The sequence below is a fragment of the Pinus tabuliformis genome, chromosome X (genome assembly GCF_031772625.1).
Source record: "Pinus tabuliformis cultivar Carrire ecotype Pingquan chromosome X, CPIR1, whole genome shotgun sequence".
Taxonomy (NCBI): Eukaryota; Viridiplantae; Streptophyta; class Pinopsida; order Pinales; family Pinaceae; genus Pinus; species Pinus tabuliformis.
In genome coordinates, this window is record NC_142308.1 from 313035478 (window position 1) to 313107566 (window position 72089).

At 37.3% G+C, this 72089-nt stretch overlaps 1 protein-coding gene across 1 annotated transcript; it reads left to right on the forward strand.

Annotated features, from left to right (window-relative positions):
- Positions 1-37474: 37474 nt before the first annotated feature.
- On the forward strand, positions 37475-39097 carry LOC149139674 (momilactone A synthase-like). The gene is made up of 2 exons (XM_089449014.1): positions 37475-37658; positions 38248-39097. The coding sequence occupies exons 1-2, from the start codon at positions 37588-37590 to the stop codon at positions 39056-39058; spliced, it is 882 nt and encodes a 293-aa protein (XP_089305140.1). The 5' UTR covers positions 37475-37587; the 3' UTR covers positions 39059-39097.
- The last annotated feature ends 32992 nt before the right edge of the window (positions 39098-72089 follow it).

Sequence of the window (72089 nt, forward strand, 5' to 3'; positions counted from 1 at the left end):
ACCTTTGAATTTGTTGCCTATATACATCGTGTTTTGCAAGTTCAGATAGAGGGATGGCTATCTTGAGTTTTCCTATCTCTGCCTCTAAGTTAAAGGGCTTTTCTAGTGGAGTTTTGTTGTTGATAATGGCAGTTTTTTCTTTTTCATTTGCATTCTCGACAATCTGGTCTCGCTCATCAGTGTTACGGGGAATTTCTGCTTGCGGTTTTACATTTTCAGGAGTGCTTTTTGGGACGCTGTTTGAATTTTCTTTTGAGGAGGGAGGTGGCAGAGGCTGCTCAACAGAAGGCTGAGTGTCTGTTATATCTTCTACAGTCACTTGATGTGGGTTTGGGACAGTTATATTAGCTGGTTCTGTTACAACAGCTTTGTTTTTAATCTTGTTGGGCTGTTTGCCTTCCTTTGTCTTGCTAGGCTCAGAGATGTCAATGGCCCTAGTTCTGAGCTTATACTGTTTGTGTACTTCATACATAGCAGTATCATAACCCTATTTGAAATCAAAAGACTCACCAGATTTAGTCTGAAATTGATTACAGTCATGTTCGTTTTGGTCTTCTTGTGTCAGGAAAGTTTGATGCTCACCCTTTAGATCCATTAAGTTCATGTGAGAGTCATCTGTAGGTTCACTTGAAGTGGAACCTTCAACATAGTTGTCTTGAAACGGGGGTCTTATATCATGGTCTTGGTTAGGCCTACCAGCATTTGTGTTCTGTGTCTTCCTGAAATTTGGGTTTTTTATAGTGTTGGACTGCTGTCCTTCCCATGATGCTTTTCTCTCAACATTTTCTACTCTTTCTCCTAGTCTTTGCAGGCCATTGATAATAGCATCAAGCTTTTGGTCAAAGGCTGAGGGTTCTTCTTTAAAGGTGGTTCTTCTTTCCATTCTCGCTCTGTTTCTCTTGGCAATTAAGTTAGCCTCTACGGTAACAGCAACCTTTTGCGCGTCTTCAAGAGTTGCAGGGGCTCTTTCTTTCAACTGATATGCCATATCAGGGTCAAAACCATCCGGAAATTTATACAAAGCAAGGTCAAGTGGAGGTCTTAAATTCTGTGGTATTGCGTTATATACGTTATTGAATCATGCACAGTACTCCAAAACAGTCTCTTGAGGGCCTCTTTTGATTGTATCGTATTCGGCCAGTACGTGCAAGGGGTCTTTCTTTTTCTCCCATCTGTTGGTAAAGGATTGATAAAGCTCATCTGGGGTGGTTATGGAATTTGCGGCAAGTATCGGAACCAAGTTCTAACATCACCTGTCAGACTCTGAACAAAAATTCTCATTCTTACACTATAATCATCTATTTCATAGTTTTCGAAATAATCTTGCATCTTTTTGGTATGTTGAATGGCTGTGAAAGGACTGGTGCTGTCAAAATATGTGATTTTAGATTGGTAATCTTGAGGTAAAGCCCCAGCATTGGCAGGTAATTGCAGGGGTGCATATCTATTAGCCATATTGGCAAGTATAAGTGGAACAACTGGAGTAACAGGGATAACAGGAGTAACTGGAACGCTGGAAACAACAGTAGTGTTAGCATGTGCAGTGGATGAAGGTGTGGAAGGAGTACCACAGGATGTAGATGATGAACTGATGGAAATAGGGGATGAACGGAACAAAACCTTGACAGGAGTCGGAAAACCGCTAGGGTACGTTGTTTCAGGGCTCAAGTCAGCAAAATTTTCCTGTTTTTCTTGCTTCCTAATGATTTTGGGGATTATGTTAGGGTTTTCAAAAACAGTTGGAGGGTTGGGATCTGGATTTGACCTTGTATATCATGGATTTTTCTTGGGAGTTAGCTTCCGAATTGTTTTTTGGGTATTTTTCCTGGGAATGTTTTTGTAATCGACAAGGGACTAATTAAAATATGGGACAGCTTGTTTGTAACTTAAAACTAGCATGAAGATTGACTGAAGCAACATTTATTTACTCCTGTTAATGCAAAGCAAGAAACAGTCTCAAAGGCTTCCTGGCTAACATTCAGGCTTCATCTGTAGTTTTAAGAGATAAACAACAATTGGAAAGTTTGATTTATGGTCTCGGTAGAGCTTTCTTACATTCTTTGTGAAACTATCTGAGGAAGGTCCCCAGTGGAGTCGCCATTATGTTATCACTCAGGTTGTCCTTAAGCTCTGGAAAAGGATACGGCCGAGGTAACCACAGACCAACTTTGGACTGCAGGTTCTAGCCAACCTGCAATTAGAGAGGGCTCTCTCTTTAAGGATTTAGCTTCGTTGAAAAGGATTTTAGGCTAGGTCTCGAGTTCAGAGGGTTTTTGTTTTGTTTTTGGTGGGAAAATTAATGTTTTCAGAGAGAGAGGCAAGGCATAGTCTGGAAGTTTCAAACCATTGGGCGCGGAGTCGAGGAGTGTGACTGCTGGTGCTTTCACTTGGTCACAATAGAGGGAAAATGGAGCAAGACAACTGCGCGAGAAACAATACTTCAGGTCTAAGTGATGGAAAGAAATGCTAAGCGATGAGAGGCAGTTAAGAATCTCTCAATCAACTTAGCAGTGGGAAGTAACAAAGCGCTACCTAGGGGAAGTTAAGAATCCCTAGACAATTGGCAAACACAGGTGAATCGGGGTAAACATGAGCCAGAAGGAATTCATATTCATAACCAATTCATTCATAGGAAAACATAAAGAAACAGCAGAAATTGAGCATAGAGAGTATTTAAACTAATTCTAAGCTATTCTTTCTCTCTGCCATTTAGATAGTGATAACAATAAAACAGAGGTAAGATGCACTTATTGTTTCAGGCTGTAGCACAAGAATTCCATCTTCAGTCTCCAAAGCATTCATTTACAACAAACAGTTTTCTCTCCAAGCTTTCTGCAATCTTTGATTATAGAAACAGTCAGGTATATAGTGCGGGTCTCTAGTGAAAATTCTCAATTGACCAACCCTTAAAACTATACAGAGGGTGGTATATATAGGGCAAAACTATCTACAGAGTTCCTTTATTACATCTTGACCTAATCAGGTCATAAAAAATAATTAATTGACCTACTCCTATCTGAAATAAATGCATGAAAATATCTCAGGCTGCGCTGGGGGCGGCCATATCAAAACTGAATAACTTATGTAGTCCTTGGTGGCTTGGTGCAGGTGCTTCTGAAATAAATGCATATGGGTTTCTGCTTCTTTGCTGTCCTGTGGCTTTGAATGCCTTAATTGTGATTTGAGGGCAAGGATGGGCTTACGCCTCTTGATTTGACTTTCTGGGGGGCTCATCAATGTTCAAGTGCTTCGAGCCTGTAAAAAATCTTCGGCTGATACTCTTTGGCTTTTCTTATTCCTCTGATACTCTTTGGCAATAAACCGATGATGTTCTAGTGTGCTGTGGGTCTAAATCATCATTTAATGGCCGCTGTTCGGCCTCTGTATCCTCTGGAATTGTTTTCTGCTCCTTTCGGTATGCTCTGTGAAGAAAACGGATTCCGGGGCTTCGAAGTGCGATTTTCGCGCCTTTGCACCCAAAAAGTGCTGATGACGTCAGCATGATGTGACATTGTACGGCGGGTGACGTCAGCATGGCGTCAGCAAGACGAGGTGGTGGGATGACGTCATCATGTACGGATGGTGACGTGGCAGGTACGGTGGCAGGAGGCCACACAGGCAGGTGACTCGACATGGTGACTGAGCAGGGGGGTGACGTAAGCGGTGACTGTGCAAGGGGTGACGTGGGATGTGACGTCATGGGAGGTAAGCGGTTTTGTGGCGCACTGCTTATGGACAAAGGTGGTTTCGGGGGAGAGGGCTCCGCCACAACCCAACGCCTGATGCGTGGCGGAAGTACGGCGGGCAATACCGCCCATCTCCCGGACGCTAAAGCTCGGGCGCTTTGGAGATGGGACGGCCCGCCTACCGTTGATCTGTGGGGCAGGCGATCCAACGGCTGGCGGGGAGTGTGATATGACGGAGGGATAAGGGGCGGCATATGCGCAGGAATATTCCTTTAATATTTGCGCGGGTGGGTTCAAACTTAGGGAATGGGGTTTTTATGTGTAAAAAAAAAGGCGCGGGTTAATATATTTACATTCGGACTTAGGGACAAGGGTGGAATATGGGTTTTTTGACAAGCGGGGTTAATATTTTATGCACGAAACGTAGGAAACAGGTGCAAAAATGGGTTTTTTAAGGTTTTTGAGGGGTTTTTGGGCTAGGAAAGAGGTTACTAGCTGACCAGATGTCAAACTAGCCCCTTAATGACTCGGATGGGCTAAAGATAGCCCCAGACGGACTGTGATTTCCCGGACTTATAGGGAATATGGCTATATTGCCAGGGAGGGGGTATTTACATACGGGAGATATATGTACAAAGCTTTAGTAGGGGAATGGAAAAACGGATAGGGAGTTATATAATACTGTTAGTAGTTAATATGAAGGTGACCAACAAGCGCTAAGGTCAGGGACCTTAGGCTAGAATTGGGGAAAGTAACTTGTAGAGAACTGAGATCCTTGAGTGAAGCAGATCTTCACCAAGGCAACTGATATGGAGTATGATGAAACTAAGAGGAATCAAGCAGATTTTGACCTCTTTGGGAAGTTAGTAAGGGACTTGGGGGATTAGAAGAAGGGGGAAATTAGTGATGTCCAGCTCTGAGCTCTTTTGAAATAAAAATGTCTGATAACCGTGATCTGAAAAGATAAGACATTGCGAGACACAAAGTTTATCATCAGTCATCATTCTGCCATCAAACAGCTACCTACCCGGCCTACTATCCTAACATTTTTTCTTCTTTTTTGTTTAGGGTGCACTTAGACTTGCAGACCCAGATTTACAATTTTTCTTTTGAATGTTTCCTATCTAAATCTGCACTTATTTCTGCCAGGGCCCAGATTAAACAGTTGGGTCCCTTTGATTCTCTACCTATCTACAAATCTGCCAAGATTAAACTGTTTGGACAGATATCATTCTCTATATTCTAAAGCAAGAAATTGAAACCTAGGGAGACCAAGATTAGACTGTTTGGACCTCCCTTAAATGAAAACTCTCCAAAACTGGGACAACTCATCAAAATGGAATCTCAGCAGTGGCATTTGGACTAGCACACTCTCATGGTATCTTCTGGAAATATGGAATACTGCAGCTTGCCAAGTATGACATATTTGGCATGTGAAAATGTCAATCATGAAAAATGAAACCCTGTTGCAACAGGAGGCTAACATTGGTGAGATTTAAGCCTATGGAATGAGGCCTCTTGCATAGATGATTTCTTTTTCACTGAAACAAGTGTGAATGTTCATTTCTCATCATTACTTTGAGGAGATAGTGGTGGGATAGAAGGAAGTTGAGAGACTAGAGCTCTAAGACAAATTTTTGCAAAGTGCCCATAGCCATGCAAAGAATTACATTTAAAAGAAACATGGTCATCATCCAAGGCCGAAAGATGGGATCAACCCTCCAAGTCAAGTTGTATGGCTTGTAGGAGTCTTTTTACAAAATCCATTTCAACACAAATTGTAGCACAAGAGAATTTATTCTCCTTGGGCCAAGAGCAAGGAATATAGTAATCCACTTTATCTCCCATGGCTTCAAATTATCATCCCCCAACAAAGAAGAGGATGATTTGGTGATCTAATCCAAACAAGGATAGAAGAAATTTTCATGAAGGAATTGAAATCCAAGATCTAGTGGGTAACAAACATTTCCCTAGAACCCATGAAATAAGCCCCAAAATATTAGATCCATATTCTCCTTGATTTCAAAAATAAAAAAGAATAAACATTTTCACAATAGAAAGCACGTGCAACCCAATTGTAAAATGTTCATTGTAAAATTGAGCTATAACTAGGCCAAATGTTGGTAAACTTAACAATTAACCTTTTTTTTAGAGAATAAGCAAACCCGAATTCAAGAGAAAGAATCATATCCACTCTTTTGACAAATCGACTCAAGAGTCTCATTACTGTGACCATCCAAGAAAGATCCACCCATTAAAACTCTTCAAATAAAAAACTCTAAATCAAAGTAGAACTTTTAATCCTTGACCACATAGAACTAGCATGCTTCAACCGTAACTAATACATATTACACCAAATTAAATTGGCACAATGGAAAAAGCTCATTAAATAACCAAATATGCAACAAAAAAACCTACACCAACTCTGAAACCTTAAAGTGTAAAAAAAATTCATACTTACAAACAACTCTGAAACCTTAAAGTGTAAACAAAATCCATACTTACAAACAATAACCGCTAAAGGTAATATCACAAGAATCACAACAAGGATCATGCACCAATATTAAAACCCCAACCAATAAGAAAAGATCCTTATTAGCAAACCATGGTTGCAAATTACACCTCCACCATGAGTGGAGAGGAAGCAACATACCTTTCCCACAATACCACTGGCAGAACTATACATTTCTTGTTATATGGCCATTCATACCACAATCATATCAAAATCTTATTAAAAACTTTTTTAACAAAATATAATGCACTTACAACACAATTATATTAAATATATTTATTAATTAACCCACTTTGAAGTAATGGAGCCTAAGTTCTTTTGAAATATCCGTAGTCTTGGGTGTTGTAATTTTAATTACATGGAAAATATTCTGACGTGCTCCGAAAACTGAGGTGGCATCAAGAAATAGTTGTGGAACGGTTGTAGCCAGATCACTCACCGGGTCAAGAAAATATATGAATGTGCACGTTTATGAAAAGAAGGTTAGATGTGATTCCTTTTGTTGCTCGAAGATGGCTACATAAAATATTTTTTTGTTGAAACTGTTGATTGAATTTTTTATTTTTATTTTTCTATAATGGAAGTACGACCAATAGTAAAGAAAAAGGTTGAAGCAAACACACATTTTATTGATACATTTATGGTAGATCGCATAGGCAAAGACTCCCTTATCTCTTTGTTAATGGAAACCAGGAATTTTTAAAGACGACATCGAGCTCCAACATCATACTTCCAAAAATGCTCAGAGTTATTACAATCGTCTTAATTATGTAGAGGGAGGGAGAGGTTCATTTCTGGTAGAAAAGAATATATCACACCTTCATTTAAACAAGTATTTTTGGAATAAAGATGGTAGCAACGCAGGTTGTTTATGAGAAACAACAGATTGTTCCCCCTTTACAATCTATCAGACGATAGATCCCAATCAATGTTCCATTGTTGTTGGGAGGAGAAAAAGAGTGGAGTGTGTCACTACATCTTGATATTGATGTGTTGGCTCCACGACGAGGGTTTGAAGAGAAAAAGAGTGGAGTGTGTCACCCCATCTTGATATTGATGTGTTGGCTCCATGACGAGGGTTTGAAAAAGACCTGCACCTTAGGAGATGTTAATTATCACTGGCTCAATATGGGTTTAAGGATTTCGCGGCCATTATAGTTGAAACGGTCATTGGGTATGTTCACACATGGAGGTTGATAAAACGAACGTAATGGTACGCATACTTTAACCCTTGCATGATAAAGTATTACATGAGTATGCGCACTATGTGCTATAAATTATTCGCACCCTGATAAAATATTACAATATTACATGAGTATGCACACTATGTGGGGGCATGGTTCTAGGACACTTCGGTAAGCGGGTGGCACTATCTCCACGGGAAAAATCTAGGGTTGACGTCTCTCGGCCTATAACAAGACCTAACCCCAAGAGCTTTCGGGAATTGACCTTGTGACCTCCCAAATGGCAAGGCCCCGACTTCACTGTTTGAGCTAACTCTTGGGGCTACATGTTCCTTATATATATATATATATATATATATATATATATATATATATATATATATATACACGTTGGGTTTGCAATGGTCAAGAGTAAGTTTATTGACCTCTCACAATGTATCGCCAATAGATTAGATTGTGATGATAAAGTAGTCGTGGATCTACAATGGTTAATGCCTAATTTTGTATTCATAGAAATAATATAAAGATGGTTTTAGTCAAACATAAGATTTTACATTTCAAAATACATTTATTTAATGTATGTGAAATATAGATAAAAGGTTGGAATATATATTTATGTATTTATGCATGTGAAAGGTGGAAATATATATGTATTTAGAAATGTGTACATTTATTTAATGTATTTGAAATATGGGAAAATAGGCATGCAATCATAATTATGTGTTTTTTATTATGTTTTGGGAATAAAAACAACAAGATTTGTTGTATTTTATAGTACTAACCTACTTTGTTGCATTGGAAAAGATAAGAAATGGTTTTGTATTTTTGTTGCATTGGAAAAGACAAGAATGGTTTTGTATTTAAGGGAACAAGTAGATTGTTACCCATGGTTTTGTATTTAAAAGAACAATTAGATTGTTAGTCATGGTTTTGCAACAGGAAGAACAATCAATAAACAAAGAAACAATATCATGGTTGTGCAAATTAATTCCCATGGTTTTGCAATTGAATTAAATGTGTTAAAAGTGTGGTTTTGTAGATATTTATTAAGGTATTTCATATTTAAATAGTTATGATTAAGTACTTGACTCTAATTTATGCATGTAGGAGAAATCGTTTCTAGGCCAAGAGTTATAATGTCTAGGAGATTATTAGTGATTCTGACAAGATAACTAATAGAGATTGAATATTTGAGGTTTTTATTTATTTGATGAAAAAGTCATAATCTTTTTTGTTTTGATAAATTGATATTTTGGAGGTTTTGATAAATGGATATTTTGGATAATCATGATGGTTTTGATAAATTGATATTTTGGATAATCATGATGTTAGAGTTTACTGACGATAGTGGTTACAGGAAAGAATCTTGACTTTCGCAAAGCATGCAGTGATAGTTTCTAAACTAATCTCTTTTGCAACAATTGAAACATAGATTATAACTAAAACTATTGCAGGTAACAAGGTCATTATGTATCACTATTGCTATAAGCAGAGAAGAAGATCGTCAACATTAGTTTACAACGGGTAACTTACTACAGTGAACAATCATACCATGAAGACATTGTGCTTTTATGCATCACTATTGTTATAAGCATAGAAGAAGATCGTCAACCTTAGTTTACAACAGGTAACTACTACAATTTACCATGAAGACATTGTGCTTGAAGAAGAGAACAATGGGGTAAAGTGTTCGAAAAACATGACATCATGTTAAATGTAGAAGTCTCTAGTTAATTGTGCTTGAATTAAACACTATGTTACTTTTTGTAAAATTCTAACAATGGACAAGTCAGTTTTCGAAAAACATGACATCATATTAAATGTAGTAGTCTCTAGTTAGTTGTGCTTGAATTAAATACTATGTTACTTTTTGTAAAATTTCAACAATGGGCAAGGGATGGAATCCTTGTTGCCATGGATTGAGGAGTGAACTCCCTTATGAAATGTTGAATCCAAAAGATATTTATTTTCCAGGGTATATTGGCGTCCATTTATGTGCTCGCTTATTCTGTTATCTTGATGATATTTCTACGTTGCATGACATTGAAAACTCCATCATTCAAAGTGTTATTAACAAACTTGGTGAAATGAGCAATGTTAATGATGCAAAGTTACAACATAAAGCATTATGTTAGCAAGCTTCATTAATGGTCATTAGTTTATGATATTTATTATTATTTTTCTAACGTTACTTTACTTAATGATCATGATTATAACATTTGATTATTAGTTAAGGATAATGGGATAAGTCATGTGGGAAAATTACATGTTGGTAAACTAGTCAAAATTTCTAATCATGTATATTTTGTATGAGGCATGTTAAGGGATGTTACACCTCTGAAGAAGGAATCTATTGTAGATAAAACTGCTATCCTCCCCTCCTTAGTACGAGGTTGTATTAGCTAGTAATTCTCATTTTACTTTTAAGTTTGAAGTTTATTTGTGTGTGCACCTTTGTATTCGCCAATTAATTTCATTTTACTTTTAAATTTCATCTTACTTTTAGGTGTGAAGTTTGTTCACTTGTGCATCATTTCTTATAGGTGTGAAGTTTGTTCACTTGTGCATCATTTATTAGTGAAGGCCTATAGGCTTATTTTATTAGTGAAAGCCTATAGGCACATTTTTTCGGTTTGCGTACCATCCATCTTGATTAGTTGACTATAACCAATATGTTTGTGAAAGTAGTTGATGTTGTTTTTTTTCCTGAACATCTAGTCCCTAGTCCCTAAAGTTGTATAGCTTCCCACCAAATGAGGAAAACATTTCCAAATTGAGAAAAACATGATAATATTTTTAGAAACTAGTTAACATAGAGTTGATGTTTGTTTCCATTTCAAAGTATAAAAAGATTGGTAATAACATGAAAGTGTTTTTTTAAGAAACACATTTTCAAATGTATTAATAAAATTAGAATCCTAATTCTTTTACAAATATCAAGAATAATCAATTGAAATAAATTTAACTATTCAAATTCACAATTTCAATCATTCTTAATTCAATTTTAAACCAAATTCATCTAGGGGAGGGACGCCATTACCTGTGCGCCCTCCACTCCACCTCAGCTACCTGCACGTGGCTCCCACAGGCACTTGTACGACACCTGCCCGACGTGTTGTGGTGAGTGTCAAGGTTTATAACCCTAATTTTAACCCTTTCCACCACATGCCCGACGTGTTGTGGTGAGTGTCAAGGTTTATAACCCTAATTTTAACCCTTTCCACCTCCTGCTTCCATCTATTCGCCGCGATGTCTGCTCTGCACTATGCATTTCTATTCGGGTCCGGTGTTTGGGCGAACCACTCTGCCGATGGTGGCGCGGGATGACTCCATTTCCTATGCGGCTTGTCTGCCATTGTTGGCCTACTAACCATGCTTAACTATTTGCATGCGCTCGTTATCTGTATAGGGTTTCTGTTGTTCTTGTTTCATTCTGCGTGTTAATGTTGTTCATTCTAGACTGTCGAGGGTTTACACATACCTTAGTGGTTTTTTCATTCGTGCAGCCTATTGTTTGAGAAGGAGCTAGTGCCAATCTCTAGCCAGTTTGAGGTCGAAGGTAAATTTACAGGTTTTTGATGATTTTTGTTTCACATTGTCTTTAATATTTATGCCATTACCTAATTTCCTATTTTTTCATGTTTTCCAAGTTGGTTGCAAGTTTGGCAAGCTTTGCAGAACGTCTGGCAAGCTCTGGAGAAGGTTTCTACATGGAAGGTGCTTGGACATGGCTTCTACATCTATTCGGTAGGAAAAATCCTACCAGCCATCACCTCACTGTGTTTTTCAACACCTCACCTTCCTATTGGAATTTTTGTTATTTTTTCTCTTGGAGTTTTGCAGGTTTAGGGTTTTGCTCTATTTTTTTGTTATTGTTGCTCTTGGAGATCAATTTGTATGCTGAAGTTGACCTTAGGTGTAAGCCGTTGCCATTAAGAACCCTTCAGAGGTGGCCAGTTGTCACAATGGGGTTTATTATTTGATTTTGGTCCTTGAAATTTGTGGTTTATCATGCTATTGTTCTATGTCATGTCCATCACATTCTTGGCAGTGTGAATGTAATAAGATGTAAATTTGGAAGGTCTTGTTTTTGGAGGTCAGTTTGTATGCTGATATTGTCAGTTTGTATGCTGAAATTGACCTTAGGTGTGAGCGAATGCCATTGAGAACCCTTCAGATGTGGCCTGCTGTCACAATGGGGTTTATTCTTTGATTTTGGTCCTTGCAAATTGTGATTTAGCATGTTGTTGTTATATGTCTTCATATATTTCCAATGTGGAATTAGTTACATTCTTTCGAGGTGGTCGAGGGAACTGATAGTTCTTACTATTGGAAATGAAGGTCATTAATGGAAGAAGTCCTGCTATTTAAGGAATAAACAAATAATGAAATAAGTCATGTTATTTAAGGGATAAATGAATAATGAGAAGCTTACACACTCATTCATGTCATGGGGAAGATCTTCAGTCGAAATCAACACAACATCAACAAATAGGGTTTAGGGTTTAATAACGTGATGTGGAAAATCGTTCAGTGGAAATCAACACATCATTGTCAATTAGGTTGTTTTATCATGTTATCTAGATTATTTGAGACTCGATTAAGATTAAGCTTGGACGTTTTTTATGTTGTCAAATTAAATTTATGCTAGCTAGTTTATATTATTTTATTTAAATATTTATAAATTTTCTAGAATAAAAAACACTTTTGAGATTACAATAACCTGCAGCTTAGTTCTTATCATTCAAATTAAAAATTATGTTAGATAATTTGCAGATAAGATTATTGTGTCTAAATTAACACAAGCTTTTCATGGGTCAGTCAAATTTGAGCTTATGTTGTAATTAAAATGGGTATGTGTTAATGATGGTGCATAAAGTTTTTGACAGACTTTGATGTGTCAGCCAAATCTGAACTTCCATTGTAATCTAAAATGGGTATCTGTTAATCATGATGTAGAAAGTTTTTAACAGACGTTGATAGATGTAAATTTGGAAGGTCTTGTTTTTGGAGGTCAGTTTGTATGCTGAAATTGTCTGTTTGTATGCTGAAAGTGACCTTAGGTGTGAGCGGCTGCCATTAAGAACCCTTCAGAGGTGGCTTGCTGTCACAATGGGGTTTATTCTTTGATTTTGGTCCTTGCAATTTGTGATTTAGCATGCTGTTGTTATATGTCATGTCCATCACATTCTTGGCAGTGTGAATGTAATAATATGTAAATTTGGGTTTCAGTAATCGTGATTGATTCATTGACTCACTCATCATTGTAAATTTATAAACAAATTATTCAGATTTGCTTCTCTTTCATGGTTGTACATTTATACACATCAATTATTGAGATTTTCTTCCATTTGTTCCACAGTTCCAGTGCAATGATTCATCAGGAACTACTCTTCTTTTCACCCTTATACTTATATCCAGTAAATTTGTTCTTTAGTTGCTTAAATATGATCAAATTGGAACTTTGGCCTAAGGAATGCAATTAGTGCTAATTTTGGTATTATGAACTACAACGAACTTCATAGTGAACTCTTGACAATTCACAGAATAGACAAGGAGTGAATAGACTCCTTTCATAATGTTGTGTGCAACCAGACAACATATGGAGAGTTCAAAATGTGTAGTAGAAAATGAAAGGGATGCAAGTAGTCAATTATCTTCATTCCTGTGTAAGGAAATCCTTGTAAGTTCTGTGATAATACTTGTAGATGCTGGCTTCTCTCTGTTCCAAGATATGCCATGTCCCTTGGTACAAAATGCAATGTTTCTACTAGATCTCTCCATGATTTTACCTTAGATGGTTATTGTTGTGGACATGCTAAGTTCTATGTTGCAACGTGTTTATAATTGTCTTCGTGCTTGTAAATGTGAAATTCTAGTATTGTTATCTCACTTACCGATTTTTACTAAGAAATTTTTCTACAATGTTTAGTGTAGCCATGTGTCTCTTTTATCATAAAGTAATTTGCATTTGTAACTTAGTTAATCAATCAATAGATTTCTCAGAAGTTGGTTGGATGCATTAGTTGTATTGCCCATTTGTATTATGTTTTAATTATAGGTATTATGTGAATTATCTGTTGTTTCATCATGAAGTATTGCTACAATCTCATGAAATGTAAACTAAAAATGTTGTCATTGTTTCACTTGTGTAAATCATTTGGTGTGTAGATGCATAATAGAAAATCCCATTTGCATTCTCAAGTAAGATGTATACATTATAATAAACTATAGATGTTCCTTCTAAAATGGAGTTTGGTTACAATGCCGCACACAGTATGAAAATAAAACAACCTAGGTTGTAAGCCAAAATGTTTCTATGACAAGAAAAAGATACAATCCATTCAAAATCCACATCATATTGTGGTTGTAACCAAAAACATATGACAACCCTATTCTTTATGGCCCTAATAATCTTGACTACCAAAACTCCCCGAGTTACCTTCTTGAGCCAGGTAGGTTGGCCTACGTAAAAAGGGTTGATTGCTACCATATGATTTAGTCCAATTTGCAGCTTCCAACCATGGAGGTATTGAGTACCCATACCTCACATTTGTACTACTGACCCCTGCATTAAGTGGAGGTGTGTAATGAGCATACATAGAATTGACACCTCCTCTGGTAGGAATAAGGCAAGTGGGTAAACCCTCAGTTTTATAGTGAGGCACTTGAATTTTTATGAGATCTTGGAATAATGGTGTATTATCTGTAATAGATTCCAATGAGTTTGAAATAATCCTGGTTTCATCAGCTATGCTTGCATCATTGTCAACCATATTGATCATCCCTTGTTCCTTTTCAAGCATTTGTTGTGTCTTTCTTGATTCTTTTTCTTGTCTTGCCATTTGTTTTTGTTGGTCCTTAACTTGCCTTGGTTTATCTCTTTCAAGCCTTTCATCTGCTCAACGTTGCGCTGCAACAATCCTTGCTGCCTTCTTCTCCTTGACTAGATCCTTCTTTTTCTATTTTAATTCCTACATTTCAAATTTCTTTTTTTCAGACTCAACTAACAAGTTTATATAGTCCTCTGAGGTGAGTAACTATGAGCTTCAGCTCAAACAAAGACTACCCGATGTACCTTGATTTTTTGCATTAATACTCTCTCTACTGGTAGCTTTAGGAACCGGCCAAGTATCCTCTCCTACACCACTCCCACCTGCATGTCATTGCTTGGTACTTCCCTTTCAGTATCTGATGGAACTGATTGAACTATATCATTATCTTCATTTGATGCCTCATTATGTGCTTCATCTTCTTCCACTGATATGTTGTCCACAAAAAAATGGACAATTTCATTGTTCAATTCTGCTGGTTATGAGGGCATGTTCATGCTTTGTTCAATGGCTTTTGAGATACTATGTGCATTCATATTAATCATTGCTTCTGCTAGCCATGACAGTGGTTTACTTGGCTTGGAAATGTCAATTGTTCATTGTCAACTACATGTTCAACAATGTCATTAACAATATCAACAACATGAGTTTCATGTTCTTGAGTTGGTGGAATGATCTCCATGTTACTGCGAATTTGTTCATGGTTATAATATGTTTCACATACAGTTTCATCATCTTCATAATATAAGTGTCCTTGAGAGAGGGAAATCATATTACCAGCTGCAACCACATCATCTTGATCATCTACTTCTTGCACTTCAACAACTGTTTGGGCATTCCCTTCTTCCTAACCATCCACATGAAACGCCTGGCTACAACCAGTATCATGCACAAGAGCATCATAGTTCAGTGGAAAAATTCTTGTCCTCCTAAAGCCAACCTTGATATTGATGGTGTCAGAGCCCTTTTAAAAGCTTTACTTGCAAGCTCTGCTAGCTCGAACCTTTTCACCTCAACCCTTGGATTCTTTTCCATCCATGCAACACGCTCCGACTTGAAATAGTTCTTGAAAGGGCCAAACACACTGACATCAAGGGGTTGTAGTCTATGAGTGGTTTGAGCGGGCAATGTCAACTAGTCGATGCCTAGATTGTTTGCTTCCTCAATTGTTTGTACAGCCATGTGGCTCCCATGGCCATCTAATATCAATAGGTGTCTATTATTAGGTGAGACGCTACCTAGTACCGATGCAGAAAAGTGAAAAAGCCAACTTAAAAACAATTCTTTAGTCATCCATGCATGGGGATGTGCAGCCATGCATGCACCTGGTTCACAGTTCTATATATAGTTTTTCAATTGATTTTAACCTTTCAATAGATAAAATCCTAGGTTTGAAGTACCAATTTCATTGACACAACATAAAATAGTTATCCACTCTATACTCTTAAGCAAAATCTTTGGCACATTTCGGCTCCCTCTCTTGGCAATTACCTGCATGCCACAATTCCTCCCCGCCTGTAAACCTGTTTCATCACAGTTTCATATATGGTCTACTCCATAAGAATGTTTATCATAAGCACTAGAAAGTGTGTCATAAGACTTCCACACAACTGCAGGGCACAAATTTAATCCTCTGTCTCTGTCAAGGCCCTAAGGAGTATGCAATACAAGTTCTGGATGCCTTTTTTTAAACCCAAACCACCATGTTTTACCAGGAAACCCATCTTTGAATGGGTTTGGCCTCCCTTGACAGATTTGAGCAAATGTGGATTTGAGTTGTATCAAATCTAGCCCATGTCCCAATTGGCCATCTCTTTACACCACTCAACCAACTCGGCCTCCTCCTCCAGAGTCATAAATGTAAGAGGCCCTCTACGTTTTGTATGAGTCAATCCATTTATCCAATAATGTATTGATGAGGGAGGAATACCATGTTTTTTTGTAGATACTCGAACTGAGCATCCATTAAACTCTATGTTGTCAATTGCAATTAACATTTCTTCTTTTTTCCATCCTATTATAGCACTGATCTTTTTAGTTGAGCTTGCCCCTTGGACTGTTTTTTACGGTGGTTTTGTGGCTGATGCTGTGATAACATTAGCTTCAGTCGCATGGTCATCCTCAACAACGTTCCTTGGGGCATTGTTGACATTAACATCACCTGTCCCGTCATCATCAGACGATGTGCATCGCAGCTGCACATCCCTTGTCACTCTCCTGCCACTTCTCCTTGTACGAGCAACATAACTACCTTTTGCCATAGATGCAACAACCTGTAAAATTATTGCATGCATTTAGATAAGAATATTTGTAAATTATTCTTTCATACAAGGCAAAAATACTTATGCTTTATTACAAGAAATTATCAACATGCATGTTAGTATCCTTGAAAAATCAAATATACATAATCATTTTGTTGTATGTCTTCAAAATTATCAGTGATTGTTGTTTTGATAACTTGTCTTTACACTTAAAATACCATGATTGTATTGATTGGTTTTGTTATGCATTTCCTAACAGTGCCTCTTGTTCGGTTTAACTACTTAAAATATTGTTTTGTTGTTTTGATAACTTGTCTTTACAATTAAGATACCATGTAAGATCTGGTAGTTATTGTTGTTTGAATTAATTTTCTTAGACTCATGTTTGTTATCACAATTGAATTCGTTCATGGCCCCCACTGTCTCACCAAGTAGACTTGCATAATTCCTTCTAGGTCTTGTTATGCTCCTATACCAATAGGTGTCATATTTCATGATTGACTAGTTAAAATCCCTAATATGTTCATCCTTTCCCTGCTGCAAAGGTTTTCCATATTTTGAAAAAATCAAAAAATAAAAAAATGAAAAGAGGGTATACCCTAAAAGAAAAATCAAAGGGTGAAAAGATAAGTGCTCAAAAAGAAAAAATGAAAGAAATGAACCCCAAATAAAAAGGACCAGGAAAGTGTGCTAGTTCAAAATGCCACTACTATTCCCATTTTGAAAATAATCTGATGAGGTGCAGTTGGTTAACTATTGCCATAGTTGATGAATGGCCAAACAGCTTAATCTTGGCTGGTTCATGTTTCAATTTCCTGTTTAGAGATAGAGAATAAAATATGTCCAAACTATTCAATCTTGGCAGATAAATAGTTAGGTAGATAAGCAAAGGAGATCAACTGTTAAACCTGAGCCCTTGGATGTGATAAGGGTAGATCTAGATAGGATTTCAGTCAAAAGAAAAGAAGAGAATGAGGGTTTGTCAGTTCAAATGCACCCAAAGAAAAAGGAAGAAAAAATGTTAGGTATAATAGGCTGGGTAGGTAGTTTTGATGTTGCAGAAGCATGCTTATGATTAATTTTGTCTCTCAAAGATGTTCATCTTATTGATATCATAAGTACCATGGCAACTGTTTGGTTACAAATCAAGTGAGGCATGACTAACTTCCCTTCACACTTCTCCCAAAATCACTTACTAACCTCCCCCCAAGGATATTAAGATCTGCTTAATATCACTAAATCACTCCATCTCATTTCATGAAAAAGGCCCAAGTAAAACCACATTCTTACTTTAGGAAAAGAAGCCACATTTCTTGTGTAAAACCCTTTTCATTTCCTTAAGCCTAAGTTTAAAAAAAAAAAATCTATAACTTAGTGCGTTTTTTTTAACATATTTCTCATATTAACTCTAACCCTATTTTCTATAAATCTCGTGTAAAGTATTCCCATATTGTATTATATATATAAATAAAAACCCCAAATTCTATTATTTCCGCCCCAGCTAGCTATAGCCATATGTCATTGTTTAATGGAATTATAGGTTTATTCAAAACCTTATAATAACCATCCCCCACGCATTGTTTTGGAATCAATTAACCCCACGTTAATTGATTAACAAATCACCTCACCACCAATCATATCAAGCCCGAAAAACATTAAAACAATGATTTAATTACATGGGCCCCTGCGCCGTAACCCTCTACCAGCTCCATTAACCGTCGTCCGTCAAATCTAGGCCCGCTCATCCAACGGCCCACGATCGTATCGCAAGCCACTCCGCTGCTGTACTTTAACTCCCAGGGAGCTGGCGGTATCGCGCCCGTACCGGGGACACGCGTCAACCTCCCGCCGTGCTCATTGCCTCCCCGCGCCAAACCATTTCAGCTCATAAGCAGTGCGGGCCAATACCGCTTACCGCCTCCCAGTGACCCCACCCGCTGATGCCATCACCACGTCACCACCACATCATCCTCTCGTACCCCCGCGTCACAACAAGACGTCACATCCCGATGACGTCATCTGACCAAAAAGCGCCAAAAAGCCCCGCGAAAGCCAAATTTTGTTAAAAAGTCAAGAAAATGTCATTTTTGCCCGTTTTCATTCATTTTTCTCTGCGAAACTGTTTCATGCAAACTACGTCCAAGCAACTGCTCGAGCATACAGTTCGCCACCTAGCCAAACAAAGTCCAGCATCCTGCTCCGCAGCTTGTCGGTCAACCCGCAATTGCGTTGTTCGCCTCTAAAAATAGGTATTTACCCCAATTTTCCCCCCGAACCTGTAATTTCATTTTTCCTCTGTGAATTTTACCGAAAGAGCCAAATTCTAGCTAAATCAGTCCATAACTCTCTGAAAAGAAACCCAGAACTGTTGTTTTGCCCATTTTTCCACAGAAACTTGACCTCCAGTTTGAAAACACAACAAACAAACATGGAAGCCCCTGTGGCCCTCAATGTCGTGCCCCTCAATGCACCTCATAAAGACCTGAATTTGTTACCTTTGGCTGACATAGATTTTCAAATAAAAGAGTTATCTGGTGATATGAACCATCTCCAGGCATTTTGCCGAATTAAGAATAGTCATCTGAGCAACTTTGATATCTATGGAATATGGTAATCCAATCTCCTCAGGTATTACCTTCCCTCAGTCAATGTGTTCCCAGATATTATTCATCATTGCTGTGCAAACTATGACCCTGTCAGCGAAGCAATTATGACCCCATCACAAACTGTTCTCTTCTACATAACTATTGAATCTATCAACGAGATGTTACACTTCCATCCAGCTCAGCCCCTTGCTCCTCTTTCCATGGGATTTTTTGCTTGAGCAAGGCTCTCAATTTCCCAGTGCAGAAATAACCCGCATTGCTAAGTTATTCATGAAGCCAGATTTCCAGCCTCAAGGCCCACCTCCCTATGTGTATTCCTGGTTCACTGAAACTGGCAAGCTTATTCTTGACATGATATCCTTTATCTTGGGTTTCAAAACCAGTGAGTTTGTTGATGAGACCATCCTGGTTATGTTGTCAATATTTACTCCAGGATAGCTCCCTGCTGTCAAATATGATTATACCTCTTTCATTGCTAATAAAATCAATGAGCAATTCATAAATCTGGACAGAGAAAGAGTCTTCAAGTACACCTCATTCATATACCACCTTCTGCTATATTATCAGCCAGACAATTTTTCATTTCCCATCAGGAAATTGGATTCCAAAGGAGAGAGGAGGTCTATGATCTTTTGGACCTCAGTCTTCCACAATGTTTGTGAATCCCCTTATACCTACTGTGAATTCATTGACTGGTTTATACATCCAGCCTCCACTTTATTGATAGGAGCTCCTCCTCCTAGTCTCTCTAGGGATACAAAGAAGATTTTACAGCTCTCCAAAAACTATAGAATAGGTGATTGGTACCTCTACCAGAATCATACTGAAATCAGAATATATGGCTGTGAACTGTTCCCTTTTAAGCTGCCCAAATATGTGCCCATGAGACTATTTGCACTAGAGTATTTCAGGCAACTTACCAATGCAGATTTAACTCACTTTTGCAATTTAAAGAAAAAGGCTCAGCTGAGAATAAGAAACCAATTAGGCCCTTTTACCATTAACAAGAGGGAGGCATGGGAAGATGCTGATAAGATATTAGGGGAAGACCTTAAATTGAAGAAAATTTTATGGTGGGTACCATATGATCCAAATAGCTTTATAAGTGACAGAAAAGTAAGAAACAGGCTATCGGCCTATAAACATTTTAGGATCCCTGAAATAGAGCAATTTGCTAATCAGGATGAGTGGGTAGAGGGTACATTGATAGAAGAACTTACTCAGCAAGAAACGATGGAACAAGTTATGAAAGATCTTGAAAAGACCCTTGACTTGGACTCTTTTGGATAGGTATCTTTCAAGCTGCCTCAGCAAACCGGAGTGGGTACGTACTCTGCTGGAACTTCACAACAGCCTGTACAGGAAACCAGTGTACTAGTTACATGGTCTTCTAAGGGCAAGGAAGTAGCAGGCACATAGTGGCAAGCAATGACTGATCAACAGGGGCAAATTCCTCTAGTCCAAACTAAAGCACCAGAGATTCCTGTATTACAGACTCCTCTAAATGAGGAAAAAGGCAAGAAAAGAGACAGAGAAGAGGCCACACCCATCAGTGGACCTGCAAAATAGCCAGGTGCAAAAAGATTGGATTCTTTGTTAGAAGATGAGATCATTGAGAGACAACTGAAAGTTTAAGAGGTGAGAGGGTTACCCAGCAGACCTCCGCAGTGATAGAGACATCAACTAGCTCACATAGGTAAGAGCTAGAAAGGCAGCATAGTGAGGAAGTTTCATCCACTAGGCCACCAAGTAAGCAAATGTCTGACATCAAAACAACATTCACAGAGATAAAGGATAGAAATGATCCACTGAGGCTGTAGATTCACAATCAATATCTTAAGATGGCCCCCACAAAACATCAAATATTGATGTCTGCCTATGACATTAAGGAGGGCAAAATGATCATGAGTTATTTCAAGCCCAAGGTGCAGTAACCACAATCAGCAGCTGATTATATCAGGACAAATCTAGAGGTCTTGGCCAAAGACATTCATCCAATAGACTAGATTGAGCTGCATAAACAGACTGGAGAGATGGTATACTCCACGTTAGCTCACAAAGCTATGTTAGCTCATAAATTGAAAAACTCCTTGAATAATACCTCAGCTCAGTTGGATTTAGAGAAAGCTTCTTCTTTAGCAAAGAACAACAGGATAAAATCTTTGGAGGATATCATCATTGAACTGGGACATGATCCCAAAGATGCCAAAGGCATAAAGGCACTGATGAGGAAGAAAGAAGAGGACATCGCTGCATTGAGAAAATAGCTCAAAATGCCTCCTTCCATGCATCCACAGACTGCAGATGTTGTACAGCAGAAATCTGAAGAGGACATGATGGACCTGCTCATGAGACTGAATGAGAGATTGAGTGAGACAGAGCAGGCATTGGAGAAAGCACTACAAGAAAAGCAGGGAGAGTCGACCTCCCAGCCACCTGAAGTAGTCCCAACAGTCACTACTGCCCCCTCCACACTTATAACAGCAGTGCCTCCCACTGTCCCAGCATCAATAGCAGAGATCATCACAGGTACCTCAGCAACAACAACAGCACCAGGCAGCAGTACTACTATGACTACAGAACAATTAATAAAGGCCATGGAGGAATTGAAACTCCAAGTATTAGAGCTGAAGCAAGTCAAAGAAAAATTGGCAAAGGTTGAACAAAGTTATGATAAATCCAAGATGAATGTGGCAGAGAAAACAAGGGAGATCAAAACATTAGAGAAAAAGGTGAGAGCATTAGAAAAGGACCTCTCTCTGCATAAACCTCTAGCAGAAATTAGGGGAATTTTGTGGACCAACATCACTCAATCCCTTAGTGATGTGTGGAGGTTTATCCAAACCATTTATGAGCGGATTGACTTGATAAGAATGGCCCAAGTGGAGATTCAATAAACAAGAGCCTTATTGGGATAGATGCTTGAGCAAGCTAACATGCTAATACATTTTTTGAACACCAAGACCAGTGAAGAACTAGAAGCATTGGAAATTAGAGACAGAACAGGCACCATTCTAGAAATCAAGAGAGTTCTAACCATGAGAACTCTAATGCAAAATTTGGACAGAAGATGCCAGGACATGCAAGTAGAGATTGATTCTTTCACAGAAAAGTTTACAGTCCTGCATCAAAAAGGTTTGTCAAGTCCTTTGAGAAATAATGACCGTCTAATGAAACACAAAGACTATGTATATAAATTGAATACATATGCTGTCAATCAAGTTAATACATCATCAAGTACTTCAGAAGAAAAAGCACTTCCATATGGCCAGTCCCTCTATGACAGCCTCGAAAAATTTTTCTACATAGAACACGAGGTGAAGCATCTGTTCACCATCCCACCTAATTTCTTCAGGTACACAGACACTGACAAAACTCTGAGGAAGTTGCATTGACATAAATGACTAGGACCAGAGTGGTGGCAAAGCATGTTAGAAATCCTATAAACTTATCTTTGGTCAATTGAAAATTTCGGACCATCTACTATAATGCAGAAAACACGAGTGAATCACACTCATGCGGGTCAAAGCACATCACATCAGGGTCAAAGAAAGTCTGGCCAAGGCAGAGTAACCAGTATAGAGTATCAGCGGAAAACCGCTGGGAGCCGACTTGCAGCACCTACCTCCAGTACTTCTCATAAAGACGGAACAGCCAGCACAACATCGAATTTATTACATCAATTTATTGTTCCCCTGTTTTCGAGACCGTCTGTCTCTATATTTGTAAAACGCATTAATGATCCCCAGATATTATTTCTATCAGATATTATGTAATATATTTTGATGTTTTTGTATAAAGACCCCCCCAAACAAAGTATTTTGGGTTGGTTGATTAGGAAGCATTCTCAGACTTTGCTGTAATTTTGAAGTTTTTTGGAATAAAACACTGTTGGAACCATTTTTGTTTGCCTTACTGAATGAGGAATTGCTGCTAAGGACCATGCTACAAAATTCTTGAATCATCTTATGGATCAATAAGTCCCTTCTAACTTGTGTTTTACAGTTTCTATGTTTTATCATCTATGTTTCATGATCTAAATAATAGAGAGAAAGAATAACTTAGAATTTGCTTGATTGCACTCTGTGTTCAGTCTTTGTTATTATCGATGTTTTCTTCAGAATTGGAATAAACAGTGAATTCTTCATTACTTCTATTTCCCCTGATTCTTTCATCTTGAATATTTTCTAAGGAATTCTTAATTGCTCCTTAACAGTAGTCAACCATTTTCCCTCTGTCAACATGATGAAGGATCCTTGATTGCCCTTCACCCATTGGCCCCATGCCATCTGATTTCAGCCTACAAATTGTTCCATGTTTGAGTACCTTTCTCTGTGACACCTTTCTCTGTTCAGAATCCCAATCCATGAATCTATCTTCCTTTGACTCCATCATGCCCAATGGACTGAAACTCTTCAGTTTTACCTCACTGTTCTGTTGAATCTCCATTTCTCCAACCAAACACAAAACAAAACCCTTGTACTTCATAACTAGCCTAACACATATCAAAACAAAGCTAAATCACAAAGAGAGAGCTCTCTCTGGATGCAGATTGGCTAGAGTCTGTATTTAAAAGATTGGTTTGTGGTTACCTCAGCCATATTCCCTTTCTTACAACCTTAGGGAACAACCTGAGTGATAACATGTCTGTTCTAGGTCTGTTCTTCGGTAATGAGGGTGAAGTTGGATAGAAATACAGGCTGTTGTTTGGTAGAAGGTGCATGCATGTGTCAACTTTAGTGAACTAGAGTGTTTCTTTTGTAGGTCTTCAGATCAGCCTCCCATTAAGTTAAATGTCTAGTTAAGTTCTAATTTCAATTCAGTTCTAGTTCCTCCCACTACAACCTATCCCTTTTAACATTCATTATCTAATTTATTTTCTGTAAGGTTGCACTTCTCAAGAAATGGATCTCTGGCTATCAAGGAGTTATCATTGGCCAAACCAAGCATGGTATTTAATTTGACCAAGGCTCCAACTTGAGACCCCCTGAAGCACTCTTGATCACAACTTGGCATCATAAAATTCTTTTTCCTCATGTCACTTACAATTGAAGTTTCTAGTCATGTAAACATTCATTTCAACCACAACTCTTATTTGTATCTTGTCTACATATATAAGATAGGCCATGCCTTTTTCTTAAATCAGGAAAGCATATTATCAATTCGTAAAGTTTTGAGTAATTATTGACCTCATATATCAAATTATATAAAGTGAATAGGAGTAATGAGGGTGCAGTTGGATAGAAATATAGGCTGCTCTTTAGTAGAGGGTGCATGCATGTGTCACCTTCAGTGAACTAGAGTGTTTCTTTTGTAGGTCTTCAGATCAGCCTCCGATTCAGTTAAACATCTAGTTAAGGTCTAAGTTCAATTCAGTTCTAGTTCCTCCCACTACAACCTATCCCTCTTAACATTCATTATCTATTTTTTTTTTGTAAGGATGCACTTCTCCATAAATGGATATTTGGCTATCAAGGAGTTATCATTGGCCAAACCAAGCATGGTATTTAATTTGACCAAGGCTCCAACTTGAGACCCCCTAAAACACTCTTGATCACAACTTGGCACCATAACAAATTTTTTCCTCATGTCACTTACACTTGAAATTTCTAGTCATGTAAACATTCATTTCAACTACAACTCTTATTTGTATCTTGTCTACATATATAAGAGAGGCCATGCCTTTTTCTTAAATCACGAAAGCATATTATTAATTTGTAAAGTTTTGAGTAATTATTGACCTCATATATCAAATTAGATAAAGTGAATAGGAGTAATGAGGGTACAATTGGATAGAAATATAGGTTGTTGTTTGGTAGAGGGTGCATGCATGTGTCACCTTCATTGAACTAGAGTGCTGCTTTTGTAGGTCTTCAGATCAGCCTCCCATTCAGTTAAACATCTAGTTAAGTTCTAAGTTCAATTCAGTTCTGGTTCCTCCCACTAGTTCTAGTTCTAGTTCATCAGAACTCGCATTATAAGATCCTTTTTGAATAACACGTAAAATATGGACATGTATTCAACCCATTCAATCTAGTTGACAAATTTTCATTACATGGATAACTAGCCTCAGTTCCTATTGCCATTTCTTGTTTTCAATGTTGATCATCCTTTTCTTGTTTAAGAACACATTTAGACTTTAGCATAATAAGAAAGAAAGCTATCTATAGCAGGTGGTTCTAGGGTATAGAAAGTGATTGGTCAACGAATTTACTAAGCGTCAACTCTTTTGGTTCTAGGTTTGCTTTTCTTCAATTCTTCAAAAATCTTCCTTGCCACATGTAGCTTTTGCCACATTTGCAATAGTTTGAGGTTGGTTGTGCCTTCTTTGTGGTCCTTCATTCTGATAGGTTTCCCCTTGTGTACAACAACCTTCCAATAGGGCCCTTCCACTGCTTCTTGTTCATTTGTTTATGTTATTTTCTTCCTTTTACATTGTTTCTTTTTCTTTCAGATCATATTTCAAGAATGATCTAAACCCCCTTTTCCTTTTCTCCTTTCAACTTTTTCTTCACTTTATTTTGCAGGTCTTGTTTATGCTACCATTAGTCTTGATGATGTGTATTGGTGGCCTCATATAAGGTTTTCGGTTCCAACACCCAAAGTTGTATTGCAATAGTTGACCACTACTTAAGCAACTCATTTGAAGCTTTTGATCTATTTTACAGCCAACACAAGGACAATAAATCTATGCTTATTTTCCAATTGGGCCATGGTTTTTGTTTCTTATTATAAAATTTCATTAAGCTTTTGTTAAAAATGATTCTCAGAAAGAAATTGCCTTGTGAGATTATGGGTAAGTAGATTTCAAATGAGTTGATCATCATGTTCCTACATATTTTTGCATCATGTCTTATGTTAAGTTTCTATTTTAGCCTTCATGTCACTAGAGAAATGTCCAAACAACCAAACTTCTACTGCAATACCTAAGGTGCTGCCATTAAAAGTTGGGGGATTTTCAAGTTATGTTGATTTTCAACTTCCTCTCTATATGTAAATGAGGTGAACCACATGCTCATATTTTCTTAATGGATCTTGCATGTACATTTTTGTGCTTACATTGACTCCAGGAAGGATGATAGCTCTTAGTCCAATCTTCACATTGATGTCAGTGAATATTTTGTCAGCATACTTAGATTTTGCTGCGTTTTGTTTGAATCCCTATTATCTTTCTTTGTGACACTCTCACTTTGTCTTAATCCCTTCAATATGTTATGTTACCTATGTGATTCTTCAGGGTTTCTTTGTCCAAATCCCCATTTAACATGTTCCTCTTTTTTCACTCAACTTTTTATTGTTGCATGTTGCTTCTGTAATTTAAACACGAGATTCTTGATGTGCTCAAGGCATCAAGAGACACCTTGTTTCTCATCATCTACTGACTAGAGTTGTTCCCTTTATTAATGGGTCCCATTATCTTTCTTGTTAGTCTTTAATATTTATCTATCCTTTAACATAAGCATTATGGACCTAAGAGAGAACTCGGAATAATCTAGTCTGGTGTGTTAATTAATAAATCATATAAAAAATGCTAAATTTCGAATGTTAATTTCATAGATATGCATGGCATTTCTAACCGCATTTATGCTATGTACTCTGATATTTGGAGTGGTATACTATAAACACATTTTTTACGTTCAGTAGAGATACAAATTTATTTGAAACTTTGTCTCTAGGTTTGTTTGTTCATTGTGGATAGGATATCTAATTTGTTCAAATATGAATGAGAAGCCTTTACCTGGCTAATGGGTCCAAACTTCTCAATAGCATTAAAGGTTTAAAACAGGAAAAACAAGCTCTATATGGATGTATCTTCAACCATCTATCTTGTGGAATATCTTTACTTCAAAGGTGGGCTTAGTTGAAATCCATGTATATGAATTGCAGTTCCATCTTCATGTCAATGTGGGTGAATATTTTTCACGCATACTTCTTACATTTTGCTGCATTTTGTTTGAATCCCTGCATCATTCCTTGTCAGACTCCCATCTTATGTTAATCCCTTCAATGTGTTATGTTACCTAAGTGGTTCTTCACGCTTTCTTTTTCCAAATCCCCATTCAACATGTTCCTGTCTTTTCACTCAACTTTTTATTGTTGCATGTTGCTTCTGTGTTTAAACATGAGATTCTCGATGTGCTAAAGGCACCAAGCAACACCCTGTTTCTCTTCATGTACCGACTAGAGTCGTTTTCTACATTAATTTATCTCATCTACTAGTTTTTTTTTTTTTTTTTTAATTTACCAACTTGATACTATTAATATCGTCCCATTAGCTTTCTATACTATTAGTCTTTATCCATACCTTAAAAGAATCATTATGGACCTAAGAGATAATACCCTAGGATGTGTGTTGATTTTCATGAAACTGAAACTGTAAGAATTGAAACTGTAACTGAAATTGAATCTGTAAGAACTGAAAACTAAAACTGTAAGAATTGAAACTATAAGAACTGTGAAAATGAAAATGGAATTGTAAGAAAAATATGTTGTAATTGATATAACTAACCTGGATATACTGGCAACTGTTCTGTGATGCTTTGTCTTCAACGTTGGTGAATAGTTTGAAAGCATAACATGCAACTTCAGCAGTGGTTGAACTTCTTTTATAGTTTTTGGCACTTGAATTTAATTGGTGGTAAGGATGGACATGGATTGCAATGGCTTCATTTTGAATGTTTGATATGGATTTAATTTGATGTGATCCAATGGTTGAGAATTTGTTATTTGTTGATCCATGTGCTTTGATATGTTTTAATGAGAAATAGAATGAGTTGGGTGTCATTTATTGAAGTTATTGGGTTGGGAGTAATGTATTGAACAAAGTGGGTTTAAATGTTATTGGGTTGGGTGTCATTTATTGAACATAGGGGGTTTAAATGTTGAACGACATAGCAGTTATGGCTAACATACATTCACTTTTATTATGTGCAGGTATGGATATTTATTTGGGATACAAAGCTTCAGTTTGGTGAGTGGGGGTTGAAGTGACTACTACTTATAGACCATTTTGGAAGGATTTATGGTTTTATCTCTTTTTTAGTTTGGTCAATATAGTTTGTACTCTTAAGTATTAAGATACTATTTATGGACAATTGTGGGCCCAGTCAATATTTTCGGAAATTTTGGACATAAATTAATACTTATTTACACTTAATGTTATTTATCTTTATTTAAATATTGGTTGCAAAAGTATCAACTTTTAATAGTTTGGTGGAACCAGTGCTATATCAATTATTGATCCCTACACAATATTAGACATATTTCCTCTAATATATGAAATAAAATATTTAAACTATTCTTTAAAACTAAAGGATTAAAAAACGCAAATCATAAGCATGTATAGTCAAATTTAAATTAGTTATAATGGATTTCAGAGATCTGTGGTTTGAGCTTTTTGAATTTTTGACCGGAGAACCCACAGTAATGGAATTTTTACACCAACGTTTCGAATCCCAAATGGGATCCATCATCAGGGTAAGAGAAAGATGATAGAATATGATAAAAGAAGAGCCAGATGGAAGAAATAAATACTGATGAGGGAATAATAAAGGAACAGCACAGGTCGGCCAGAGAGATTTTAACATTTAATAATCACACAACTCGAAGCAACATTTAATAATCACACAACTCGAAGCAACATCTTTAACGCACCTATTTGTAGCAGAACTCAATTACATAGACTGACTGGAAAATATAAACCATTCAAATAATTGAACATTTCCGCACTTCAAAGTTATACGTGGATCTCCATAATTGCACCTGCCTTTTTCCATGGTCCGCATTATTGTCGCGTCTCAAATATTTATGGAATATTTGAATGGAACCTTGAAAGACGTATAATATATATACTATTTGAAAGAATATTTATGTCAAAATAATAATTTATAGAAAGAATGTAAGTCATTCATCTTTTAATATAGAGTTGGCAGGTAATATTTTAAATATTAATGACAAATTTTGTTATATATATAAAATATTTTAAACAATATTTATAACAAAAATAATTATATAAATATGATTAAAATAATTATTAACATTGTAATATATAGAATATGAATCATCAATAAAATATTTTAATGTCAATTATATAAATTATGTATATGTTATATAAAAGAAAAAAAATAGTTTAATATGGATTATATATATATATATATATATATGATATATATATAAAAAGATAGATTTGATTCTATGGATATATTTTTTAAAGAAAAGTTGTATTTCATTTTTTAATATAGAGTTGATCTACAACATTATAAATACATAAAATATGTTTTCTATTTTAAATAAGATTGGGACATGTATTAACATTTTAATATATAAATATAAATCAAAAATAAAATATTTCAATATCAACTATCTTTATATTATATAAAAAAAGAATTATATATATTAGTAATTAAAAATGATTAATATAGATTTGTAATTTGTAATTTTTTTTGTTAATACAGATTTGACCAATATTAATAACAAGAACAATATTAATAAAAAAAATCATATATAAACGGAAAGAGTTATTTTAATTGGTCCTGTAACGCCCTAGCGACTTGGGCAGAGGCGCACCTTCACTTGGCGGGCGGGCGACCCGGACGGGCGACCCATGGGCTAACCGCGGGCGACCCGTGCACGACGGGCGGGCGCCCCGGGCGCCGCGACCCGTGCATGGCGAGCGATGGACAGTTTGGCGAGCTACGACATCCGACGGACAAGGGCGAGCTGCGGACGAGCTGCAGCGAGTTAGGACGCGGGTGCAGCTACCCGACTCGGCGAACAGGTTGACAGTTGAGGCTCGGGCGAGCTGAAACGGAAGGGCGACCCGCGCCCGATGGGCGGGCGACCCGTGGGCGGCCCACGCCCGATGGGCGGACCACCGAACAGCGAACATGGCGACAACACGATATGGACGCGAGTGGGTTCGACGAGGGCGTGGCACGGATGAAAAGCGTAGATGAGTGCGAAGGGAGGGTGACCCGGGCGGGTGCCCCTCCATACGGCGGACGAACAGAACACGACCACAACCAGGCAATGTGCGACAGGAAACGGCAGTGCGACGACGACGGGCGACATGCGACGAAGGGTGGACAGCGTGCGACGTTCATACGAGCCGGCTGCGACGTTTTGGAGCACATACATAACACTTGGAAAATAATGCGATGGAGTTGCAGAACTTTATAAGGGCGTAGGGAGGCCTTGCCCTTAGGCAAGGGCCGACCTACTAAAAAGTAAGGTAGGGGCTCCAACGTATGTATTATGGGGGTCGGCCTAAGAGCTGACACCCCTTCATCAAAGAGTTGAGATGGCTATATATTCAAGGCGCAGAAGGCTCATTTGACAACAAGCACTTCGCTCTCCTCTACCAGGAATGCAGCAACACTTGGCAACTTTCTATGGGATATGGAACAGTACTTGGAACGGTTGAGTCTACCCGATGGGGAGACACAAGTCAAGGTAGCTGCTCAATTCCTAACAAAAGATGCTAAGATGTGGTGGCGAAGGAGAGTAGATCAGATTACTAATGGTAATGCTGATGACATCACTTCGTGGAGTGATATGAAAAAGGCTTTGCAGACTCATTTCAGTCCCCAGGACGAAACATGGGAAGCAAGGACAAAGATTAAGTACATCAAACAAACTGGAAGCTTACAAGCATATCAGCGAGAGTTTTCAAGTGCAGCTCTGGAACTTCCCGACATGGCGGAAAGGGACAAGGTGTTCAGTTTCATTATTGGGTTGAAACCTTGGGCACGCAATGAGGTGAAGAGGCAGAAGATCAGAACACTTGAGGAGGCTTTTGCTGCAGTTGACAGGTTGGTGGATCACTATGATGAGACTTCTAATGAGAAAAGGAAGTCCAATAAGCCAAAAGAAAAGAAGAAGGATGATGAGTCGAAATCAGATGATGGTCCAAAGGCAAAGAAGCCTTTGAAGTGTTTCTTGTGTGTAGGACCACATGTGGTGAAGAATTGCCCCTCCAAACCAAAGGTGGCTGCTGCTGCACAATCCGATGATGAGCATGATGAGAATGCTGCGGTAGGAATGATGCAGGTACTAGGAGCTTCTGCTACTACGGAGGCACCTTCTAGGAGGGACCCAGAAAGGAACAGGTTGGAGTATGTTCAGATGAAGGCCGGAGGTGCTGATGTACTCACTATGGTGGATAGTGGTGCTTCACACAACTTCATGAGTGAAGATACTGCAAGGAGACTTGGGCTGAAATTTGTACCAGTGAAGGCACAAATGAAGACGGTGAATTCTCCTCCTACAAACATTCTTGGTATAGCTGAAAAGGTGGACACTACTCTTGGTGCATGGACCGGAAAAGTGGACTTCACTATAGTAAGGATTGATGACTATGAGGCCGTATTGGGGATGGAGTTCATGAAGCAATATGAGGCCATGGTCGTACCACATTTGAAGAAACTCTTCATTTATGATGGAAGGGAAGATGTACCCATTGGTGTTCCAACCATTGGTGTGACAAAACCTGATCATAAGTTAGGAGGAATGCAGATGGAGGACAAAGTGAAGGTGGACAAGCGGTTGTCTACGATGGAGGCAAAACTTGCAGAACAATCATTGGTCATTAGATCACTCTCAGATAGCATCTTGGACTTGTCAAGAAGGCTAGAGCGGGTGGAGGATGATGATGATGATATCGATGAGGTATATGTGAGGCCGAACATCCGGAAGGAAGATCGGGAGGCATATCTACAAAGGATGGAGGCTGAGGATCCGGACAGATGGATTGAGCTGATTAGTAAGAGAGAGCCACCTGGCTCTTCTCCCTCCACATCTTCTTAGATGACATGGAAGATGGGGCTCATTGTTAAGCTGCTCATGGCAGTGAGCCCTCAAACTTGGTTGAGCAGGTATGGTGATCTTAACATGTTGCAGAAGGATGGGGTTTCCATGGACCTAGGCATGGAATCGTGGAGATAAGTGTTGGCACATGGCTAGGATGTGTAACACTTGTTGTTATACATGGGCAGTTGGCACAGGGTCGATATTAGTCTTGGTGGAGAGTCACTAAGATGGAATGTTGTCGGGATGACAACGTCTTCAAGTGGAGGAGAGTGTAACGCCCTGGCGACTTGGGCAGAGGCGCGCCTTCACTTGGCGGGCGACCCGGGTGGGCGACCCGTGGGCGACCCGTGCACGACGGGCGGACGACTTGGACGGGCGACCCATGGGCGAACCGCGGGATACCCGTGCACGACGAGCGGGCGCCCCGGGCGCCGCGACCCGTGCACGGCGAGCGATGGACAGTTTGGCGAGCTGCGACATCCGGCGGATAAGGGTGAGCTGCGGACGAGCTGCAGCGAGTTAGGACGCGGGTGCAGCTACCCGACTCGGCGAACAGGTTGACAGTTGAGGCTCGGGCGAGCTGAAACGGAAGGGCGACCCGAGGGCGACCCGCGCCCGATGGGCGGGCGACCCGTGGGCGGCCCACGCCCGATGGGCGGACCACCGAACAGCGAACATGGCGACAACACGATATGGACGCAAGTGGGTTCGACGAGGGCGTGGCATGGTTGGACAGCGTAGATGAGTGTGAAGGGAGGGCGACCCGGGCGGGCGCCCGTCCATACGGCGGACGAACAGAACGCGACCACAACCGGGAAATGTGCGACAGGAAACGTCAGTGCGACGATGACGGGCGACATGCGACGAAGGGCGGACAGCGTGCGACGTTCATACGAGCCGACTGCGACGTTTTGGAGCACATACATAACACTTGGAAAATAATGCGATGGAGTTGCAGAACTTTATAAGGGCATAGGGAGGCCTTGCCCTTAGGCAAGGGCCGACCTACTAAAAAGTAAAGTAGGGGCTCCAACGTATGTATTATGGGGGTCAGCCTAAGAGCTGACACCCCTTCATCAAAGAGTTGAGATGGCTATATATTCAAGGCGCAGAAGGCTCATTTGACAACAAGCACTTCGCTCTCCTCTTGTATTCGATCTGAAATAAAGAGGATGCAGAGAAGTGCGCATCTCTCATGCGCATAAGAGAATAACTGCGCAGATTTTACCAGGGATTGGTTCAAGGACGACGGTTCACGGTGAAGGACGGTTTGGTGCAGAATTGGTTTGGTGGAGTTTTGGAGGCTCGGGTGAGCTCGCTCCTACCAAAGGTGATTGGTATCAAATTGTAAAAGGCTCTCTTGCCTCGTTGTAATTATTCTAAGTGTTGGTTGTGGACTTGCCCGGCACACTTATGTGTATGTATTATTGAAAAGGTTTCATAATATATTATTTGGGCGGACTCGTTCGGGAGTTGCCCCTCCCTATATGATTATGTGCAATTGGTATGTTCATGGTTTAATTGCATGTTGATTATATATGTGAATGAAGATTAATGCATTTTACTTAATTGAGAAGACGAAATTAAGTATGTTTATGTGAAAGGCGTAGTCCATATGTACAAGTATTAATGAAAAGAAAGTACACGGTGGTGCCGCACCCCGCCGGGCACGGTCAAAAAAATTGCCGTAGGCTTGGGGGCGTGACAGGTGGTATCGGAGCTCGGTCAGAGCTGGTGAGCAGGTTACTCGTGAAGACTTGGACAGGTTCTTACAGATGAATGGTTGAGACTAGGTCGCAGAAGAAGATGGCATCTAATTCTCAAGCCGGGTCTAGTTATACAATGAAGGACGTCATGAAAGATTCTACTCTTTGGTTCATGGAAAAAGTAATTGAACGGATGGAGACTTTAGAGACTTCTTGGAACCAGGATGTGGACTCTCTTACTAAGGAGCGAGAAGCCATCTCAAAGGTCAGGGAAGAACTTGAAGAACTCCGGACACAAAACGATGAGCTCAAAGCACAATGTGAGTACAATGATCTTATGTGTACTCGGTTGGAATAAAGGGTTGGAGAGGTCGAAAAATCAAGGGATCAAGGTCTTGCTGAGATCGTGAACTTAAAAGGAACTCTTGACAAGGTAAATAAAGCTCTTGATGATGCCAAAGATGAGATTGCGGTATTAAAGAGGGCCGTGAGACACAACTCAGGGGGAGGAGTGCCTCATGTGAAGGTCAAAGAACCAGAATCTTACGATGGTACCAGGAATGCAGCAACACTTGGCAACTTTCTATGGGATATGGAACAGTACTTGGAACGGTTGAGTCTACCCGATGGGGAGACACAAGTCAAGGTAGTTGCTCAATTCCTAACAAAAGATGCTAAGATGTGGTGGCGAAGGAGAGTAGATCAGATTACTAATGGTAATGCTGATGACATCACTTCGTGGAGTGATATGAAAAAGGCTTTGCAGACTCATTTCAGTCCCCAGGACGAAACATGGGAAGCAAGGACAAAGATTAAGTACATCAAACAAACTGGAAGCTTACAAGCATATCAGCGAGAGTTTTCAAGTGCAGCTCTGGAACTTCCCGACATGGCGGAAAGGGACAAGGTGTTCAATTTCATTATTGGGTTGAAACCTTGGGCACGCAATGAGGTGAAGAGGCAGAAGATCAGAACACTTGAGGATGCTTTTGCTACAGTTGACAGGTTGGTGGATCACTACGATGAGACTTCTAATGAGAAAAGGAAGTTCGATAAGCCAAAAGAAAAGAAGAAGGATGATGAGTCGAAATCAGATGATGGTCCAAAGGCAAAGAAGCCTTTGAAGTGTTTCTTGTGTGCAGGACCACATGTGGTGAAGAATTTCCCCTCCAAACCAAAGGTGGCTGCTGCTGCACAATCCGATGATGAGCATGATGAGAATGCCGCGGTAGGAATGATGCAGGTACTAGGAGCTTCTGCTACTATGGAGGCACCTTCTAGGAGGGACCCAGAAAGGAACAGGTTGGAGTATGTTCAGATGAAGGCCGGAGGTGCTGATGTACTCACTATGGTGGATAGTGGTGCTTCACACAACTTCATGAGTGAAGGTACTGCAAGGAGACTTGGGCTGAAATTTGTACCAGTGAAGGCACAAATGAAGACGGTGAATTCTCCTCCTACAAACATTCTTGGTATAGCTGAAAAGGTAGACACTACTCTTGGTGCATGGACCGTAAAAGTGGACTTCACTATAGTAAGGATTGATGACTATGAGGCCGTATTGGGGATGGAGTTCATAAAGCAATATGAGGCCATGGTCGTACCACATTTGAAGAAACTCTTCATTTATGATGGAAGGGAAGATGTACCCATTGGTGTTCCAACCATTAGTGTGACAAAACCTGATCATAAGTTAGGAGGAATGCAGATGGATGACAAAGTGAAGGTGGACAAGCGGTTGTCTACGATAGAGGCAAAACTTGCAGAACAATCATTGGTCATTAGATCACTCTCAGATAGCATCTTGGACTTGTCAAGAAGGCTAGAGCGGGTGGAGGATGATGATGATGATATCGATGAGGTATATGTGAGGCCGAACATCCGGAAGGAAGATCGGGAGGCATATCTACAAAGGATGGAGGCCGAGGATCCGGACAGATGGATTGAGCTGATTAGTGAGAGAGAGCCACCTGGCTCTTCTCCCTCCACATCTTCTTAGATGACATGGAAGATGGGGCTCATTGTTAAGCTGCTCATGGCAGTGAGCCCTCAAACTTGGTTGAGCAGGTATGGTGATCTTAACATGCTGCAGAAGGATGGGGTTTCCATGGACCTGGGCATGGAATCGTGGAGATAAGTGTTGGCACATGGCTAGGAGGTGTAACACTTGTTGTTATACATGGGCAGTTGGCACAGGGTCGATATTAGTCTTGGTGGAGAGTCACTAAGATGGAATGTTGTCGGGACAACAACGTCTTCAGGTGGAGGAGAGTGTAACGCCCTGGCGACTTGGGCAGAGGCGCGCCTTCACTTGGCGGGCGACCCGTGCACGATGGGCGGGCGACCCGGACGGGCGAACCGCGGGCGACCCGTGCACGACGGGCGGGCGCCCCGGGCGTCGCGTTCCGTGCACGGCGAGCGATGGACAGTTTGGCGAGTTGCGACATCCAGCGGATAAGGGTGAGCTGCGGACGAGCTGCAGCGAGTTAGGACGCGGGTGCAGCTACCCGACTCGGCGAACAGGTTGACAGTTGAGGCTCGGGCGAGCTGAAACAGAAGGGCGACCCGAGGGCGACCCGCGCCCAATGGGCGGGCGGCCCACGCCCGATGGGCGGACCACCGAACAGCGAACATGGCGACAACACGATATGGACGCAAGTGGGTTCGACGAGGGCGTGGCACGGTTGGACAGCGTAGATGAGTGTGAAGGGAGGGCGACCCGGGCGGGCACCCCTCCATACGGCGGACGAACAAAACGCGACCACAAACGGGCAATGTGCGACAGGAAACGGCAGTGCGACGACGACGGGCGACATGCGACGAAGGGCGGACAGCGTGCGACATTCATACGAGCCGGCTGCGACGTTTTGGAGCACATACACAACACTTGGAAAATAATGCGATGGAGTTGCAGAACTTTATAAGGGCGTAGGGAGGCCTTGCCCTTAGGCAAGGGCCAACCTACTAAAAAGTAAAGTAGGGGCTCCAACGTATGTATTATGGGGGTCGGCCTAAGAGCTGACACCCCTTCATCAAAGAGTTGAGATGGCTATATATTCAAGGCGCAGAAAGCTCATTTGACAACAACCACTTCGCTCTCCTCTTGTATTCGATCTGAAATAAAGAGGACGCAGAGAAGTGCGCATCTCTCATGCGCATAAGAGAATAAGTGCGCAGATTTTACCGGGGATTGGTTCAAGGACGACGGTTCACGGTGAAGGACGGTTTGGTGCAGAATTGGTTTGGTGGAGTTTTGGAGGCTCGGGTGAGCTCGCTCCTACCAAAGGTGATTGGTATCAAATTGTAAAAGGCTCTCTTGCCTCGTTGTAATTATTCTAAGTGTTGGCCGTGGACTTGCCCGGCACACTTATGTGTATGTATTATTGAAAAGGTTTCATAATATATTATTTGGGCGGACTCGTTCGGGAGTTGCCCCTCCCTATATGATTATGTGCAATTGTTATGTTCATGGTTTAATTGCATGTTGATTATATATGTGAATGAAGATTAATGCATTTTACTTAATTGAGAAGACGAAATTAAGTATGTTTATGTGAAAGGCGTAGTCCATATGTACAAGTATTAACGAAAAGAAAGTACACGGTGGTGCCGCACCCCGCCAGGCACGGTCAAAAAAATTGCCGGCTTGGGGGCGTGACAGGTCCAAACCAAGTCATTAAAATATGTCTATTATTAAAAGTCACCTGTTCAATTTTCTGGCTAGAGACCGGCTCAGTGGTTGAGTTAGAGATACCTGAGATTTGGCATGGTGTTAGGATAATGTTCGGTGGAAAACCAAAAAAAAAAAACATTTTATTGGTTATTTATGGAGAGGCCCAAGGTTATCTTCTGGGTTTAAGAAGCCCCCGCTGGGCCTGCTTCTACACAATACAGTCTGCTTCTTCTTCTATTTATTATTTGTCTTTGGGAGTTATTATTTGTGTTTGGGAGTAATTTCCTTCCTGCGTCATCTGATTGCCAGATTTCCAGCCATGTCTAACGAGGAAGTGAATGTAATCGCTGCTTGTGTTAGTAAACTGAGCTCGAATGGATCAGAGAGACGGTAATCACAGTAGATCAGAAATGTTGATTCAGTTTTAATTTGCAGCTTTTTGGTTTCAGAATGCAATTTCCTGAATTTATGTTATTATATTTGTTTGAATTTATCGATTCACGTTTAATCTGCAGTTTTTTATTTTCAGAATGCAATTCTCTGTGTATGTGTTGTTTTTGGGTGATAAAGAAATTTTTAGTTTTATATTTTCAGAATGCAATTTGTTTTTGTATATATGTTTTTTTTCAGTAATAAGGAAATCCGCTGATAGAAACTGTAGATATAACTTTTTCAACATAGCTATAGATATAATATTTTTCAGAGTATTACAACATAGTCAGGTCATGGTCATGTCATGAGACTGAAACTTTAATGGGAAGTTATCAATAAACTTTCCGAACTATCATGTCATGCTTTTACAACAAAGTCATGTCATGCTACGACTGAAACTTGGTGGGAGGTTATCATTAAACTCTCCCCAGCACCCAGGCTATACATCATTGAATTTTGTATATATGTTCTTATAGTGTTAGCAGGGTTGTTAATTTAGGAAAAAGTAACTGAATAACTAATTCCGAACAATAACCTGTGAATGCAGACTGGAGGGTAAGGTTGCGATTATAACAGGAGGAGCCATGGGAATCGGGGAAGCCATTGCTCGGCTCTTCACAAAGCACGGAGCCAAAGTCATAATTGCAGATCTTGCAGATGAAGTCGGCAAAAAACTTGCAGAATCCCTTTCTCCCTCTGCAACTTACGCGCATTGCGATGTAAGCAAAGAGGAAGACGTCAAAGCTGTGGTGGATTTGGCCATGGAGAAACACGGTCAGCTGGATATCATGTATAACAACGCCGGTATCATCGATGCCCTTTGGTTTCAGAGGGTTGAGGAGTACGACATGGAGCAATACGATCGAGTAATGAACGTAAACGTAAGAGGGGTGATGCTGGGCATTAAGCACGCGGCCCGGGTGATGATTCCGAGGAAGAAGGGCTGCATAATCTCAACCAGCAGCCTTGCAAGTATAGTAGGAGGATCTGCCCCATACTCATACACGGCCTCCAAACACGCAGTGATAGGGCTCACTAAAAACGGTGCAGCAGAGCTGGGGAAATATGGGATCAGGGTGAACGCTGTCTCTCCTGCTGGTGTAGCTACGCCATTTTCAGTGAAGCAGATGAGAAGGGGCGGCGATTCTTCCTCGGTTATTTCTGAAAAGGAGAAGGCCACCATAGAGGGCTTTTGCAACAGTATGGGCAACTTACAGGGGCCGACTCTTAAAGTGGAGGATCTAGCGGAGGCTGGGCTGTATTTGGCGAGCGATGAGGCTAAGTATGTTAGCGGGCATAACCTTGATGTTGATGGAGGAATCTCTGTTGTTAATCATTCCTGGGGGCTTTATCGGTGACAGTTTTTAACGCTAATTTTCTGAAGTAATCCTGCAATGTCCGGGGCTTAACCTGATATTTTGGAATCATTATTGATTTCACAAATATTTAGGCGTCTATCGTAGAAGGATAAGGATCACTGTAGATTTAGATGATGAAGTATATATATGTTTTAAATAGAGGAACAATGATATTTTTCTAATACTATATTTCTTGTTTAAAGTTGATGAGATAGAGTTGAATGTTACAGTTTCTTGTTTAAAGATGATGAGATAGAGTTGAATGTTACATGTTATATGGACAATATCTATATAGAGAAGATGCACAGTTGAATATGTTTTTTGGACAAATATACTGGTTTATACATCGTAATATAAATGCAGTGTTTTCTTCTCGCTGAAAAAAGGTTTCTTAGAAGAATAAGGTCAACTAAGTCAAACTATTTGAAGTAGCTCCTCTATGCTAATTTAAAAATATTTTGATTCGCAACAATGGAAAGGGATTAAATTTTTTAATTTTTAATGACGGTTGTGGTTTAATTATTTTATATTTGTTTAATTATTTTATATTTTGAAGTTTTTTTAATTTGTTAATGTTAATGCTAGTTGGAAATATTTGTTAAAATATATTTGTTACTATTTGTTGGAGATTAATGTTGTTATAAATTTCTAGTACAATGTTTTAAAATTAATTTTGAACATTTATTTAGAATCAAATCGAGATATATTGATGTTTGTCTTTTTATTTTTGTAATGTATTTATGTTTTTGGTTTAATATTTAATATAAATCTATTTTAAATCTAAATTTATCAAACATCCAAGGAATTAAAATTTCTTGAAGTGTAAATTTTGTTATATGTATTAATTCCTCTATCTCAAATGATAACAAATATTAAGAAATTTAATCCATAAATATTTTAATACAATGTTTAAAAAATAATTTTGAACGTTTTGCCAAAATCAATTCAAGATATATTGAAGCTTCTATTTCTTAATGCAGTATGTTTATATTTTTGGGTTTAACAAAAAAGTCAAAATAGATCAGTTTTAAATCTAAATCTATCAATCACTTAGTTTGGTAAAATTTCTCGAGTAAATTTTGTTGTCATTTTTATTCTATGTCATGTATTAATTCATTCATATTAAATGATAAAAAGATTACACTCTAACAATTGGATCTGTCATTTTGTTTGATAAATCCTTGTTTAAGATGAATTTGCATTATATTTTTTTACGAACATTAGTAGTATTTATTATTTGTTTACTTATTTTTTTCTTCATGTAAATATGTATACATAAAGTTTTTTTTCCTTTTTTCTTTTTTCATATAACTAGGTTGTCAAGCATGATAGGACATCAATTCATAAGAAACATCAAAGCACTTACTTAATAATTCAACTCGGGTTATTAAAAAAAAATGGCGTTTTATAGGCCAATATCATGACTTATCAATATTACATAACCAAAACACTAGAACACATTTCATATGACACTTGTTAATATGACAGTTTTTTAATTGAGATTCTTAATTTGTAAATAAACTTTGTTGCAATGTCATAGGCCAATATCATGACTTATCAATAACACATACCCAAAAAACCAAAACACATTTCATATGACATTTGTTAATATGACATTTTTTTAATTAATCAATTAATTAAAAGAGCTAAAAAGGCATAACTACTTTGGAGATAAACCTCAAACTTTCATTAGTGTATGCTATTTAGAATATTTTAGAATATTTCATGGAGGAGTAACCACTTAATAATTATTGATATTTAAATTAAAATTAGGAAAACCCAATTCCAAAATAAACATGCCTATATTCGCATAATGAAGGAAATTATAATTTTCTAATAATAATTATAAAATAAAATTTATTTATTAATATTTATTTTCTAATTATTAATTGTTAATTATTATTTCTAATTCTCAAATATTGAAAATTTATCTTAAATTTTTGTATTTTGTTTTATTTAAATTATAATTATTGTACTGAGAGCCACTCTCTAGCTTGATATGGAAGAGATGTTGTTATGTTACGTTATCTAAATATTGTACTCTCAAATTACATAAAAATAAAATAAGATTATATATATATATATATATATATATATATATATATAATTAATTAATTTACTTTTAATGAGTAACTTGGTAAAGCATGGATTATGTAGAAAGTCTCATGGGAAATTTAAATGTTTAAAGTTTATTTCAATTTTATTTAAAAGTTGGTTATGGCAAGCCATGGAAAGCCATGGAATTTAAACATTTTCACTTAACATACAATTAGATGACAACTACTCTCTTTCCCTAGACATAAATCATCTTAGTTGGGAAATGAAACCAAGAAGATATGAGAGAGTGATAGGCAACTATGAAGGGAGGGAGGAAGAAACTAGTACCTTGAACAAGATGTTGTTAAGGGCAGGCTTATGTTGCCAGTTAGGGTATTGTTGAGTTGGTTGGGCCCAGTGGAATCTCGAATTCTTGAGTTGGTTGGGCCCAGTGGAATCTCGAATTCTTGAGTTGGTTGGGCCCAGTGGAATCTCGATGACTTGAGTCTGTGATTTCCTGGGCTAGACTTGTACAACCTTCGTGCCTTTGGACAAACCTTGCTAGGTCACTATCAAAAAAACTATTATGGAAGTGGAAAACTTGCTCAGAGGGAGTGGTTGTCGTTCTTATTGGTTGGGAGTAGTGGCCTTTCTCGTCTATGAATTCTAGTGGCAAGCCCAAACTCTAATAAATAAGTATTAGACCATGATAAATAAGTATTTTGTGTTGTTAAATTCTCTTTCAGAGTATAAAATGTTGTTGGAAATGACATCATCTCACTTGGGAATGGAAACCAAAAAGATATGAGAGGAGTCAAAGGCAACTAAGAAGAGAGAGAGGAAGAAACTAGTACCTTGAACAAGACTTGTTAATGGAAGGCAATATGTTGCCAGTTAGGGTATTCTTGAGTTGAAGGGAGAGAGGAAGAAACTAGTACCTTGAACAAGACATTGTCAATGGAAGGCAATAGGTTTCCAGTAAGGGTATTCTTGAGTTGGTTAGGGCCAGCGAAATCTTTATTTCAAACATGAGACAGTAGTGTATGGAATCTTTATAAACACTTTGTGCTAATTTACAAGTAGTAAGTTTCATGATATGAATTTTTGTGCAAAGGCTCTCTAATAGTTACAATAACAATTTGAGGTAAAATTTTGGAAAAAAGAAAATGATATGCCTCTTCTGTAAAAGAAATTGAGATTGTGGAAGTTATTTGTAAAAGGTTTTTGATATGAAAAGATGAAGAGTTATTGTGTTATTGCACAATAGAATGAAATTATATGGTATTTAAATGGAAGCTCATTACTCAAACAATACTTATTTCTGTAATTATATATATACCCAAACAATCCTTATTTCTGTAATTATATATATACCCACACACTACAGAAGAGTGAGTGGTAGGCAGGTTCTGGAAAAACCTCAGTCCTACCTATCCTCTAAAGCTAAAGAAAAGGGTAAAGAACTGTACTAGGAACTTTATAAAGAGTTTAAATAAAAGAAAGAGTTATAAGAACAAAAAAAAAACAAGATTTATGGCGACTGCTTAATCGAAGTAACATTACAAAATTAATAATAAGATTTCTCGCAATTGTAAAAGACTCAAAATAATAAAATGTTTCCTACAATTTAATTAAGATAGTAAAAATATGGGCCATAGTAAAAATATGGGCCATACACCTTGTCTATTGGGAAACCATATAAACTAAAAGAAAATTCTTTATATAATTGAACGATTGAAATTAGAAATATAGAAAGGTTTTATCAACAAAAAAACGAGAAAGGTTTTTCCCTTCAAAACCTTAACATTTCCCTAACGAGATATGTAATTTGATCCTAACAGAGAGGTGCACAAAACTCTAGCTACAATACCATAAAAGTAAGGTTCCATGGTCACAATAGGACGTGAGGGTGTACAACAAACAAAAGAGTATGCCATTTATTCACATAGTTTAATTACTAGTATCAGCTCCCAACACAAAAGAAATATCAAATGATTTAACATTGTCTTGAAAATGAGCACTACGAGCTATGAAATTGGGTCCTCAAGACTGTTACTAAATAAAAACTAAACTATAACCATCGGTGTATAACGCTGGTGCAAAAAATAATGTGGAACCTGTAGACAAATTGAAAATGAATAAATAATTAAAGTCCTGGTAATATTGCATGTGGTCGTAACTATATATCATTGAATAATGCAGAAAACCCCTCAACTGGAAGAAAGAAAGTCAACTTTGTTAAATTTTGTAACCCCGTGTGACTGAGAAAGCTCATAAAGGCAAACTTAAAGGAATTTCATATTGGAGCGAACCCTCCATGTACCTTGCAAGATATATAAGCAAGAATAATTTAAAATAACCTCTAGGAGCAACATTGGAAGAAAACAACATAATTTATAAATCATTAAAGAATTGGAATGAGATACCTATAACAGCATAACTGTTGAAAAATCTAGAACTTGGTCACACCCTAGCACTGGTGGAGGTTGAGAAGGGTTTGAAATCATTTAGCCTATACCAAGAATATGACAAGGAATAGTCAACGACAGATGAAAGGGTATAAAACCCACCCGACTGTAGAAGAGAAGCTTGGAGATAGTCATGACCTATACACTTGCAAACAAAGCCGGAGACAAAAAATTCATTATAGACCTACTATGCAAATAACCCATGAAATTATAAAGAAAATAAGGGTGGTAAAAACTTAGTGCTAAGTTCAAGAGCTAGTCAACCATAACCATATTTAATTCAATAAAAGGTTGGACTGTTGAGCGAAGAATTGAATCAAACGCACCATTAGATTATCCATGGCTAATGCACTTAATTACACAATAAATTCCATGTTGTGGGTATCAGTCTTCAAAGTAGTAGCAAACGATTAGGGCTCTTCTCTGTAGTTGTAGAGTCGTGCCCTCCGAGGTGAGGAGATCGAATGGAACTATGGAGGACCATAGGAGGAGGTGGTTCCTCCCATAACCACCAACCTCAAATCTCATTTGTCCACAAAAAAACTTAGCACATATCATCCGTAGATCTTGAAATAATAATTACACCTATAATAATTTTCCTCACCGGTTAACCCATACATTTAAAATATTCTGGAACCATCGATTAAGGGAAAGTGTAGGTAAAACCACATTTTTGTACACATATCAAACCGATGGTACTAATAATACCGTAGTCAGAATAACCAAATGAGCCAAGTACATCAACTAACCGAAGTATAATGACACGACTAATCAAACAATAAACCAAGAAATCAATAAGTTGTTATAACATATTACCAAAGCGAAGTGTGGGGGTAATAACACCAAATAACATATATAATTTAAATATGAATCCATAGTAGAGTGATAATTATTCTAACATGAACACATCGCTTGATAGGTAATATATCAATTAAAAGGTAGTTTTAATATATTATAACCATGGCAATGGCAATGTTATTTTGATTAAAAAAAATTTGGTGTATGTTACAAGTGGCGTCAAAGGTCAAGGGTTCAACATTGTGGTCTGTTTAAGGGAAAATAGTAACAAACTATGTTGTTTTCCATAGGAAAGAAGAATTGGAAATATGGAAACCCTACTTACATGACCAAATTCTACACCCTTACCTAAATCGAATCTTGGGATGTGGGTGCAATTAGGTGAAGAACCTTGGTCCATATCCACTATGCTGTTTTAAATAGTGAAGAGTTGAGGCCAAAAATTACTAATTAAGAGCAGATAATGAATAATAAATGAGAAACCAAATAAATTTATATGTTATATAGTCAAAGCAATGAAGAATCATGTCATGGGTACATTGAAATAAATTAGGCTATGTAAGTTAAGTTATTAAAATACGAGTTGAATTATTGTTGGGATACCCTTACTACAAGAACTCATATGTTCAACACCCAAGAGAGAAAACAATTGTTTTGATGACTTATGTATTTACACATGTTAATTAGTAAATCATATCCTGTGACTGCGGGATTGTGAATAGAGGGAATTTTATGATTTATAACGATAGGGAAGTGTATGGGTAGACAAATCAGGAGACGTATCTATGTGTAAATGAAGTATTAAGTCCCATACTATTAAACAATTATAAAATATCATATGGGTATGTTAAGAGAGAAGGTGAAGCATTGCATATGAAATCACCCTGAACAGTTTAGGTTATCTGCATGATGAGTACCGGTTTCTAGTTGCAAGACCCTTTTGTTAATTGCAAGAAAAAACAAGAAGGAAAATTTACGTCTCAATACATAATTAATAAGGTCAATAATCATAAAGATGTCTTAAACTAAAGCTCTAATATGGATTGTTAAAGAAGGAGATATGCACAAGAAGGGGTAAAGATACTATTGGTAATAAGACTTAAATGCTACATTAGATGCAGTTGGGAGGTAGTCACTTGCCTGGTGTAAACTATCTCCTTGTACATATACTAGATGTTGACCAAGAACCTAGCCGAGAGAGTGAATGTGAAAATACTTGGCAATAAAAATAAATTTTCAAATCCTAACGAAAGGGTAATCTTACCTGTACATGGGAGGAAAGCCAAAAAGTAAAGAGACTATAGAAACATTGTGAAACCCTCACAAGTGCATTGTATGTTAAAAGAAGATATTAGAAACCCATCGCAGAATTAGAAATAATTTTGAGACTTATAATCTAATAAAAAGAGAGGGAATATACACAAAATAAAGTGTATATAGAAATTAAAAAGGGGAATAAACCAAATTGAGAACCTCGTAATACGTAAAATAAGAAACATGATGTATGGGGAATATATAACATTTATGAGTACAAAATAAATGTATAAATATGAGTCAGTGGTGTGTGATTGGTGGGAATGATTGGAATCATTTCACCAAATTAAGCATTAGCAACTGATATGGAAGATATCGACAACTGTACGTATAAATAATTCTAATGCAATAATAACTAGCTAGTGCAGATTTCATGATTGGTGAAAATAAAGTCTGAACTGGTAGGGGAATTAATGAGCTTTTGCACAAACAAGTCTTGTAATAAAGGGAGCCACATAAAGAATGGTTACAATAGCAAAGAAATTGGAACATCTATCAACATGTAGGATTGTAACAATCAAGTGATTGAGAACTGTAGAAGAATCAATGGATATAATACATGATAAAGAACTAGCGAAGTGGAGATAATTTGTGATAAAAATAATGGAAGAATATGAGTCTCAGAGAAGTAATATAATTAGAAATTTTTAGTTGGAAATAACATGGTAATTGTATCTAGGTTATTCACTGACACTAAATAAATATAAAAACACATCATAATAGTGTTTTTGATATCCATAAAGATATTCACTTTACGTTGAATATAGCAAGTATAAAGTGAGTAAGATCAAATTCAATTTTAAGAATATGAAAAATTACTAGAGAAGGAGTGTAATGTCCCCTAAAACATAAAAAAGTAATCCATATAGCTTTTTAAATTCATGTATCTTGTAGATGTAGAGGGCTGAAGAATTTTTTAAGTTCTAGACTTGCAATACTGAATCGTATAATGATTATCTAAATGGTTTATTTTATAAGTGTCTCCGCATTGGGAAGGTTAAGAATGATAGAAAACAAGATGACAAGAGAATTTTGATTGATTGAAATGACAGATAATTGTAATTCTGATATCTAAATATTTGAGATAAGTGGATACAATAGGATAAACATGGATAGATGCATGTTAAAATTCATGGCCAATTAAGTAGAAATGCAAAAAAGAATATATATATACATATATATAATAAGACCAAGTGATACAGTTGTAAATTACAATGGGGAAACTCCTAACTAGATCCTTGCTTGTATGATTTTTTTTCTTGAAATTTTGGAAAAATATAAAAGAAAAACTCGAAAAGGACTATGTATATGTATATGTATATGTATATGTATATGTATATGTATATGTATATGTATATGTATATGTGTATATATATGTATATGTGTATATATATGTATATGTGTATATATATGTATATCTATATATATATATATATATATATATATATATACATGACATTGGATGTGTATATTAATACTCTAAGGGGTCTATTGACCTAATGAGACTTAAAGGATTGACAGTGGGTATAGGTATAAACAAAATGATTAGAAACATGCAGATGACTGAGTAATGTAACTATAGAAATGTGGCATATAATTTAAGGAAAAATTGAAGCTGTGATAAAAGAATGTTGGTATTTTACTGGCAGAAACATTACCCATGCCTGTTGACATGGAAAGCACAACATGCCACCAACCATTATTGTCCTAGATAAGTACTTAAGGAGATTTAATATGATTTTTATAGACACAAGTGAATTCTAGCCAAATGACTGAATGAACATATGCTTACGAAATCAATATGCCAAGACAACCACACTAACATGATGTGTTTAGGCAGTTGTTAGGCACAAAAGATGCAAGGGGAATAACCCCATAGTTGGGGTACACGTGACTCGAGACACCTTAATCAATAATTTGTAGTATAGAAAGGAATATAAACCCAAGAAGAGAGTTGTGAAAAGTCATAGGTAAGGTGCGTCAGAGTAGTACAATGGTAAGGTTTGATGATGTAATTTGTTATTTGTGTTGATTGTAAGCATGCATGTATTACTCTACATTGTGCCTTTGAATTTTTATAGAGGTTTCCTTTTGGTATTACCTTGTGCTTTTAAACCTCAACGACCTATTGGAAAAAAAAAAAAAAAAATTAGAAGGAAAGGGATAAAATAAGGAGAATCCAAGTGAATTATAAAATATTTATTAAGAATTCTACGTGAAAATACCAATGGATAAGTAATGTGGAGAGGACAAGGTCTACTTGAACAAAGGATAAAGATAATAGCTGCCGTGAAAATGGTAAGTTGAAATAATTGTCCTAGAACTTTGGTAATGTTTTGTTGTGGCATATTGGATATCATGGAATTATGATGATGATAGTAAGTTTACTTACTGTGGGGGTGGTATGATTCCCATGTTGGGGCAAAACCACTGTTTATTAACATATCACCAGATTTCATATGTCAATTATATTCAAATAATTTGTTGATGGCTGAAGTGAATAAGATGTGGTTATGTGACATATAAGAAAATAATTATACTAGAGTAACATAATGAGTGTGAGACATTCAATGCGCACATGAATGAAAAAAGGAAGGAACCCCATGATGGTACACGAAAGAAAACTTGCGTGTAACTTACATCAGCAACATGTAATACAACGTGGAAAAGAGGCCAAAACTGAAGGAATGTTTCAAATTGGACTTTTAGTGTTGCGTTAAAAGAAAATAGCAAAGCAACCCAAGATGGACATAACTAAATTACTAGGAAAAAATAGAAAGCAATATAGCCATATTGAATATGGAGAAAAAGGAAGTTATCCTAAATTTTGTGTATGCATGGCTAATGCATATGTAACATTTGAATTAACATAGAAACATAATAGTGCTACCTAGGACGATAATGCACTAGTTGTAATCCAACATAAAAAAGGAGCAATAAATGATTTTTGCAATATTACTACTATGTAAGTAGTGCAAATGGAATTGGCACTTCCATGATCTAAATTTTACAGTGGAACTACATGATGGGGTCCTTGGCAATTTCTCTAGCCATTGGGTAAGTAAAATGATTAATTGATATTGTTAATGAGCTACAATGATATTGGTAACTCTTATTGAGTATAGGCTGCTAACCCTTATGGGGTTGTGAAGCACACTTATGACCCTTATTGGGTACACATGTAACAATTGATGGTGTCTCTAGTAGAATTTGAAATCATTATATATATATATATATCTTAAACAATGATTGATGGAAACTAATGACAATTTTGATGGATGTGAATGTAAGTTGAACCAGATGGAGAGTTCCTGGTCAAACCTAAGCTTATTATCATTCAAAGACAAATCATTGTAAGGGATACGTATAATTTATTACATTCATAAATATGGAGTTGATATATAACATTTAAAAAATATTAATAACAAAAAAAAAAGTTTATTATTCATTATATATATATATATATATATATATATATATATATAAGTTTTATTTGAGGGATATTTGTAATTCATTTGTTTTTTAATATGGAGTTAACTTGTAACATTTAAGATATTAATAAAAAGTGTGCGTATATATATATATATATATATATATATATATATATATATATCAACAAATATGTACTATTTAAAAAAATATTTATGAAAAAAATGATGATTTATAGAGTCTTATAAATATATGTTTTATACTTCCAAATATGATTGGTGCATGTATTGACATTCAAATGTGTAAAATGTGAACCATAAATAAAATATTTCAATGTCAACTAGAGAGAGAGAGAGAGATTTTGTACTTCATTAATATTTTTTTTTAAAGAGATTTGTAAGTCATTCATTTCTTAATATAGAGTTGACATATATATATATATATATATATATAGAGAGAGAGAGAGAGAGAGAGAGAGAGAGAGAGATGTGTGGAATGGCAATCATAAATAAAATATTTCATAGTCAACTATGTATATATTATATAAAGAAAAAGGAATATATATATATATATATATATATATATATTTTTATTCCATTAATAGTTTTTTTTTTGGGAGATTTGTACTTCATTTTTTAATATGGAGTTGATTTATAAGATTTTATATATATATATATATATAGACACACAATATGTTAAAAAATAGTCTTCTCGATATATGTTTATCAAACTATGATTAAGATATATCTTAGCATTTTAATGTATATAATTTGAATTGGAAATAAAATATTCCAATATGGACTATTTATATACTATATAAAAGAAAGGATATATATATATATATATATAACAAAAACTATTGCACTGAGAGGTTAATTCTACAGCGTAGTGTGAAAGTGATGTGTAAGTATGTCTTTGTTCAACTTGAAGTTGACATGTGTCACTTTTAAAAAGAATAAAATGTTCTCTACTGATCCGGATTTAAGTAGGAACGCAATAGATTATAGAGATAACCATAAATACAGAGATGCGATAACCATAAAAACAGAGATGCAGCGGAAATAATACTTCATTTCATTAATGGAGAATACTGAAATATGCTTACAAATAGAAATAACCTAGCTAGGGCGATGATATCTTATCTCTGAGAAGAGATGTGTCGGCTACATGCCTCTGAACTATTTCGAAGTGTTTTTACAATGAGGCTCGAAGGCCTATTTATTATTGAGAAACAATGGAAAACCCTTCACTTTCCAAAACCTAACCCTAGAAGATGAAACGCCAAATTGTGGGCCCCGTTTTGGGGCGTGTTGGACAGCTAGCTTCCCGGGGTCGCGAATTGGTCGTATTATCTCCGTTTGACGCGCATGATAGCCCGTTGGAAAGATATCTCCGAGGACTACGACGGAAAAGACGACTTTTATCAGAAAAATTGTTGGCGGTGGATTTCCCAAAAAATGTCGTTTAGGGCCTCAAAACGGCTCCGGAAGTTTAGGACCCGAAAAACTGCTAAAAATAGTAAACTGTGTTATAATTAAGGAAACTAAAAAACTGAAAGAGACAGTTGTGGGGGTCCAAATGGGATAGGTGGGTGGCCACCAACGTCCACCTGGATCATTCCTCCCCCCTTAGGAAGCAATGGTCCCCATTGCGTTGAGTTCCTCCCTGAGATGAGGAAGCTTCTGCTGAGCTGGGTCTCTAGTGAGTTGTTCTGCAATCTCTGATGTGTCCAAAAATGGTGGGAAGCATGGTCGGCGATGGTCCACATTGAACAATCGGTGCAAGCGAAGGAATGGAGGAATGCTGTGCTTCAAAGCATTGTTTCCCACAGCCTTGTTACTGGTGTAAGGACCATGTCGAAGCGATTTGAGTTTCTGATGGGTTCTAGTAAGGCGCTCCCTCTGCAAATGTAACCAAACTTTGTCGCCCACCTGAAAATTGTGTGGTACCCCTCCGGGTAAGGAGAAGTTGTTCCTGTGTTCTGTCAAGACTATATCCCTCTGTTGCTGCTGCTGTGTGGAGGAACCCTTCACGGGGGTCATGGATGTAGAACCGATCTTCCCCTTACTTTGGGAGCGAACCAGACAGAAAATAAATTTCCTAGTCTGTAAGATGAGCTTGCTGCCTTTCTTAGCAGTGATTAAAGAGGTGGCGATAGGTGGGGCTACCTCCGGTATCTTGTATAATGAATTATCCAATGAAATGATGACAGCGCGAGGCCTTGACTCATACACAGCATGTCGCCTCCACAAGTATGGCTGGCCTAATAGTACATCACAAACATCCAGAGGTGTAACATCACACAATACCTCGTCTGCGAAGGGCTTGATGCTGTAGGGAAGGCGGCACTGCTGGCGAACTTTGAGATCTCGTCCTTCGTGAAGCCAACCGATACTGTACGGTTGTGGGTGTGGTGTAGTTGGTAGGCCCAACCGCTTCACGACCTCTGCTGAAATGAGGTTCTTTTGGCTGCCACTGTCGACAATGAATTGCAGCGGTGAACCCTTCACCCACATCTGTGAGTGGAAAAGACGTTCCCCCTCCTCTGGATCTTCGGGCTCATTTTTCTGGATCTTGGCAGTAGCAACAGTGGCGCTAGGATCCGCATCAATGATCTGCTTCCCTTTGTCATTCCCCTTGTCGAGTTTCGACTCAGAGTCGGAACATGCATCTGATTCGGAAGCCTTCAACTCAGCCACCAGCGACTGCTTGGTCCGACACTCACTTGTGTTATGAGTGAGACTCTTGTGGAACTCACACCACTTTCCTGTGTCCTTCTTCGGCTTCGTGGTGTTGTTCTTTTCTTGCAGCGTAGAGGGGTTGTCTTGGGTCACCTCGCCTTGGCTTTGTCCTTTGGGCTTCGGATTTGCAGATCCAAAGTCTCGCTTCTTCTGTTTGAACTTTTGCTCAATTCTGACAGTGTATCGGTATGCTGTGCCGAGTGAGGAGATGTTCAAGAACTCCATCTCTTCCTGGATGTATCTGTGTAGGCAGCCGCGGTATTTGAGTACCAGATGCAGCTCAGAATCTTTGATACCCAACTGTGTGCGAAGGTTATGAAAAATATTTGTGAACTCTGGTACATCTTGGTCTCGTCCCTGCCGCAGTGTGGTCCATTTGATGTATTTGTCCTCATAGTTTTTTACAGGGTAGTACTGCTCCTTGATGGCATCCCGGAAGTCATTCCATGTGGGGGCGGCTGAAAACAGTGAGCCTGTACTTTCATCCTTCTGCTCGCAGTATGTTTCCCACCTGTCCTTGACGTGGGGGGCTGCTTTGAGAAGAGCGAAAACAATCTTTTCCCGACTTGAAAATTCATGAACAGAAAAATACCCATCTAGCAGATTTAACCATTTATCTACGGCATCTACGTCTATTTGACCCTCGAAGATGGGGATTTCAAAATTAACTTGTACCTTAAACGGTGTGGCATTTCCAGAGTAGCTGTTGGAAGCCGATGCGTCGCCTCTGGGTAGCCGCTGAAGGATCTGCGCAAAGCTATCCATCATCGCGTTCCTTTGCCACTCGAGGGCTTCTTCGAGCAAGATTCTGATAGGATCTCCTGCCCCCTCGTCTTTCTTCTCATCCACCATGGGAGGTCGTCGAGATTTGCGAGGCTGGTCTTGCAAAGGTTCGACCAATTCAAGCCCTAACTCCTTATATCCCGACCTCATTGGGGACATGCAAAGAAAAACGGAGAAAAAGCAGACCGCTCTGATACCACTGATCAGGATTTAAGTAGGAACGCAATAGATTACAGAGATAACCATAAATACAGAGATGCGATAACCATAAAAACAGAGATGCAGCGGAAATAATACTTCATTTCATTAATGGAGAATACTAAAATATGCTTACAAATAGAAATAACCCAGCTAGGGCGATGGTAGCTTATCTCTGAAAAGAGATGTGTCGGCTACATGCCTCTGAACTATTTCGAAGTGTCTTTACAATGAGGCTCGAAGGCCTATTTATTATTGAGAAACAATGGAAAACCCTTCACATTCCAAAACCTAACCCTAGAAGATGAAACGCCAAATTGTGGGCCCCGTTTTGGGGTGAGTTGGACAGCCAACTTACCGGGGTCGCGAATTGGTCGTATTATCTCCGTTTGACGCGCATGATAGCCCGTTGGAAAGATATCTCCGAGGACTACGACGGAAAAGACGATTTTTATCAGAAAAATTGTTGGCGGTGGATTTCCCAAAAAACGTCGTTTAGGGCCTCAAAACGGCTCCGGAAGTTTAGGACACAAAAAACTGCTAAAAATAGTAAATTGTGCTATAATTAAGGAAACTGAAAAACTGAAAGAGACAGTTGTGGGGGTCCAAATGGGATAGGTGGGTGGCCACCAACGTCCACCTGGATCATCTACATAGAAAAACAATGTCGGCTATAATAAAAAAGAAAAAAAAATGTTATATATAGAGTTGTCCATATGACCTCATCTATTTCATGTAAAGTAATTAGAAGAAAAAAAAAAAAAATTATGTAAGATTTTCAAAACCTTGTACTTTTCAAAAATATTTTAACAAGTGATATCAACTTCATATATATTTATGTATAGAAAAAAATGTTAAAAGAAAATATTTTAAAATTGTTATGAATAAAATATTTTAATACAAATTAATATTGACTTATAATTCAAAATATATTAATAACAAAATACTATTTCAATGCACATATCTTGTAATCTTTATGGAATTCAAAAATACAATTTCAATAATGAAAAATTAGAGATTGTTTTTTTCACTCTAAAATAAGTTTTCATAAGAAAAATCAATCCCTCTCGGTGGATCTATACTGTGTTAAAATTAAGGAGAGACAAAATATTAGATAAAATCAAGAGGCTCGCCAGATGAGTCACTTGGAGAATGCCTAAGCACTCAACACTCTTCATTCAATCAAAGTCTCATACATTAGTTGGGTGGTTTGAACCAATCCCTAAATAATAGGATCTTTGACCTAAATAGAGGATCTCAATCCTAATGTACAACAACAAACAACCAAATACATTTATATAGAAAATATTAGATTTCTCCATTGATTTCAACACTCCCCCTTAATGGATAAATTCACCTAAAGTCATATATTTCCTTCCTTGCCTTAACACAGACCACTTGATGTGGTTTTTCTTTATCATTAGTGATAGATAAAGCTCCATGGAGTGCAAGCTTACTTGAAGCAATACTTCCAATATCAATCATCTGAGTATGAGAATCTTTCCACCCGCACAAGGTTTTATCTGATTCCATGTGCTCCTTGTGGATCACCTCATTAAAGTCCATTCTCCTTATTATTAAGGATGTATAATATGATTTATTTTGTCCCCTGTAGATTACTTTGGAGCTTTGAGATGGAAAATATTGAGTTGATGATTAGCTTTGATAAGAATTGTTAGTTACATTTAAGGCACCTTTGTTTCCTTTCTGTATCTGTTGTGTTCTTAGTTCTGTGTTTCCCTCGTCATGATCTAGATCTTGAATAATAGGTTCATGATTCAAGTGTTTACACACCTATTGATGAACCACCGGTAGCTCTTCAATTGAATAAACCTATTCAATTGCATAAACCTGTTGAGCAAATTGTGGCTCATGATACTTCTAGTCATACAAGATACACATAAAATACATTATGAATCTAAAAAGGGATGGTAGTGCTAACTGGTAGGCCATTGACCCGACCTTGGCTACTATATCAAACGACCCACAAAGCTAAGGGGAAAGTTTAGAACAACTCCCCAAGTTTAAGGAACTATTTTTTAGTTGTACTTTAATAAAACATGTTCATATACTTGAAATTACTTATGTGTCCTCTTTAAATTTTTGTAGCTTTTTTGTTTGTCCCGTGCTGCCTTTAAATTCTATTTGATCCTCTTGACCATTTGTTCCATTCCATGTATCATATCTCACCATAGCATAATACTATCTTCAGGTCGAATCCAACTTAAAGTAAGATGACACTTCCTTCCATACAAAACCTTGAAAGGACTAATCTTGATTGACAACTAATAACTATTGTTATATAAAAACTCTACTAAATGTGGATGATCTTTCCACTTTGAGGGTTGATTCATTAGTACATGTGTAACATGTCCTCAAGGACCTGATTAAACCTTTTGTGTACCCATATATTTGTGGGTGGTACATAGTACATAAAATTAATTGCATACCCATCAACGCCATCCAAAAACTTGAGGTGAAATTTGTGTCCCTATTTAATATGATTGTCTTTGGCACACTATGAATTCTAAAAATTTGTTTCATGAATACTTTCGCCACTTGTGCAGCTCTGTAGGTAGACTAAATAGGTATAAAATGGGAAGCTTTAGACAATTTATCTACCGCCACAATAATAGAATCATGTTGCCTTCGTGTCCTTGGTAATCCAATAATAAAGTATAAGGAAATTACCTCCCATTTCCACTCTAGTATAGATAGGGGGTTTAGTAATCTAGATGGGTTTTTGTGGTCCACTTTCACTAGATGAAATTACTAGCATCTTTCTAGGGATTCAGAAACCGCTTTCTTCATTCTAGGCCAGAAAAAATTCCTTTTTTAAGAGTAGTGATCATTTTCTGATAACACAGGTGAGATGTGTAACATCCTTCGTGGTATTCATCTAATATTAATCTTTTAATTTTATCCACGAACATAAAGTTTGTCCTTGTATATTAACATGATTCCATTTCCATTAATTGCATAATCTGGTTGTCTTCTTTGACCAATTTCATCCCTCATATTTTGACGAGTTTGATAATAAAATTGGTCTTATATTTCTACCATTTCGATTTGTTCAATAAAGTTTGTTTCGATTTTGTTCACTATTACTTCACATAAATGTTTCAAACTTTGACTTAGCACATTTTCCAGCTTGTTTTATTTCCCTTTTTTGTGTTTAATGTTGAAATCATATTCGCTCAAGAAGGCCATCCATCTAGCCTTCCTGGCATTCATGTTGGGTTGGATAAACAAATATTTTAAGTTTATATGATCCATAATGAAGTTAAACTTCTTACCAATCAAGTAATGTCTCCACATTTTAAGGGGGTGTATGATTACTACTAAGTGAAGATCATAAACTACATAATTTCCTTCATGCACTTTTAGTTTGTGGGATTCATAAGCCACCACATGCCCTTCCTACATGAGTACACCTCCAAGGACTTCCAAAAAAGTGACAATACAAACTAAAAATTCCTTATCGGGATCCTTTATTTTCAACACATGGGCAACAGTAAGTGAATGTTTCAATTTCTCAAAATTTTCTGGACGGTTTTTTTTCCATTCAAATTTTACTCATTTATTCTACAAGAAGGTTATAGGGTATGCGAACATAGAAAATCACTTTATAAATCTATGATAGTAAACAATGATTCCCATGAATGACCTTACATCTGCCACATCTTTTAGAAATTGGCCATTCAAGAATGGCATTTACCTTTTTGAGATTCATTGGTATCCCATGTTTAGAGATTACATGCCCTAGATATTGTATCTTGTCTTGGTAAAATTCACATTTCGGAATTTAGCATATAGTTTAGGTTAACTTACGGTCTTTACTGCTATCTCCAAATGTTTCTTATGTTATTCTAGGGTCTCTCAATATATCGAAATATCTTCTATAAAAACTAATACAAACTTGTCAAAGTATTTGCTAAATACATTGTTCATCAAACAAATGAAGGTAGGAGGTTCATTCGTGAGTCCGAAAAGTAACACTGTAAATTCATAATGTCCATATTCGATTCAAAAGATTGTCTTGGGTATTTCCTCTTCTTTAATCCTCAGTTGGTGCTAACTATATCTGAGATCTATTTTGGAAAACACAATCACCCCCTTTACTTGGTCACACAAATAATCTATTCTGGGTAAGGGATACTTATTTTTAACAGTGAATTTTTTCAACTGTTGGTAATCAATACACTACCTAAATTCTTCATCCTTTTTCTTGACAAAGAGGACAGGTGAACCCCATGGTGACACACTTGGTCTAATGTACCCTTTATTTAATAACTCTTGTAAATGCATTTTTAATTCCATTAGTTTTGGTACACTCATTCAATAAGGTGCCTTTGATACCGATGTTGCTCTTGGTATCAGTTCTATAGAAAATTATATTTCCCTCTTAGGAAGTAAATCAGGAATTTTGTAAGGAAACGCATCATGATAGTCTTGGACAACTTCTAATACGTTTAAGGACTTAGCTGCCTTATCTTATGAGTGTTCCTCCACCTAAAGAAAAAAAAAATTGGCATATTTTTCTTGCAACCCTCTTCAATTGTAGTGCAGGTATCTAACACAAAGAAATGGCCCTAGGTATGCCCCTTATAATTTGGGTTTCTCCATTCCATGAAATTTAGTATTTTCAAACTTTAAATTACAATTTTCTACGACATGAAGGCTAACATAGGTCAAGCTAGCACCAAGGTTTATTAATACAAAAACAAATTGGTGAAAAGGAATACCTTTTATCTCCAACATGGTGGATTTATTCTTTGTTTGGCGCCCTTCCAAGGCTACATTGATACATGGTATATTTCTAGCCACATTGTTGAGAGTGGAGGCCTCTTGACAGTTTTTTGGTTTTTTCATAAATTTGGTGTTATATGGGTAGTTTCATAGTTAAAAATGGGGTTCTATGAAACCCAGACATTTTAGGGTTCCCTATCCCTTTGATGAAATCATTTATTGTTGTTTTCTGCTTATTTAGACATAGTTTGAGTCTAAGTCTGTGTTCTTTCGGTCTAATAGATATTTTTGCTGAAATTTAAACTCTGACCACCTTTACCAAGTTGCTTGAACTGTTCAAATTTCCCTCCTTTTCCACCTTGAGCAATTTTTTCCTTCTTCCTATTAAACCAGGATTTCAAATTTTCATTTCTTCGCTTGGCCTTTTGATAGCAAATCCTTTCTTTCCTAATGGATTCATCCATGGTTTTTATATTATCATACTCTATAAATCATTCAAAGATAGTGGAAGGCAGTTCATAAAGTGTTGTACTTTCACTTTTTCCTCTCTTATTTATGGCACATATTGTAAAATATGAGTGAATTTGGTTACTAACTCATCCACTGACACCTGGACAAGTTTTTTATCATGAAATTCTTTAGCCTTATCGTTAAAATAATGCTTAGTCAAATATTTTTCTTTAAAATGTAACTGGAACTCCTCCATTTGGGTGTGGAGCCTAATTATCTTCCTGATTGTTCATAGTTTTTTGTTTCAACCATGGTAGGATCCTAGTCCCTGATGGGGGTGTGTGGGGGGCTTGCCCCCCCACTATTGTTGCTAGGGGGTCAAGGGGGGTTGGTTGGGGGTAGGTGGATGCAATTATTTGGATCCCCTTGTTTGGCGTGGACTCGGGGGAAACACCCTTGAAGCAAAAATTAGATGAAAATTTTCATTGTAAATTATTGTAATTTCATAGTCAATCTAGGTCATTCATTAGGTGGAATATCGGGTAATAGACGTTATGTTAATTTAGGGTTTTTTTCCCTAGAAGGAAGCCCTCTATTTATATGTGGGAATTGTATTGCGGTTGTGTATGATTATTCTGTGCGAGAAAGAGAGAGGAGATTTTGTGAGAGTGAAGAGGAAATTACAACGAATTTATTGTAGATTGTATCTCTTCATTTTGGTGGATAATAAAAAAGGAAGGACTGGCTGTTTCTCCGTGGATGTAGCCCAAATTGAGTGAACCACCTATATCTATGTCTTTCTTGTTTTATTCTTTCCAGTGTTTGTGTTTTCACAATATTTTATGTGCTCCATTGCTTTGTTAATTAATTTATAACACCTCCCAATTAAACCTTCTAAATTATGAACTATTCCAACTTCTTCCCACCATAGGGAGTATTTTCCTTGCAACTGATAAGTAGCCATCTTTTCTTTTAACTCTGTAGAGTATTCGTACACTTGAAAGTATATTATGTTTATTTTGATCAACCACACTTTTGCCACTTCTTCCATTTCCTCATAAGAAGTTGGGGGTTTGAACTTTTTGAACTCTCCCTGGAGTTCCATTTTGAGCTTCCTCCCTAATTTTAAAATATTTTTTGATGAACTATGCTCTTCCCCTTCCTTGAATTTTTCTCCATTACTTTCAACCATCTCCTTAGTAGTCTTTTACTTAGATGTCTCCCCTCGATTTTCTTCATCGCTTACTATATTTATAGTCTTGAGATTGCATTTATCAGTAAAAATTTTAATAAGTTGCTCTTGTTCAGTGGTAACGTTTAGTAGTTTCTCATGTTCTGCACAAAGATTCATTAAATCTATCCGCAAATGTTTCATCATATTTAATATCTCCTTGGCGGGTACTTGCACTTGTTGACCCAAATGCACATAAATTTCTTCTTCTTCAATGTGAGTACCTCCTTGTGGTTCTCCGATATCCATTCATCCTGTTTAGTTTCTCTTCTTATTCAGTGTAAACACAAACATTTATTTTATTAACAAAAATTGTGGTAAGCTCAAAGGCTACAATAGTGCAACATTTTTTTCTCTAATACCATATGTAACATCTCTCCCAATTCACACCAAAAAAGATTTTATTAAACTAATAATTTACATAGTGAATCTTTTTTTATATATAAGGTAAATAGTGATAGGATTTTAATCCTTGTCTTTCATAATGTACATAATACATCATAACATAAATATCATTAATTGAGCTACCAATCATGCATTATCTAACATTTACAAGTAACAATTTGATGTTTCTATTTTTCACCTATGGAATACCTCCATGGAATGCTTCCACATATTTTATATATTTCTTGGCAACTGTATCTATTAAATTTTTGGGCACAATTCCAAATTTTGATGTCTCGTGGTCTAAGCTTACCTATTTACTGACTTTTGAGACCATAGAACATCATATATATATATAGATAAATAATTATAATTATAGACCTTACACTTCATTTTCTAATGCATATACCCATTAAATTATGAAAATGGCACTCGACCCTTCAATTCCAAAATGGTATATTATCAACGTATATATGTACGATGTTATAAGGTTTCACTTTGGGCTTCTTTACCTTCATCAAATTGATTTGCAAGTCACGACTATATATATATATATAGATATATGTATGGGGTGTGTATTCAACTATTCCGGCCAAATAGGTATGTATCATGTGGTGATTTTTCATGGTGCAAGGGCCCACGCTACTTACATGGAAACTTAGATAGCTAGTAAGCTCGATGGTGGGGATCACTCTATGGTTTATCAACGGTGATGGTTTATTGGATTTTAGTTAAGGTAACTGCCTTACCTTGACTCGCTGTCACGGTCTCATTGTTGTTTTATCTAGTTGTGAATTTAGCTCTACAACCTCATATCGAATCCATCTATAACCAAATGGGTTTCTCCAATTCATGAGAGTGTTACCATCAGATTTTTGGTAGTCTTTACTTGGATTCAACATCCAGAAATTAATATGGTCACAAGAAGGCTTATTACATGGACCTCGTTCGACTTCCCTAGTAATTTCTCAAAGTTTTTGTTTCCTCTTTGGATATATATATATATATATATCAAACTTTCCTTCTCGCATTATCAGGAATTCACCCACTAATTATTGTTTTGACTGATTGCAGGTAAACCCTCATTTCTTGTCGAGGGTTTTTAGATCATGAAATCTAATTTTTTGAAGGATTCGACTTGGTTCCAACGTCTCCAGGCGGTTTTCTCGGCATGCTTCTCATGGTAATATTAACTTAGAAACCGTAACCCTAACATTTTAAAGGGTTTTTCCTTTTTTCTTATGTCATATAGTCTTGGATACTAAATGTTCCTCCTCCATGGTAAGGAAGTATGGAGTCTCTGCTCTTTTAACCGCAGGTAAAACTATTTCAGTTGCCTTTGTGTTTTAACTTCCTTCCCTTATGGTGAATCTATAAGAAAATTAGGAATGGATAATGACCTCACTCATTCTATCGAAGGTTAGTACCATTGGTATTTTGTTTCTCAGTTGAGCATTTGCTGGAATGACATCTATAATTTTCTTTATTTAATTCAACCTTGACCGCTACAGGTGCTTATTAAACTTTATTCTTGCCAAGAATCTCTTTCCATGGATGGACTTCTAGCTTGTCTGTGGCTGGTATGGGGTTGTATTATTTTTTTTTTAATTTGAGGATTTCACCTCCTCACGAGGATTTATTTCCATACAGTTATTTAATTTTTCCATGCTTGGTCGAGGCCCATATGGTTGCAACTGTAATTTTTTCCCTACATTTTTAGGACTGTAAATGCATATTGACTGATATTTAAACATGGTGGCTTTCATAAGGATTCTTATCTTGTTTAAAATAAAGTATGGCTCAAGCCTATATGACCAGGTTTTTGTTTTTAGAATCTTTTACTCTATGTGGAATAATAAAACAATTGTGTGCTTTCTTTTTCCCTTTTACAAATAACCTATAGCTTTTATAGATTTTAATGGGACTTCCTACCTTTAATGATTGTACTTCTTTCTTTTCTTAAGACTATGTATGTATATTTATTTCTCTTAAATGTTTTATAGATGTGTTAAATTATTTCTTTTCCTGTTTTTAGTACCATCAATGCAGATAATTAGTTTTAATAAGTTTGGTAGGACTACATCTTCATCATGTTCAACTTCTCACCCCGATCACCCCGATCAGGGGATAGCACAAGATTTGAACCCAAGACTTCCTTTTCAATGAGACTTCATTTCCACATAAATTTCCAATTGAGCTACCCCAAGTGGAATCTTGTAATGGGGGACTACTTCTAGTTCTTTGAGCCCTATCTTTATTTGTCATGGAATGTCTATTCTATGACCTTCGAAGAAGACTATTATTCTTAATAGGCCTGCAACAATTAACATGGTTATAATATCTATCTACCTTTCCTGCCTTAATGATATAGTACACATTTACAAAACTTTTATTCCACCACCTTTAGGTAAACAACTTCTAGTACTACTTGTATTCATACATTGTTATCTTGTCATTTTATTTTACCCTGTCTTCTATTTTGTTCACCTTATTCCTACTGACAAGGTTCCAAGGGGAATATCTTGGTAAGCTTCTTGTTACTTTTTGCAATAGAAGGGGTTTTTACCCTATACCTTAGCACCATTAGAATCTATTATATCTTCTCTTGAACTGGGTTAGCCATCAAATCCCTATTAATCACAAAATAAATCAACATTCATATACTTATCTAAATTCTTCCTAAAATAGGTTAAATTCTTCCACATTTCAGTTCCCCTGAGCTCCACTCCTCCCTCCCATGAGAAAACAATTTGGATTTCACTTCCTTACCCCTTTAGTAGTATCAGTTCAAAGCAATTCTTTCTCTCCCACTAGTTATGTTCTAGAAGCAATTGCCTTTATCTCTTGCAATTCTCAGCGTAGGAGTTCCACTTCACAACATCTATCTCCATTCATGAATTTCTTGTGGGTTGTCTCTACCAACAATTCTACTGAATGGGAAAAATGATTTTTTATAAAAAAAAATTGCCTTTATCTCTTGCAATTTTCATCATACAAGTTCCACTTCACAACATCTATCTCCATTCATGAATTCCTTGTGGGTTGTCTCTACCAACAATTCTACTAAATGGAAAAAAGGATATTTTTTAATTTTTTTTCTTGCTCATTCTTGGGCATAATTGATTCCAAATATTTTTTCTAGCCGTTAGGAATCTAATCTCATTTTTTAGCACTTAACATATTTTCCATAATAATAATACACAAAAACATTTTTTCTTATTTTTTATTCAAAATAAAAAATTCCATCATCATGCCATGTCACTGGGGGAGCAATACCATACCTTCATATTGGGGGATATATATTGAGAAAAAAAAAATGATATAATGTATTGAGCATATAATAGGGGGATTCACTAGGGGAGAAATACCATACATTCACATTGGGGGATATATATTTAGATAAAAAATGACATAATATATTGAGCATATAATAGGGGGTAAAGGATTTTTATATTTGCAATGAAAATTTTTAAGGGGTATAAAAAATGTTTATGAAAAAATGGACACCTACAATATCTAGTGAGAGTAGGGATTTTTAAAATTAGAAAGGTGTACTGGGTTTGTATTGGTAGGGGGTTAAATAATGTGATTTTTAGAGGTATTTTCCAATATGTAGTCAAATTAAGGGTATTTTTAGTATTTTTAGTATGTTATGAACACACATCATTGACTGAATCCCTCTAGTCAAAAATTCACATCAAAGTCATAAAATAAATTTACTCGGGTATTACAAATAGGATCAACCTTAAACTCAAATCTATCAAATGCCTAGTCGAATCAAATTTAAGGTGTAAATTTTGTTATCATTTTATTCCATGTCATGTATTAATTCCTTCATATTAAATTATAAAAATATTACACTCTAAGATTTCACTTTGCTTATGGATTTGTATTAATTTATTTACGTTTTCATGAGAAATTATTAATTTTTTGTTTAATATTTTTTTGGTTTGTGAGTATATATATATATATATATATATATATATATATATATATATATAGGTTTTGAAGCATGATATGTATCGATTCATATGAAACATCATATTGCCTTCATCATACCTCTTATGTTATTAAAATAAATAAAAAAACCATAAAAATAACTAAAATTTAACTTTATTTTAAATTATTCATGTCATTAATAATTATAAAAAGAATTAATATATAAGATAAAGATATATACATTTCAAACAAGTTGGAACAAGGTTCTCTATACATAGGTTTTCAAAATTTTGTCTCCAAGATAAATTGTAATTGTGAAAAAAATTGTAATTGTGAAAAACTGCATTCAAAGATTTACCCCTACTTTACTATGGAGATTCTTAAGTTGTAAATAAACTTTGTTTTAATATTGTGGGCCAATATCATGGCTTATCAATATCACATACCCCAAAAACATAACTCATTTAATATATATATTTTTTAATCAAGCAATTAGTTAAAAAAAGAAAAAAAGGGCTCAAAATTTCATTATTGTATACCACTAATCTTATTCTAGAATATTTCATGGAGGTTAAATCCCTACAATCTACCTAATAATTATTGATAATTATTGCATGGAGAGCCCAATATGAAGGAGATGTTGTCACATAATCTTACATTTGCAAATAATAAGATAATATTTACAGTAACAAATTAAAAAAATAGTAATAACATAAAAGAATCAATCCCCCCCATATATAAAATATTTCAATGTCAACTATGTATATACTATATCAAATAGAATATTTTATTTTTTCTTAGTAAAAACTAATTCTATTAAGAGGACGTATGGTACAATATGCAGCCGGAAAGGACTATCCACCTGGCCCCTAGAAGAAAACAAGAAGAGAGCAGTGCTTAGCAAGAAGTAACAAGAAGAACAGAGTAACAAGAGAAGAGGACGTATGGTACAATATGAAGTTACAACCAGGAGAAGCAAGAAAACGGGCAGCCGGAAAGGATAGACTATCCACGTGGCCCCTAGAAGAAAACAAGAAGAGAGCAGTTCTTAGCAAGAAGTAACAAGAAGAACAGAGTAACAAGAGAAGAACAGAGGATTCCTATTCGACATTTTTTTCCTTTCTTTTTACCAACTTTGACCCAATCAAGATGACTCTGCTGAGCTGGCATGATTTGCAAAATGAGCTGGGCTGACGAAGAGGTCTCCTTGTCTAAATCTGAGGGAGAGGACTCATGAGTTCTTTTCTGTGAGTTTGGGGGGACAGTAGATTCCTCAGGACCAGTGGAGGGCGGATCCTGTGCCAGCTTTGCATCCATTCCTTCCGCATCCCCTTCCTCTTGATCTGAGCTGGAAGCAAAATCATCCATGGGGGGAGGATCATGAGGTTTCCAGCTTTTGGATTTCGGCTTAGGATTGGCTTTCTTCTTTTGGGTAGGCCTCGAGGGACAAGAGCTCTGAAGGTGCCCTGTGTGATGGCAATTTCGGCAGCGAAAGGCTGTGTTCTCGTAATCCAGGGTCTGAGTCCAATGGAAGTCTCTAATTTTAAGATTAATCTGATCAGGTAGACCTTTGCTCATGTCTATTTTTGCACAGATTCTGGCAAAGGTGTATATGCCCTTTTCCCGTCTAGAGGTGTCTGTGGCTAGAAAGCAGCCTAGAGAATTGTCGATCCCTTGGAATACAACAAAGTGCCATAGATGCGCCAGGAGATTAGGAAGTCTGACCCAGATGGGGAGCTTGGTGATGATTGCTATAGAGGGATCGAAATCTGGGAAACAGGGGGTGAGGAATAAACCTGCTGAGCCCCAAAACCATGGGCCTTCAGTTAATGCTTTTTGGTAGTCCTCATTGAGAGTAAACACTACAATGAAGAAACCCTTTAAGCAAAGAAGAACCTTGCAATTGTTGGTCCAGTTAGAGTGAATCCATTGGTAGAGATCTGTTGTGCATGGCCATAGCCCATTGAACCTGCAAATAATGGCATGCTCTGCATACTTTTGGATTTGGTCATCTAGCGTTGGATGCATTATTTTAATGGAGGGGGTTTCCTCCAATTTGTCCACCAAAAAAGGTTTGGGAGTCTGATCTGGTGGAGCTGTTTTCTTGGGCATATAAGCATGTACAACATCTTTGCATGAAAAAGCCGCAGCTAAAGATGACTGTCCAACAACTCCCCCTCTCAAACGAAGGGTAAAAATGATGGAGGCATTTCTCTTAATGTTGTAAAAAGAAAGGGGATAAAGATCCTTAAGTTGTTTACCTTCGTGGAGGAGTCGTTGAGATGCAAAGGGAATCCCCAGCCTAAGTTCCAGGATTTTCTTGAGGTCCTGCACTAGATCCGAAGAGCTTACCCATTGTAGCAGAGTTTTGCCAGAAAGGAGCACGATCTAGATCTGGAACAATGCAAAGTGATCAGACTTCTGCTTTCCTCTGGAGCTAGGGCTTTGCAGACTGGTGAACTCTGTGGTAGCCCTCTGAAACAATGGACTGTTGGGGTGCAGGGGTTGGCTATAAAAATCGTAGCCTTGCTCCACGACAGATAATGCGTGTGGGTTCCTGGGGATGTCGTGCTGGATCCATAAGCTATTGAGATGCAAGGTTAATCTGGAACCCTCGAAGCTTGATTTATTACCTGTCAAAACGTCCAAAATCTTGGCGGCCTGCAGAAGTCCCTCGAGGCCGGGCGCCGTCCTCATCCTCACTGCGAAGCTGCCAACAACCTGCAGATGAAGAGTGTTCGCCGCCATATCTGCTGCAGAGCAAGCGCAGCTTGCTGAGAGCCCAACCCGTGCATGTTTCTCTTTTTTCTTCGTAGGGCTGCACGCGATCTTATTCGTTGGGTTTGACTTGAATGGAGTTAGGGCTTCTCTGAAGCTCGTGTTTCCATCTTCTGCAGGGCCGAGCAAAGGCCAGACGGTGGTAGAAGGAAGGGAGGCAATGGCAAAGAGATTAGGGTTCATCATTCTTAGAGCTCCTTAACCAATTAAATTTAGAATCAGGACTATTGATCATTCTGTGTGTGTGTTTCACTTATATCAAATAGAATATTAAAAAAAAAAAAAAATAAAAAATATAAATATATATATATATATATATATATATCCAAGGAAAAAAATTGTAATTTTATCAAACCTAAAACCAGGGGGAAAATTACATTTTGTGGATGCCCGAGGACATTACAAATACATTAGCCAAAAGGCCTACCAACCTCATGACAATACATAAAAGAGGTTGAAAAGGAAATAAAAGTGTAGAGTCCATAGGCCCGCCAACAAGCCCCAAATGGCTCACGAGATAAAACCAAAACCACACAGATCTGGAAAAAAACATGTAGGCCCAAGAAAAAAGCTTTTGAGGGAGCACCAACTAATTCCATATACCGATCCTTAAACCTAGGCACAAGGCACCTAATAAGCCCATGAAAACCCCATAGAAAAATTGTGGCATAAAGTGCCTAGAAAATGGCCACAACCATAACAACAACATCATCGAGCACCCATTATGAAGCTGGCCAAGATGACGAAACTGCCACAAACTTGAACCGCGACCGCCCACCCTCAAAGAAGCTGAGCAAGAGGCATGAAATCAGAGATAAATAAGTATGGAGTCACCATACCCAAACCCCTTCGACTCCCTACACCAAATCGAGGCCAAACACAAAAATGAGAGGTGTGAAACTAGATATGGAGGTGCCACACCCCACCCCCCCTCAACCCCCTTCGCAATATTTGAGCCAACGACAAGAAAAGGAATACGAAAACACCTAGGAAACAAGCAGAGCAACACGACATTAACGACCATAGAAGCAACGACGATGATTGAACCATAATCAAGAACAGTCACAAAGGGATGCACCAGCAATGGTTGTTAATGCTGGTCCCCCCTCCAAAAGTAGCATATATATATATATATATATATATATATATATATATATATATATAGAGAGAGAGAGAGAGAGAGAGAGAGAGAGAGAATTCATATTCCATTAAAATGTTCTTTAGGGACATTTGCAACTCATTCATTTTTTAATATGAAGTTTACATGTAACATTTTAAATATTAATAAAAATAATCTATATATATATATATATATATATATATATATATAGAGAGAGAGAGAGAGAGAGAGAGAGAGCTCAATTGGTCTCCGTCGTTAAAAATACTCTATGGTTGAGCCAAGAGGAATTAATCCCTTCCAGTAAATCAACCTTGTACAAATATTTCGTGGACGTAGCAGTCACTGATATCCAAAGTCTGTGAACCACACACACACAGACACACACATAGAGAGAGAGAGATGCAACATTTCAAAAAGTATTTATAACAAAAATAATTATATATCTATATATATATAGATAGATAGATAGATAGATAGATTTTTTCTACTTCTAGATATTATTGGGGTATGTATTTTAATGTACACTATATATATATAAACATTTTATTAGTGTGTTGCTCAAAATCAACATAGATCCATCTTAAATTTGAATCTACAAAGAGCTAAGAGCAATCAAATGTTTTGATGTGCAAATATTTCCTTATGTTTTGCATTCAAAAAAAGTTTGCATCTTGAGAGATTTGATTCATCTCGATGCTTGGTAGATCTAGAGTTAAGATGGATTTATGTTGGTTATTGAACACCAAATATGGTGTTCCTTAAAGGGGATGGGGTTTGTAACATCCCTCATATTACCCATGCTTTTGTAATGTTAAAATTGAGACTATGTAACACTAGAATGGAGGCCATGGCTAGCTGAGACATAATGTTATAAACATAAAATAAATTAAAACTGAATTTTAATAGGTCGGCATGAATGGAGGGACGCACAAATCTAATTTCGTGAGGGGGTTTCCTATTGCGTTCTTGTCAAGTAAACACATACCAATAGAATTTAATATCCTTAACATTTCCCTCACCAACTACAAACTTGCACTAATTAGCATTATAGGTTTCGGAGTGTGCAACATGGGAGGAGGATGGTTCTATCCCAGTACCCTCATCAACAATAGAGACAATGGGAATGAAATGCCTTAAGAAAACAGAGTGGAGAAGAGGAGACAAAGTCATCACCCCAAAGAGGGAGGAGGTGGTATAACAGATTGAACCACCACTTCACAAATAAAAAATATGTGATTGGACAAAAGAAAAGGGGATACCATGCAAAAACCGACAACGCAGAACAAAGGAGGACAAAAGGGGGTGTCGAGACATTAGTGAGATGGGAGAAGGAAATATGTGTTGAAATATAGATGAAGACACTCTCTCAAGTAGCCTATAGAGGAGGAGATTGGTCTCTAAGGAGCAACATAGGGAGTTGGTAAAAAGGTTGGAAGGAGAAAGAGCAAGGAGCTCTTAGAGTTAAATGGTAAGTCTAAATACGAATAGATCTTAGGTTCAAGCCCTATAATTGAGCTTAGAGGAATGAGGGAGCCATTGTGGCACTTATTGCTAGAGAAAAGTAGATAAGTGACTTGGACAGTGGACTCCACCTCCTCAGTTTGTGACCATGCCTTGATGTGATTCCCTTGAACTAACATCCCCTTAGACTTTGGATCCAGCTCGGGGATAGTCAACTACAAGAAAAATTGTAGTGTGGTTTGCATATGGTTCGGTGGAGAATGGAAGTCCCTCCCTAAGTTTCCAGCTAATCTAACTCACTCATATAAGTGTTAAAGTTGATGCATATTGATTTGTGGATGGTGATTGTGCTATTATATTGATTGGTTAATACATGGTCCTTCTACAATCATGAAATAATGTCTAACTCACTAAATATTCATGGTTGGCAAACTATATTTTTTGTCCATGGCACTAATGAATTCTTGAGTTATGTGGCTACTTCCTTCTTAGAGGATTTAACCTCTTCTTTCATTGTTTAGAGATATGGTTGGTACCCTTCTTTTATTCTTTTTTGATCGGTTCATTTTACTTTGTATTGGTTCCTTCCTTCCCTTTGTATTTGTATTTCCCTCCTTTCCTTTTTATTAATTATAGTAATATTTATTTGAAATGCAATCTTTTATACTAATAATAATAAAATAATTGTTTCAATAATAGTTATGGGTTAATATTATTAATATATGTTGTTTGTTTTTTATCCACCCTCTACTAATTAAAATAATGTTAATTTATTTTTATTTTTATTTTTTCCCTTTGATACTATTTCTTTCATTAATCATTGGTATATTTAGGATTTATTTATTTCTTGAATTCTTTTCTCTTACTTTTTAATATATAATCATTTTTATTTAATGATTTTAGTTACTTTCTCTCAATTATATTTATTTGTTTCTTCACATATTTCCAATACAAATTATTAAATAATAAATTTTTGATGGTTAATTTCTATTTTTAATTATTTTTTCTTTTTTCTTTTTTCTTTATGCTTAATTCTTGGCTTTATGATTTTTCATTATTATTTCTGTTTTTAATTTACAATTTTAATAGTGTTGTTGAATATAGTATTTATTTTTCGTCGGTTGAGAACTAGCAGTTGCACCTTTACTATATTTATTGGTTCTTTGAATCGAGTTATCCATCTTCGTCCTAATGATGAACCATAGTGACTATAGTGAGTCGTTCGAAATGCATCAACCTAAAACACTTTATGTGATTGATCCGAAAGAGACTTGACATATGAGAATAAAAAAACAGAACCCTTCATTCAAAAAAATTATAGGTTGCGTGATATGTTCATGAGTAGTGGTCTGAAAATCACTTAGAACAGTTCTAAATTACCTTATATGTTTATGAGTTTGGGAAGCTCACTTCCATAACCATGATTTTAGGTTATCTTACTTATTAGGAGTTCAATTTATATGTTGTGTATTAGATGAATGTTTGGTTGGAGTTGAATGTAACTTAGTCAATGAATGATGCCATGATCCTATGGATTTATGCATAGTTATATATATGTTGTAACTAAGAATTATAATCAGCTTAATAACCTAAGATTCATGTGGTTATAGATATGGTATGTAGTCTTTTTTTGTAGTCATATAAACATGTATGTCTCCTTGCTAATGAATGAAAGAAATCCTATCTCAATGATGAAGTTAACTAACCTCGAATAGACAATAGAGCTGGAATTCCTGAACTCGGGTGAATTTAGTCTTAATAGCCATGCCTCTCTTTTATTGTGGTTTTGATGTAATTTTAGCCTTGTTGGTACCCCTATATTTAGTCTGGTCACGGCTCATAGTCGTTGAAATTTTATGCTTAGTTTGAAGCGATCATTCTTAAGAATTTGGCATTATGGAAAACTACCATTGCCTTCTAGGATTTCTAAGATTTCTTAAATTTTCCACAAGTTCCTTTACCCTTAGTGATCTTGCAAAAATCCAACCATACGGAGGTTTGGGTTGTCTAAGGAAGTGCTCATGAGCACTGCCCAAATACATAGCAAGGTCGGACACCCCTTTCAAATCCAATTATATTCGGGGTCAGATTGCCTTAAGGTGAATCCAAAGATCCAGATGTGGAAAGGGGAGGATATGAGGTGGAAGGAAAGATGGCCAGATGTAGTGTTTGACCCAATTACATTGTGGTTTAGTTGCATCTAGTGGTTCAACGGTCCGGGGGTCAAAGAGATCAAGACCACAGTGGGAGGTTGGTCGTGGTTGAGGCTGGGTTACTCCATCGAGGAAAGGTTACATATGTGGGCCCGAGATTTGGATGTGGATAAGGGTAGCTATATTACCGTGAGGGCAGACGTAGAGCAAGACCGGATTTACATTACATGAAGGATTAATCTGGGTCTGAAGGGGTTAAACACTAATTTTGTGTTGTAACATTAGATCAAGTGTAAAAAGAATCTAATGTGAAAAGGTTGCACAACATGATAGGATGAGCGAGCCAGGCCTTGCGCCCTGTTTTGACGTGGTAAGGCCATGTGGAGCCCTGACACCACCCACCACTCACTGTCCCCGACGTTTTTTCATCGTTGAAGGCAGTGGCCGGTGACAACGTCAGGTGACATTACATAGACGTGGAGGTTTGCCCTTTTATAATGACTTGTGAGGATGACGTGGAGGTGGACCCATTATAATGACATGTCGAAATGATGTGGAGGCCACGTGATTTTATCACCACCCATTGGCTGTTGTTGGAAAGTTCGGCCTATTGTATGAGTCTGTTGGCGAAGGGGGATTGATCTGGCACAGTTCTAATGTGAAAACCCTACTGTCGCTCATCTCCAACTACTCTCATCCCTTTGGTTCACGCTAGGGCCGTAATGTGCTCAGTGGCATGACATGAACTTGGTTCTGATAAGCAACCCGAACAGCAATCATTACGCACCGCGCAGTTTAAATACATAACAAAAAAGGACAATGGGTGATGGATCACCATGCCAGTATGGCATGATGTGGGTTTGCAAACCCCGCCAAAATCAGAAAATGGGCTCAAATATGTATAACGGGAAAGTCTCGCAAAAAAGAGGACGACCATGTGGACCCCGCACTTAAGACAAAGTGGCATCGCCTTGTGCATGGTACGACTTGGATTAGTG

Coding starts and splice junctions, on each gene's coding strand:
- LOC149139674 (XM_089449014.1), top strand. CDS start 37,588: ATGTCTAACGAGGAAGTGAATGTAATCGCTGCTTGTGTTAGTAAACTG. Junction 37,659..38,247: donor TCGAATGGATCAGAGAGACG/GTAATCACAGTA, acceptor CTGTGAATGCAG/ACTGGAGGGTAAGGTTGCGA.